The sequence below is a fragment of the Rhea pennata genome, chromosome 3 (assembly GCF_028389875.1).
Source record: "Rhea pennata isolate bPtePen1 chromosome 3, bPtePen1.pri, whole genome shotgun sequence".
NCBI classification, from domain to species: domain Eukaryota; kingdom Metazoa; phylum Chordata; class Aves; order Rheiformes; family Rheidae; genus Rhea; species Rhea pennata.
The window spans coordinates 54,237,449-54,306,156 of NC_084665.1; the positions used below are offsets into that span (position 1 = coordinate 54,237,449).

The 68,708-nt window shown below is 40.2% G+C and overlaps 4 protein-coding genes and 1 non-coding gene across 6 annotated transcripts; 2 read left to right on the forward strand and 3 right to left on the reverse strand.

Moving 5' to 3' along the window:
• Window positions 1-16,339: 16,339 nt before the first annotated feature.
• PNLDC1 (PARN like ribonuclease domain containing exonuclease 1) lies at window positions 16,340-28,949 on the reverse strand. Its single transcript, XM_062573708.1, has 19 exons — window positions 28,874-28,949; window positions 27,984-28,041; window positions 27,772-27,845; window positions 26,799-26,832; window positions 26,520-26,643; window positions 25,640-25,728; window positions 25,248-25,348; window positions 23,899-23,978; window positions 22,858-22,995; window positions 21,858-21,927; window positions 21,488-21,573; window positions 21,254-21,309; window positions 19,961-20,028; window positions 19,056-19,109; window positions 18,798-18,840; window positions 18,126-18,225; window positions 17,446-17,621; window positions 17,205-17,303; window positions 16,340-16,496 (listed from the first exon to the last, which is right to left on the reverse strand). Exons 1-19 carry the CDS (start codon window positions 28,947-28,949, stop codon window positions 16,424-16,426), a joined length of 1,599 nt encoding a protein of 532 aa, XP_062429692.1. The 3' UTR covers window positions 16,340-16,423.
• An 8,169-nt stretch (window positions 28,950-37,118) lies between these two features.
• Window positions 37,119-40,155, reverse strand: MRPL18 (mitochondrial ribosomal protein L18). Of its 2 annotated transcripts, none has more exons than XM_062572326.1 (4): window positions 39,933-40,155; window positions 39,131-39,287; window positions 37,638-37,872; window positions 37,119-37,326 (listed from the first exon to the last, which is right to left on the reverse strand). In XM_062572326.1, the coding sequence occupies exons 1-4, from the start codon at window positions 40,138-40,140 to the stop codon at window positions 37,255-37,257; spliced, it is 672 nt and encodes a 223-aa protein (XP_062428310.1). In that variant the 5' UTR covers window positions 40,141-40,155; the 3' UTR covers window positions 37,119-37,254. The 2 variants fall into 2 exon arrangements, with proteins under 2 accessions (XP_062428310.1, XP_062428309.1); XM_062572325.1 differs by having other exon boundaries at window positions 39,131-39,311.
• A 1,015-nt stretch (window positions 40,156-41,170) lies between these two features.
• TCP1 (t-complex 1) lies at window positions 41,171-50,388 on the forward strand. The gene is made up of 12 exons (XM_062572323.1): window positions 41,171-41,295; window positions 42,715-42,800; window positions 43,649-43,777; window positions 44,355-44,452; window positions 44,771-44,881; window positions 45,601-45,782; window positions 46,628-46,754; window positions 47,081-47,256; window positions 48,027-48,150; window positions 49,209-49,401; window positions 49,712-49,875; window positions 50,094-50,388. Exons 1-12 carry the CDS (start codon window positions 41,223-41,225, stop codon window positions 50,305-50,307), a joined length of 1,677 nt encoding a protein of 558 aa, XP_062428307.1. The 5' UTR covers window positions 41,171-41,222; the 3' UTR covers window positions 50,308-50,388.
• LOC134139360 (small nucleolar RNA SNORA29) lies at window positions 42,063-42,198 on the forward strand. Its single transcript, XR_009958138.1, has one exon. It is a non-coding gene; the product is annotated as a small nucleolar RNA SNORA29 (small nucleolar RNA).
• Window positions 50,389-50,522: 134 nt separating the features above from the next.
• On the reverse strand, window positions 50,523-59,506 carry ACAT2 (acetyl-CoA acetyltransferase 2). Its single transcript, XM_062572324.1, has 9 exons — window positions 59,374-59,506; window positions 58,996-59,130; window positions 57,548-57,729; window positions 56,479-56,596; window positions 55,579-55,722; window positions 54,380-54,502; window positions 53,513-53,667; window positions 51,381-51,491; window positions 50,523-50,757 (listed from the first exon to the last, which is right to left on the reverse strand). Exons 1-9 carry the CDS (start codon window positions 59,420-59,422, stop codon window positions 50,590-50,592), a joined length of 1,185 nt encoding a protein of 394 aa, XP_062428308.1. The 5' UTR covers window positions 59,423-59,506; the 3' UTR covers window positions 50,523-50,589.
• Between the last annotated feature and the right edge of the window lie 9,202 nt (window positions 59,507-68,708).

Consider the following 68,708-nt stretch of genomic DNA (forward strand, 5'->3'; position numbering starts at 1 on the left):
CTGAATGCCTTTATGACAGAGGATGATCATCTTAAATACGGGATTTTATGATGGATTGGACTTCAGAAAGTAGGAGCTCCCTTCTATATTCTCAATTACTTCAGCACATTAGTGGTCTCATTTTAGTTTGGGGGGTGGGGGGGGGAAATACTCCAGTATTTCCAGTATCTTCTCTTTCTCTTCTGTTCTGGAGAGAATATTCTATGCTTTTAGGAATTCCAGATTCTGCTGTGTCTGCAGCACTGATATTAATAAACTCTGCTTGTTTAATCCAGTTAATCCAATCCAGGTATGTCTGGGACTTTCTATTCCTGTAAGACCAGTAGAACATTTCATCGCCCCATTTGTTTGATTTTGCAAATCTTGCAAACAAGAGAACCGTCTGATGAAGAAGACACCATCTCCTGTGATTCCCTGGAGACTATAGCAGCCTTAAACAATTGCAAAAATACAAGTATGCTTTTGTGCCCACAGTTCTTTCTTCAAAGAAGCTGAAACAGCATGTGAAGCTTACAAGAGACTCACATTCTGCCTCAGCAAGAACGACATGGGGATGGTAGGAACTACAAGCATAAAACAAGAGTCTTAGCAAACACTTCCTTGTCTACTTTACCTACAAATAAGATCAGTAATTTGAATTATAGTACTGGGCTGTTTATTATTTTAAACTAATGTCAATGACTCAAAGTTTTCTTTTTTAATTTATTTTCATTTTAATTAATGGAATATACAAAGAAGTATTCAAGAAAACTAAGATACTCTGCTCTATTTCATTCAAAATTTAGAGATCAAATGTGTCAAAATGAAGATTTCATCCACAAGTTAAAATCTCAGAGGGGTTTTTTCAGTTTCTTGGTCTCATTTTTGAAGAGTGATAATAGGGTTTTATTTTTCTTTATATACTTTAAAAATGCCCTTTGGCATTCCCCATGAGCTCTCTGAAAGCAGACTGATAAGGTGATGCTTCACCTTTGTTGACAGCAGATAATGCAGAACACACTGGGAAAGGTCATGATGACAGAGCTGAGTACCTTGCCTTTCCTCAGACTTGCTGAGACACAGCATTCCTGAAGGAGGTAGATACTGTATATAAATAAAATTGACTGGACTTCATCTCCATGCACCACCTCATATCCAGGCAGAAATGGTAGTGCTGCTTGCTTTTCTGCTTTGTGATCACCATCGGTTTTTTAACAACCTGTCTTTAATCATGGATGTAGCTTTTCTATCTGCAGAAGCCCTGAAAGTCTCCTCTGTTTTGGATCAGTGCTGAAGAGAGCTTTCATATCTTTTCTCCAGTTTGGTACCAGAGGTCTTTCAGACACTCAGACTTTGCAAAGCATTCTCTTCAGTCTTTTCCTAGGCGGGGACCAGGGAGGATTGCCCAGTTGGTTTGAGTGAATTCAATTTTTTCTGACTCAGCTAGAGTATATGATGTTGGTGCTGTATTTCAAGGACTTTTTTCTTCCTCATTTTTCCTGTCCCATCTTGTCTTAGTCTTCTCTAGCGTTAGCCTGTTCCCAAGTCTGAAAGACTTACCAATGAAAGTACCCAGAAGAGCTTTGCAGCCCTCATGGCTTTTCCTTCTTCTGGACCCATCTGTCAGTCTTCTGTGCTTCATCACCATTTCTTAGGAGCTGATATAAGGACACTTGCCTTCTGGATAGGCATCAACAGCAGAACAAGCCCATCTGTTTGCCTTGACAAAGGGCAGAGGAGAAGAGGAAAAATGTTTAGCTCTAATTTGCTCTCAAACTTTTGCTCTTTAAAGTTAAAAAGTCTTCAAAGTTTTGCTGTTACTATAGCTATTTCTGACTGAAATGTGTGTGCTGCCTAGGTAAAGCAAGTAAATTCTACAGAAAATAAATGAAGTGTGCAGTGAGGCTCAGGTGGAGCCTGTCCAGCATTAAGTATATAACCCAGGGGCCTGAGCTCATAAGCCCAGCTGACACAGGTGCTTTCTGCTGATGGAAGAAAACTGTGCTTTCGGTGTGCCTGTTTCCATCAGCTACAGAGGAACCTCTTGACTTTGGGCACTCCAAATAGCAAGAGTAGGTGAGATGTGCTGAGGCCTGCCTGACTTAAGAGCACTATTTACCTGAAATGAAAGATATGGAAGGACTACAAAGTGTACACACATTTGCACATACACTTTTCTTCAAAACCTGAAGCTGAGTATTTCTCACAGTTCTGTGAGCTTGACTTATGTCAAGCTATTCTTCCCCTACCCCGTCTTGTGGGCAGTACTCCGCTGTACTCCGCTCCTTTCCACCATGAAAAGAGAGACTGATAGACTGTAGTCAGTGTAGAGTGGATCTCTAAATCTATAATACCCAGAGAAGAGTAACCTGGTCTGGCATAATGGGGTATTTGTAAGCTATAGAGTGACTCCCATTGCCAGGAACTTGCAACTAGACTCCCGGGTTTCTGACTCAGTCTTGACTGTTTCTGTTCTCAGATTGCTGTCTGTGTCCCATCTCTTAAGGCTCTCTGAAGCACTGTCTGAACTGGTTCCCTGAATCTCAGCCTGTTCTGGCCCCCTATGCAGAAGTAGACCAAAGGATTTGCACTGCTGTTCTTGATGTTGAGCAAAACAGAAATATAAACTAGTCTAGCTGATACCAATTCAGGAATCCAGTATTTCACAATGCTCATGAGTGTGACAGGCACGGCAAAGACGAGGAATACCATGATTGTGATGATGATGGTGATGTAAAGCCTTGTTTGGGGCCTCTGTTGCAGAGGCCTCCTTTGGACAGTGATGAACAAGATCAAGCTGGAGAGGATCATGATGGGGGTAAAAATTAGGAAATTTAATACACAAGAGAATATAGCTATTGTATCATGTATCCTAGTGCCTTGGACTGCATGTCCTTCATTTTGGAAAAATACTCTGACCAGACAGGACAGAGTCCACAGAAAAGTGTACATGTATGCTGAGAGATGTTTAGGCCAACTGCACTGGCATCATACTGGAAAAAGGACACTCAAACACTGCTCTGCACTGATGTCTGTCAAAAGAAAGAAACTAGTGTTGTACTCAAAGTAGAAAATGATGTCCACCACAAGACTGAGATAGATCTCTAAAACAGGTGAGTGCAGGTTCATTAGAATTAGCAATAAATTAACAAAGCAGCTGAAGAGAAAGGTAAAATCGGCAATGATCAGATTTAGGACATACATAGTGAATTTGTTCTCTTCATCTTGAAGCAAAGAAAACATAGGATGATACCGTTCCCACCTAAACCCAAAATGGTTGTGAGAAGCATAAAAGAGATAAAGACTATCTCCAGAAAAAATACGCTGTCCTCTGAGCCTTTAGGCTGGATTTCCTTAAGCTTTGATCTGTCTGTAATGAGGGACAACACAGTGCTTGATTCTGTCATGGTCTCGCTTGAAGCATGATCTGTTTTCTCCTGTCGGCAAGAGAGGAATGTTCTTTCATCAATTCACAGTGGTTAAACTGATAGAGAAATATCAGTATCTGCTTGTGAAATATTTTATAAGTTTATAGATACTATAATTTAGAGTAACTGCAAAGAACTTAATTTCTCTTGAGTCCCATATATTGGGAAAAGAATAGTTCAAGTCTCTGAATGTTACCTTAATTAAACAAATTATACCTTGGAGCTAAAAGCTGATACACATTCTATACCACATATTATATTTCAGCTATTTTACTGAATAATTCCTAGTTCCCAGTTACAACAGTGTTTGAAAGATTTCATCCTAGACAAGAAAGGGAGAAGATAAAAGTAGTTTCTTACAGAGAGAAAGCTGTTTATCAGAGAGGTCTGCTGCAAAAGTTAGAACTAAAACTGCAAAATAAGCAAATGTTTAAGCTGATAATATTGGGCTGATGGCACAGCAGAAATTCTCGTTTAAATGGCACTGTGTGCAAAGTAAATAACTAAAAAAAACCATGAAGTAGACCTGCTGACCTTATTTCTGTGGATGAGCAATAGGAGTACAGAGCCCCAAAGCAATGAAAGATGCTTTTTCTCTTGCGATAAGAATCCAGCAAATGTGGAAGTGTTAGCAAATTATCTGTACGACAGTGTTCTTGGTGAAATACTAAGTACTTTTCATGGAAACCAATCTGATTTATTCATAACTATCATCAAAGTACAATTTCTTCACAGTTAGATAAAGTCTTGTTTGTCTAACTGAAATTTTAGTAGTTTCTTGGAGCACACAGTCACAAATCATTTGTGTCTCACTGTCTTAAAATGACAATTAATGAGTTGGGTTTATATATAAACATGGACAAGCATAACTGCGTAACTTGTAGCCTTATTTGGTCTAGCATTCTTTGATTTCCAGTATAGTTTGCTCATATTTATATAGGCTTGGAAAAAAAATGGTTCTACAAAGCACCACACATCATTTATCCCTTTTTTGGTAATAACTGCTGATAATTTTCAATGCTTTGATGGATTGGGGCCTACAATTTCCACAAAAGTAATGAACTTCATTGCAATTTGTCTCCAAAGATTTGACTGGGGGTACAACACTGGTCCTTTCAGTTCTGGAGTACTGATTTCAGTGGTTCCCAATATCCAGCAGAAAACGGCAGAAAGCAGCTAGCTTGTGGATCTGTTCAAGCCTTTTTGTGTCATAGGCCAGCACTCTATGAAATCCTTTGTGGCTTTCATATTTGAAGAGAAAATACTTTTTTCTTTCTCTCCACTCGTTCTTTCTCTCTCAGGCTATTATCTTAGGAGAAAAACAGGCTTTTGCCTGAGCGTATACTGGATGACTATTATTTCGGTGAGCAGTTCTATTCACAGTTTCAAATTAAGGCAGCTGCAGGTATTATGTCTGTAGTCTTCATTTTTGCCATGTTTCAGAACAGAGGAATTGTATTTCAAATTAGCTACTGCCAGCCTCTCTTCCTTTTGGTAAAGGTAAATACAAGAGGAGCAGTATGTTTACATGACTGAGAACAGAGCTTCCTAAGTACAACAACAAATACCTAGATTTGCATGGCTAAAGTGTAGCACAGTGTTTGACTGCATGTTGGGCAAAGATTTCTGTATACTTCCAGGCAACTGAGAACTGAGTCTGTGAGTGGAAAGCAGATTCAGACTGACTTCCTTGGAGAAGCTTAAATATAGTTCCAGATTTTTTCTCAGTTTAGGCTTTTTGTTATCTATAGCCTTTTCTGCTTTTATAGAGATTTAAAGTGTTCTCAACTTCATACAGAAAGCAAGACTTTAAAGGGATTTGAAGGTGGGATTTCCTTATTCCACTTGCATTGTTTATCCCTTGTGTAGTGCAGCTTGAGCCCTCAGCATATAGAAGTGCATCTAATGCATCTTATAAAGAGATGCTTCTCCAGGACAGTGGCCCTGCCTCCTGAGCTAGTTTCCTTAAAATGTGATTCAATTAAGTTTTCTTATAAATCCAGTGAACTGAAAAATAGGTCTAGCAGATCATGTCGGTTATGACATATGAAATCAATATAATGACTCTCTTAATGAGTTTTATTTCAATGTCTATTATTGAAAAAGAACACAATTTCACATTGTCATTAAAAATAGAGGTTCAGGAAGGACAATTAGATCATGTACACTGGCCTGTAGTATAACATAAATAACTAAATCAACCCGAAGGAAAACACTGATTTCTCTTTCCATTGTGCTTAGGACAAAATAACAAGTTCAAATTAAAGCTAGAAAGACTGAAGTCAGAAATGTTTTTCAAACTTCTGAAGACTACAAAGACAGTCACAGTATGAGATTACCAAGGAAGATTTCATAGTCAGATCACAAGCAGATTTAAAGAGTAGGTCAAACAAAATGGTTTATATGTTGTCAGACTTGCTGTGTGACAAGGGCAGATGGTAGGACCTCACAAAGTTCTGTTAAGCCCTGCTTTCTATATTGTGTTTTGATAATTTTTGGATTAACTGTTTTTAAATCCTTCTCTATTTTCAGATGTATTTTATCAATAAACATTTCAAAGTGGTATCTTATTTAAAGTATGTCTTAATACAACATTTTGCCAAAGTAAAGCATTCTTTGAGAGCGTTTTTGTGGCAAAAACTCCATTTGTAGGTTTATTTGAGATGTTTGGAAAAAAACCCACTAAATTCTACTCAATGTTTTAATGAGATGGAACACTTCACATCTCAAAAAATGTAACACAAGAGTCCAAAGCAACAAAACTGCAGCGTTATAAAGGCCTTGAGTCTTTGCAGCAGTTAGGAATCAATGAAGCAAAAAAAAAAGAAAAAAAAAAAAAACGTTCAGACAGGCCTGCCACATGTTTCCCCTGGAAAGAGAAGAAAATTAAAATCACACAGGATCCCTGCCAAAGTGATTTGAGGGAAGTTTCCTCCAAAACCCCAAACTCAACAACCAATGTGAGCAGTATATGGGGAAACGCCAGTGACATGTTGCTGTATCACCTGCAAGCCTTGGCTCAGCCATGCGGGGACCCACTCCTGTCTCTAGCTGCAGTCTCTGACTACTGCTCACTGCCATGATCTGCAGCCAAGGCTTGCAGGTGGTACAGAAACACATCACAGGCATTTCCCATACATCTGCTCAGATTGTGTCTGCCTCTGGGTACCTCTGCAAAGATTCCTGCCCTGCCTGCGTAAAGAGAGCTTGTGGCATGATTGAATAAGACCCACAGAAACTGATCTCATCGGTTTCAGAACATTTCCTAGCATGGTCTGTGGATCATGACCATATCCTCAAATGTGTGTGCACTTGCCAGATGTAATACACTTGGTGCTTTGTCCTTCCTGGAGCCTCCACCACCCTCCAGAGCAAAGTCAGGCAGACACAGCAACGGCCAGAGAGGAACCACTGTCAGAGGATTTTTCATTACCCAACCATTCTACCTCCAGTATCTCAGCTGTCATCTTCAACGGAGACCTAGGCAGTGCTTTCATAAGATAAGGCTGAGAACTAAAAGTTCATAACTCTCCTGGACAGTAAATATCAAGGATTCAGGATTAGTGTGATGGCAGAAATTCTATCCCTAGTTAATTCTTCCACTCTGCTCCAGATAGTAATTTTTGCTTGAATTACAGCATTATCACCTCTATCACAAATGCCAACTGCTGTGTCTCTAAAATCATCTAAATTTATCTCAGAGCAATTGTTCCCAAAATGCTAGCTTGTAGATTTTGCTGCTATTACAGACTGCATTTTGTGTGCGTGTTGAAAGGTGTTCTTTAAAAGAAATTTTAAAAATTCCTAATTTACATACACCAGCTTACTACAACATACTGACTCATTCTTTCTTGTATTCAAATTCTCCAGTTCCAAGGGTTTCATAAAGAAAATATTCATTAAACTGTTTTATTCCATCTTTTGTCCACCTTCAGGAATGAAGACAGGCAAGACAAAATTCAAAGTGATCTTATTAGCATACAAACAAAACATGCAAAAAAGCTCTGGTACGTAGAAACATCTAATGCAATAAATCTAGTTTTATTTATCGAGGTGAAAGGGAAGAAGAGTAGTAATAAATAGTTGTTTTTTTTTTTTGGGGGGGGGGGGTTGGGATCCTTAAACTTATACCCAGGGATACATCAAAGTTTTATCTCAAGCTGTTATCCTCCCCCTCAGAGCTTGTTCCATGTCTTTAAATTAACTAATTCTTCCATAAAGTAGTTCTCACTGAGCAGCCTATTATTATGCCAGATGCAACAACAGTTTAGGACACTAAGTACTGCATCAGGCTCTTGACAAGTGAATAAGGTAAAGAAACCCCCCAGGCTCAGAACTCCCACACGGGAGTATTACACTGCGTTGAAAACTCAATTATAGTCAAGTGTGAAAAGGAAGAGCATAATTCACAATCATAGGCTTTCATGGGTAGCCCTTATTACAAACAGTTGCCAAATCAAGAATACTTTTTTTACAGTTAGTTTCACAAATTAGATTTAAAATATTGCTGAAGAGTTAGTAAAAGGAACACAAAGCGTCAGAAATGCCTGCATCTGTCACTTCTCTTTGGAAACCTTCATTCAGCGACAGTGAAATCTCTTGTGTCCCTGCAAAAACAAACAGTGTACTTTTCCTTTTTAAAGCATTTTTCTACAGCCTTGTCCCATCACTGTTACACAAACGCTGCGGTTGCGTGCCTAACAGATGGGGCACTGTACTGCGTTGTGCCGCAGGACACAGGGCTTCTCTGTGCCGCCTCGGCTTCCCAGCCGCTGTGCGGTCTTGAGCTCAGCATCTCGACTCCCTCCTCCTGCACCCACTGCCTGTGCCCACGGGAAGCACGCAGGGCCAGCCGGCCTTTTCGGCCAAGACACGCGTCCTCCCGCGAGCACAGCTGGACATGCTGCGGCCCCTCGCTGCTGCCGCTGCGCCCCTTGCTGCAGGTTGCCAGCTCCCCACATCGGCCACTCCAGCCCTCTCGCCTGTTTCTGCTCAAGCGGGCTGGGTGGGCTGCGTGCTGGTGTGGCTCTGCTACCCGAGGCAGTGCAGAGGGTGAACGTGCAAGTATCCCGAGAGAAGCATCAACGTTAGGCAAGGAGGAGGTGACATGCAGATGAGGGTGCCAAAATCTTCCGCCTTGGGCTGGATCCCGGGTTCCCCCTGCAGCTCAGCAGTAGCAAACCCTCTCCATGTCATCTCCAGTTCCCTCACACCTGTTCCTGCACCATCCTCTCCAAATCCTCCTCTTGTCCTAGCCTCTCTCCCTGGTTGAGCAGAGGCACAGATAGCCTCTTTCTTACATTTACTGCCCCTGGCATGAGCAGCAGGAAAGGGAAGGACGAGAAAGGCAAGTTCATCCTCCTTGGGAACAGCCTGCAGCAAGGGAACGGAGCAGTGCCTCACACAGCACAGCCCTGCCCCCTGCTCTGTCCCTCAGCACAGTGACCCTGCAAGGACCAGCAGCTACAAATGGGAGCAATTTGTTCCTCCGGGTGCCTCTTGCAGCTGTAACTGGAAGCACTAGAAGCACATAGATAAAAGAGACTAAGCTCAGCAGGGAGTGAGTCTGGAATGAGAGATGCCAGCCAGGCTTTACAAGTATTTGGGAGTATGAAGATGGTGACAGGTGCCTATGGGATTAGGAAAGAGCTCCAATTCCATTTCTGTGCCCTGTCACAGTGCTCTTCTAGTGTGCTAAGTTATGGTTTACGTAGGACATTCAGCAGCACGAGCTGCAAAGTAAGAGCATCTCTCCTCCACAGGGTTGCTTCTAGCTGCACATAGCCCCTAGACACCCCTCACTGCGTAGCCAGCCCCTGCCCATCCCCTGGGGGCTGCTCGGCTGACAGATGCTGCAAGATGGCCTGGGAGGCCCAGGAGCCCGGCATGTCTCCTGTGGCATCAGTTCCCATGACCCAGCGGCCGTATGGAACAATTACATCAAGCTGCTCCAGCCCTGCATCCCAGGGGAGGGTGCAGGTTTCAAGCATTGCAGGCAGCTGCGTGATCTTGTGGGTCTGTAAAACCTCTTATTTATGTAGCAGCAGCAAAGTTTGTTGTATGCATTTCATGCACAGTATACATGAAAAAAATCACTTTCAGTGAACAAGTGATGGACTGCCTCTTCTGGTTCTGCTGCCTGCAGTCATCAGTGAGCAGCTTGTTGAACAGTCAGAAACCAGAGGCAGTGTGCCCGTTGTTAATCCAAAAGCTGGAGACAGTGCAGAAATTTCTAGTGGGATCTTTCAAAGCAAGTTTGGAACATGCAATATTTGTGCCTAATCACTAGTGCCAAGTTTTGTGGAACAAATAAAATAGTTCTTATGCCTTCAAAATACAATATGAGGATTGCTGAATCTTCTTTCACTGTTTTTACTACGTTGAGTTAAAGTAATTTTAAAGTGCAATTATACAGCACTTAACACTGAGTTTGGAGTTTCATCATTAAGATACATATTATATTTTCATAGGCACAAGAAAAATCTTTGAGGCGTTAACTTCTGAGGCAAGGTTATGTCCTGCACTCTGGGACAGCTCCTACAAACACTGATGAATTTCCAGGGGTGTCAGTAGGTGGGAATGGGTCCGGTCTGAGTGGTTTTAAATACCTATTTAAAACATTAAACCAAGTTATTTTTTTTCTTTTTAACTAGATATGTCTCTCTTACATAGTAACCATTACATCTTGCAGAGTTCAGTCACACAGACATGCTAAAAACAAGCCTAATTTGCAGCATGGGAGTTGGCTTCTTTATAAACCGAGTTGTTGTTGCCACTTTTTTAAAAAACCTGGCTAAAAATGGTCTTGAATAGGTCTATGGGGTAGTTTACTCACTCTGGAAATAGGAAAGCCAGTGTCAATCACCTCTTCTGCCTCCGAGGAGCACACACCCATGTCCGCAGAGAGTCCTTGGCCGTCCTACATGGGGAGGAGGGGGAGACGCAGGGGATTTCTCCACCTCTGCTTTGAAACAGTGCCACTGGGAAAACATCAGTTTGTCCATCCCTCACCATTCATTTAGCCAGGAGGAAGTCTGACTCCTTGCCTATTTATTAGGACGCTGATGGGAAAGACACATTTGAACCCCTCACAGAGGGGATCAGGGGTCTCTTGTTCCCTGAAGAGTTGCCCAAGCTGCAGGGCAGATGCCTGAAGGACAGCACAAGCCCCGCTGCACGCAGTGCCCCTGCTTAAAGGAGAGCAGCCCCTGCCTGCATTCAGAAGTTGAACCTTGGAGCTGGGACTGCCCCAGAGCTCTCTCCCTGGAGATGAACCCAAAGGTACCACACAGCACTTCAAGTACTGGTTTTATTAAAACAGAAACGAGAATGAGGTAACATCTGCAGCAAGACAAAACAACGATGAGCTGGGTGAGACATTCAGTATAAACGCCCTTTCTTCCTCCATGTATCTTTGTGGTATGATGCTTCTCCTCCACTTTTCATGGCCTCCTGGCTTGTGACAAACTCAATCCCTCAGTGACCTTAGGAAAAACACATAACAAAACAAACAAAATCTTTCTGTCACCACTGCCTGCATATCTTCTTTCTAGTCTTTGTCCTTGCTGAGGTCCCCCTTTCTGCCTACCTCAGTCATCTTCTGCCCCATGGGCTCCATATGGCTTAGGGAGCAGCAGGTAGGGCTCTGAGGCAGTCTTCTCCCCTCCCTGCTGCTCAGCCACAGCAGTCATTTGAAGAGCACTCACATACTCCCAGAGCTCACTTAGGAAGCTTGGAAAAGTCCCAGAGGTGGCTTTATGAGCAGTTATTTCAGCTGCTGGAGCCTGCTTCCCACCATGGAATGCATTATTTCTACAGCACAGCTCTAATTCATAGCTTTTAGATTCCCTAGAAACAATAATTATTTGGCAAAAGATTCAGACATTGATGCTTTCCCAATGTCTGTATTCTCTTTAAAGCACCTGCCTTCAGAGAGGATGAGGCTGACAGGACACTTCCTTTCTGAAGATCCCTATGTGCAAGTCCTTTCACAGGCACAGGTCAGGTATAAACACACCTTTTCCTTAAGGAGAAGGGGTATTGTAAGAACTACAGCCTCAGCATTTCATGCACTGCCCTCTTGATTAGTCCTCTGGGGGTTTTCCCCAGTGGAGACTAGAGCAGCTGGTGGGCAGGGGTTGTTTGAAAGATCCCCAGGAAATCAAGAAACCTAAAACCATAAACTGCAAGTCAGAGATTTGGCACTGCATGCAGAGAACAATATAAAAATACATTAACTGAGAAGTTGTAGAGAAGGGTATTCCCTTGTCATCTAACAAGCTCTAAGGCATACAGAAATTTCCTTAATACAATGTTCTGATTCAGCTATGATGCTGTGATACAGGCAGAACAATCCTTGCTTGTTAGGTTATGTGCTATCAAGAAGGTGAGCAACACTGGCACTTAGCTTGCTGTTATTACAGCTTATTCTTCCAGCAAGATACTTGTAAACTCACCACTCCAGTATGCATAAAGATTGTCAGCTATGCTGTATTTTGAGTAAATGCATAATGAAGAAGCAGCATTAATTCACACCATTAGAAATACATCGGATTATATAAAATTTTCTTCTGTATAAAAAGAATAACTTGATTTTTAACATAGAAGTGAATTCTGTGCTTCTCCACATTAGTGTAAATCTGGAGTATCTCCACTGAAGCCATGAACAGCAAGAATGTTTTTTTAAAGGAATATTTAGAGAGAGTTTTGCCTTTACCATTTACAGACTTTTTTGCATAATTGATCTTTTTTCTAAATTAATGATAAAAATAAAATTTCTCAAAGATGATCTGGCCCGATGGAATTTCTTTTAATCTGAGATGATGCTTAGCTCCTCCATTGCAAGATTTGTATGCTGGGTGTTCTGCAGAAGGAGGTGGCCTTAGAGGCTTCTCACTGGTGAAGAGACATCTTAACGCACACTTATTTGATCTCTAACACATTAAAAAAGCGTTACAACTCAAAATGTTCTTTGGAAATAGGAATATTATGATCTTTGACACTCCATCTTCAGGATTATGCTTTTAATAAGGACTTTCACAACTTAAATTCTAACACCTTGTTTCATTGAGTGTTGCAATTATCCTTCCTAGCCTTGCAAGATAAAACGCAATTTTCTAACTGTCTCAGAGCTGACAAGCTGGTGTGCTGTAACTGCTTCTAAGAACTTTGCTATGGCTTTATTACTGTCTTAAGGCAACAGGTTTGATTTTCACATGCCAGCCCTCAGAGCCCCACAGCAGCTTTGACATTCACCTCTTCAGAGCCAGAGTTACAAGGGAGGTGTGCACCACCTTGAATTCACTTCAAAAGAATCCTTGTAGAAGACATTTAAGGACACACAGAACCAGAACCACCTGTGATACTTCCAGCTTCAATTAATAACAATTCCCTAATCTGGGGCAAAAGCAGCAGCTGAAGTCAGAATGGCCACACAAGCACATTGGGGGAGATCCTGTCTTCATCTACAGCTGTTCAGGAAACCTTTTCTTCTCTTGTGAATCTGTTCCCACAGCTGAAAGTTTGCTGATTTGTTAGATTAGCCCCCAGCTAACTGATTTTATGGGAATTGACTACTAGTATATCCAACTGATGTCTTTAAAAGGCTCTGAGCAGTGAGTGACCCTAGATTGTTATGAACAGGCAGCTTTTTTTTCCCCCTTAAAAGATGTCCCCTAGGATGGAGATCACAATATATTCAGCCTACTCTTATTTATTCTTTGTGTATTTATTCTGGATGTAAACTTAACTGATTTATAGTAGGCATATCTAGTAGATCAAAAGCTATTTTTATTTACAATCTAAATTCTCCTAGCTCTAATGCAGGAAAGCCAAATCTCTTGGCTTGACTACACTGTTTCACTACATGAGGTATGTTTGTCCCTTAAAGGGAGAAAGGGCTGACTGACCCCAAAAGGAGTGAAATGGTATCTGCTTTATTCCACAGTGAAGCATGTTTCTTTAAAGGGTCAATCAGGAGAGAGAATACTGCTTCAGGGAATGAATACATCATTTGTCCATATGCCACCTGGAAAAGAAAATGGGGGAAAGGAAGCAAAATTTAGAGATAGGGCAATCTATTTTTTTTCCTTAAATCAAAGGCAACACTCCCTTAAAAAACTGCTGTGCTTCTCAAATGTAACAGCATCTATATCGTTATGACCCCTAGATCCCAAAGGTTAGATGCAAGCGTGGTTGCCTCTCCCCACATTTAAGCAGTTAGCTGAATTAGGGCCTCAGAGAACAGGCATATAATGTTTCCAACTCATATCTCCAGAAGAATATTTTTGAAGAAAAATTTTAAAAACAATTTCTCATTAGAGCACCTAAAACAGTCACTGTCGCTCAAAGCAGATTCTTTCTCAAGGAGCAGTAACAATCTGCTCCAAACACTGCAATTGGCAGTGGCCCTTCAGATTTCCCTGTTCTCATCTATCATTCTCTTTGCTACATGGTGCCAGCAATAACTCACATTTAAGTTCTTATTTATCTTAAGTGAAGGGAGCAAGGAAATGTGGGAGTCTTCCTTGTAATTCCTTTGACAGGGAAAAAAAACAATGTAGTGTCAGCAGTAACAAACCTGCTGAGTCACTATGCACAGACCTCACTTGTTGGGGTGCAGACTTCTTCATTGCCTACAAAGGGGACACAACAAAGAGTAACTGATTCACTCCTCACAGGCCATTCAGTCTTTTGTTTCATCACTAGAACACCAGTGGCAACAAATACCATGCTTTAGCATTGGAAAACCATCAGATAAAAACAGTGAGTTTCTCACCATCTTTTTCACTGTAGGACCTCATTAAGAGAAAGAATAACTATTCTTAATTCACAGGTAAGGAATCTGGAGCAAATACCTCTGAACAAGTAGTTTCATCAACTTGTAGTGTAATTCAGGCTCTACTTTTCTTAATTTTAGCGTTGCCTGATTAACGCAACGAGGCCGAACTCATTTTAAATGGTAGATTAAACTCACCATCAAAAGTCTTATACAGAAATGGAGTGACTGAGAAGTGTTCCTGCAGGCAGAACAATAATTATATTCTGCTACTCTAAAAGAAATTAATTTCTGATCTGTGTGCTAACTTATAAAATAGTTACTTGTCACTGATCCTGGTGTCAATAAGGGCCAGCCAAATAATGTTGCCATAAATTTTATTAAAGTTCGCTCTGCCATTTACAGGAAAGCCACCTAATAGCAATACTTATTTTTGTTTTAAAGAGATGGGACACATCCTATGAAGCTAAATATCTCTCCACCGTACCTTTCTTAATTTGAATTATCTGGTATTCTCTCATGAAAGCAGATCTGTCACTCCTTTGCCTTCACATTCAACTGCCCCTTCAGCCTATTTCCTTGCATGCTCTACTCTTTGCTGCACTGTACACCTACCTTTTCTCACTTCATAGCAATAGGTTTCAACTTCAGTCTGAACACCCTGACACCCCCACCTCTTCCGCCAGCCTTTGTTGCTTGGAAATCCACTGCACTGATTAGTCAAGCACTGTTCAGCGCTCAGTGCTTAGAGCACTCTTCTGTCTCTTGTGCTTCACACCAGTCTTATCTTCCTTGCAGAGAGGAGCAGTACACTTGCTGCAGGAAATACACAGTGCTAAGCTGAATGTATTTTGTTTCCTAGATAACAAAGTATCAGGCAATGCTCAGCTTTACAAATATCCTATGCTGGCTGGAATTTATTCCATGTGGGAATGGATTTAGGGATTAGTTATCAAGCCTAACAGCATCTTCAAGGCAGCTCCATGTAACTGCCAGTGAAAACTTTCCACAAATCTGCACAAACACTCAGAGCCCGTGTTCTCCACACAAAGGCATTTGTAGTGATGATAAAAGACAGAAAAACACAATAGAAATAATGAACAGGAAAATATTTACACTGGTATTTTAAGAAACACTGCCACAAAGAATTTTATTACTTAAGGAGTTACAAAGAGGAAAAAAAAAAGGCCAGAAGTCAGTTACTTGTCTAGCTAAGAGCTAGCTTATGAAATGAGTTGTAAACCACAAACTGTGCAAAACTTGAGAACCACATCTGAAGATACATTGCCCTTTTCTCCTTAAGAGCAGCAAAGCAGCTAACAGTTAACAGCAGAGAACATGTGACCTTCATGCCCACTGCAATTCCCATTTCAGAGTCAGTTATACGCAGATTCCACGTATTATATGACTACAAGTCCCATTCAGGTAGGTGTTGACTGATGAAATCTAGAGACCACTATTTGGAAATCACAGATTGGCAGGTTCTTCTGAGACAAGGAAATTTATAGAAGAAGTTTCAGAAGACAGGAGTCCCTGGACTGACAAATTTATATCAGAGAAACTAATCAACAAAGCATGTCGCATGGTATTTTTGGATAGAAGAGTGCTCACATGCTGTGCACTAGAAGCAAACAGAAATACACAAGTCAAGTGAGTTGGCACACAGTCTACAAATCGAAAGCAAATACATGCCATTTCTCTCTGTTTATCATCAGCTCCACTACCACTGAAAAGTACAACACTTGCAGCACTGTGAAGTATTTAGTATTCCTCAGAATCTTTCATGAGCCTCAAGAGTGGTTTCTCAATCAACTCTACCCATTTTAATTTGGTCAACAGTGACATTTCCTCTGCTTTACAACTGAAGCTAAAAATAGCCTCTTCCACTTCGTAACTTCCATAACTTTAAGAAAAAAATGTGTTTTACAAAGCAGCACAAGCATTGGAAACCATCTGGCATTAAGAATTGCTGTAAAGACCTAAGAGAAGATCAAAATAACTGAGTCATCCAAAATACCATCTCCTCCTCTTCAGAGGAGGACTATGCTTCTAGCAGATTAACAGACTAACACTTAACTGGAACCCACAGCATCCTCCTAAAAAAACAGTTTGCAAGAAAACAATTAGAACAGTATTTGTACCTTGTTACTGCTCATACTTTATTGTGCAAAGAGAGGAAAAAAAACATAGACAGAAAATAAGCTCAGTGTTCCTCAGTCCTCATCCATAAAACAATCCTTTACACTGAATAGCAAGGAGCTCCTCCGAGGACGAAGGCCAAGAGAGACCACAGTGCAACAATACTGGAGACTCTAAAGGGCAGAAATGATAAAACACATTAAGGCTACTTAAATTTAGGGATTAATTTTGTACTTATTAAGAACTAGGATTCTTTTCCAAATTGTGTCATATGAGAAATTCATCTTTCTCAGCATCACCATCACTGCCTCATAAGACTTTGAATATGCACTTTGAACCTACAATTCTCTCCTGCTACCAAGCTTTCACCTTGGCTTTTTAAAAAACTCATGCACCCCCCACTTGGAGACTTGCCTCCTTCTCCTCAAGGTTATTAAAGCTAGCACTACAGTTCATTAAGATAACCCTCCTTCTACAATGATAGCACATAGTTTTGTGTTATTCATGAGGAAACATTTCCCATTGGTAATCAAGATTAAAGCCCCATTGACCCAGAGGTGAGAACTCAGGAGTACCTGAGCCCTCCTGGTTATAGAACAGGTATTTCAAGTCCTAGTATCCTCTACAGGAGTCAGAAAGTTACAAGCAAAGGGAAGAAATCTGAACAGTTGTCTGCTAGGAACTTTACTGAAGTCACTGCATCATACAGATCTCAAAAATGGAAGTGAATGGATAATAATTGGTACCTTACCCTGCTCCCTAATCCCTTGTTCCCCAGAAGGACACTGCAGAAGAGCAGCAGGCTGCTTCTGTGCCTGGGGGTCTGGCACTCTGCAGAAAATGCTTTCCCCTTACCATCAACTGTAACTGCTGTAACTTACTGCAACAGGCAGTTCACGTGTGGAGAGTGCCTCCAGTGGCGATAGAGAGAAATCTGCAGATTAGGGTGATCTTTATAATCTTGCAGAGCAAGCCTGGCACTGTAACAAGAGCAGATGTCATTAGCCATGACTTGCAGGCTGCTTTCAGCCTCCCACAAATCAGGGGAGGAATCTCTGTCTGAGAGTTGCCAAAGCAAAGAGAAGATGAGATGGAAACTTGAAGTGAAGATCTGTCACTTACTGCTTAAATTTACTGGACAGCAAAATGAACTGGTTCTCTGAGATACGTTTAACATCAAACCGACAAAGAGCTTTTAACTCTTGGTAAATATGCCTTTCATTCATCCCTCGCCAACCTTGGACGTGGACAACCAGGAGAGGGGGACGTCGGCAAGGAGCATCTACCCCAGAAAAATTCTAGAAAATACAGAATATTGAGATATATCTGAGTTTGGAAATAGAGAAGCACTGCTAATACAATCAAAAAACATGCAAAACATGACATGCATACATAAGCCAGGCTGTAAAAGACAGCTATGGGGCAAGGCTATTTTTCTTTTGTTTCAGGATTTTTCTAAATATGAGTCACAAAAGCAAAACTGTCATGATTACCATGGTGAAACAACCAGAACAACATCAAGCTGTTTTACAGAACAACATCAAGCTGTCTTAAAGAACAGAGAGAATTAGGGCAGCATAAGATAGCTGATGCCATCTTTCAACATGACAATATTAATATAGTTCATAAGGCAAAATTCAATTAATTTGTTTTTTCAAAAAGTCATTTGTGCCGTTTGTATGGTGAAAACTTCTGCCAAGGTAGGCCTAGGCACTAGTGGATTTTTTCTCCTCTAACAAAGCCATCATCTAGGGTAATGACCCCCACACCCCAAACTGGTACAGAGCTGCACTTATACGCACAATGCTTGAAACGCCACCTCGGATGAAATGCACCTTGTTCAGATACTTGACTAATGTACTGAGGTACTCAGAAAAAGATGGATCGGCCTCTGCTGTGACACTAAGCAAGAAAACAAAATGGAACAATGTTTTCTCCAGAGCTGCACTGTCATATGTTACCTCTACAGCACAGAGCTCGTGACTTCAGCAGCCCTCCTAGTTATAGGACACGTATTTCAAGTCCTGGTATCCTCTACAGGAGTCAGAAAGTTACAAGCAAAGGGAAGAAATCTGAACAGTTGTCTGCTAGGAACTTTACTGAAGTCACTGCATCATACAGATCTCAAAAATGGAAATGAATGGAAAAATGATTTGAACCTTACCCAAGTGAGCTGAACTTCAGAGAGCTTGTTTAAGGATAAATAGAATTCACAATGCCATTTCCCAACCTCTGAACCATCTCATGGCCCTTGATTTCATTTTCAAAATGTCAGCTTTGACATAAAGCTGCTATGTTCAGATTTATAAAAATTACAATCTAATTAGAACTGTGACATTTTCAGTAACACTTTCTCCTAAAGTAAAGCCAGACTGCAAAACAAAAAGTTATCCAAAGCAAACTGACAGCTGATTTTCATAAGATCCATCCATGTAATGCAGTTTTTGAAAAATAAACATTTAAAGAACACTCACTCTGTTGATGTGTAAAGTAGCAAGTGAGCTACTTTCAGAAGAACTAGAAGGAAAAACAATGAAGTGACATTAGAACAAATCATAAAGACAACTAAACAAATGAAAACAAAAAGCAAAAACTCAAAGAGCAGATAAGTTGCTAAGAACAGACTGTATATGAACAAGTCTTACTTACCATCAAATGAATAAGTTACAGAGTAGAAAAGGAATGGCTGAGTATCAATACAAATTTTTCAGAAATGTTTAGAAGCATTTTACCTGAGCCACAGAGAAATGCATCATAGCCTGCCTCATGAGGAGACTTCTTCTCAGCTGTAAGCATCCAAGAAAAAAATCACAAAGGAGTAAACACCTCTCACACACTGTGCAGACTGCTCAGTCACAGAATCCTGACAACTTTAAGATCTACTGTTTTGTCTTTTTTCCCCTCCCTCAGCTCTGTTCCCTTCTTCCTTTTTAAATCTTTATACCCCATAGGAGATCTGTGTGTCCACCACAGATTTTAAAAGCAGCAAAATTTTTAAAGCAGCAAAAAGGCAGCAATTACACCAGTGGTTGAAAAGCTTAGTAAGATGTAGATAAAAAATGAAGTTATCTTTTAAGAAAATCTAGAATAGAGTTGTATGTTACTGATGGTATGGGAACCATTTCAAAGCGTACACAGGAGGCTCTGTACTGCATGATACCATGCAGCTTGGAGAAGACAAGAAATCTCTGTCTGGGCAGCAAGTATCATAAAAAGCACTGAACACATCCTCCTGTACAAACATCACTAACTCCACATGAGGCACAGAGCTCCTGCTGCTTTCTGGGACCTTTCTGGGACTGCCACTTCCTAGATTGCTTTGCACCTTCCAAGGGCTGTTGAGAGCACCAAATTGGGCTAAATTCAACTGCGCACAAATGTCATTTGTGCTAGCAGCATAATGCAGACATCTGCGTTCTGCCTTGCAGTACAGTACGCTTGGTGGCTGTCGGGATATGCATAGCACGCAACATTGTTGAAGGGCAGGATCTGGGCCTGGGCAAAGATGTGTATCAGAAGCTCTGTGCAAATTCACCACAAGCCTGACACTCAGTCATGCTTTGCATATGGATATCCACAGAGTAAAATAAAACCCTTTTAGGTACCTCTCTTTGAAGGTGTGCCTAAAGGAACGTACCATATCTTGAGCAGTCACTTGCAAGAACAATCACTGGGCACGATGAATCTGTGTGATTTAGATCACTGCTGAAAACAAACAGAAGTGTGAAATTTTTCTTTTCTTAGTATGTCAGAGAGAAGACAAGTTAAGCACCACTCTTTCCTGCTGTCTGGTAAACTGTGATTTCATTTTAGAAAAAGCTACTTAAAACTTTTAAAAAGAAATTTTGCTTATATCCTACAAAAAAAAAAAAAGTACAACATTTAGCTGAATATTAGCTAATAGTTTCCTTCCTGAAAACTAACCTACTACCTCAGTTTCTTTCCCCAGTCAAATCTATTAAGCAGCAAATCTGTTCTAACTTCCTACAAAAATGTAAATTATCCTAAAAATCAATACAGTGGACAACTCTAGGAAAAGGGGTTGACTAGATGGCTCTATACGAACGCTATTTGAGTGGAAGGCTCTGGAGAATGGAGTAATAAATGGATACCATGGAATGACTGGGGGGGGGAGAACAGAACAAGACCTCCAAGAATCTTCAGTCTGAAATTGCTAAATCAACCACCACCACCAAAAAAACACAGAATCCTAGCACTGTTCTTGTAAGTACAGATTTTACATCCACAGAACAAGTCCAAAAAAAAAAAAAAAAAAAAAAAAAAAAAAAAAAAAGAAAAAGGAAAAAGTCTCCTACTACATCATGTCTAAGCTCCTGAGACAACATATTTACTGATGCGCTCCATTTGACTTGTATTTAGTTACTACATTGGGCTCCACACTAAGAGCAGTTCTTTCCAATGAGCTGCCATATGAAGTTAGGATGTATTTTCACTGAGACCCTGAGGGAGAATACCTACTCATTTTATAACAGGCCATAAGCAACATACTCCGAATTAGAGCTATCTGCAAGCCAAACTTGAGACCAATTAAATAAGGATGGAAATCCATTAATGAAGCTGTCAGGCCCTGCTTGGTACTGTGGAATCCAGATCTCTTGACAATGACATTTGAAAAAAAAAAATCAACCAACCTGACACATTTCTGTTACAGAATATAGACAAGAATATATTTTATTGACTCTAGGCCCCTAATGATATGATAAAAGAAACAGTCTTTAGAAAAGATAATTTACTTCATAATTAATTTATAAAATTAGCAAGTTTGTACTGTTAAATTTAGAAAGACAAGGAGAAAAAAAAAAGAACATTTGGAAGGAGGGAAGGTAGGAATATATGAAATGGCTGACTTGGAAATATCTTTCCCAAGAAATTAAAGGGATTATTCAACCTTTTATAGCTCTCCACTTACCTGCACAAAACCTCATACACCTCTAAAAGATTAGATACTCGAGGAAATGGGTATTTCTGTAAAAGAAGAATGTGTTAGAAAATCAACTAAGACAGCCCTTGTGGAAAGTGAGCTCATTTTCTGTTATTGCTAATTCATTAAATGAGATCTGAAATCAGGACGTCTAATGGCAACACTGAGAACCGGTTACAGCTATGTAACCAACTCCAAACAAAAAAGACCTTCGCATCTCACCTTCCAGATAGATTTTGTTACAGTCTTGGTGTCTATGAGGACAGGAAACAGGCTGTGAATGTTCCTTTTAAACTCTTCATAGCTTTCTAACAGAGAAATAAGAAAGCAAAACACATGTAGAGACAGACATCATGAAACTGAGGAAAAGCCAAAGGTATTTCATATGAATAAGAAGGGGAGGGGCAGTCAAAGGAATAAGGCACTGCTCCAGAAGTAGGATCAGAAGAGGTAGCTGATTAGCACTGCTGCTTGCCAAACCCTGCAGGTGGCTGGGGTGCTGAACGACCACTGTCCTGACTCTTCCATCCCTACTGCAAAGGTAGCAATCTGGCAAACCACTGCTGGGGACAGCAGCTAGGTACAGCATTACCTGGAAGGGGCTTGTAGAACTTGTCATGAAGATGCAAAAGGTCCATGAGCATGTTGTGTCCCACCAGGGGCTACAGGAAGAATATAAACAGAACAGTCCATTGGAGCACACCTTTGCAGAACAACTCAGAGAATGAACTTCAAACCAGCTCAGCAGCTGCAATCCTTTCATTCCCTGGGCAGCATCCACACACACTCACTCAACAGTCATTCACATGGCAAGAGTCACAACAAGGCTACTGCTTTCAGGAAGTCAAACTTATGATCTATACAAAGAAGGTATTTTTTTTCAGTAGCATTCTGTTTTGAGTGGACCTAAGGAGCCATGGGTGTGGTTTGTCTTTCAGTTGAACCCAGGCATATTTTTCCAGTGATCAGATTTAGAGGCTCACTCACAAGGGCAGAGCCTTTGACTGCCCAGCAACCATAAAGACCTCCAGAACTTGGATTTGTTCAATTATCTACATATAGAATGTAAGATTTGCCACACATAATCAGACTACTGGGTGGTCCAATAAGCCTGTCTGACGATTACTGCAAAGTATAATCTGCTCAGCTCTCTAAGATGATGGTAAAGTAACACAAGAATTTTCAACATTGCAAATGCCTACGTTTTCTAAAAAACATTTTTAAGAACACGTTCTGGCTCCCTCTCCCTTGGTCTTGCTTGATCTGCAGGAGTAATGGGAGTGGCAACACAGGGAAATTTACTGTTGAATGAATAATTCTGAACATGCTTTGGGAGTGGGACCCAATCAGCAAGATCTTATGTTTAACAGCCTTTTTTTCTGACCATGATTGCAATCTAAGAATTCAGCTTGGTTGTTCCTGTAAACTGACAAGGAGGTGGTGAAGCTAGTGCATAGCCATTTACACACACGTGGAGTCACATCACTCCATACAGAGCACTTACCTTTTATAAACCCTCTACTTCCAGCATAACAACAAAACAAAGTAAAAGTAAAAGAAAGGGACATGTGAATAGAAATGAGGCATTTTACCTTCTTGGCTTTAACAAGTGCCTGGAAGAGGTTGGTGAAGCCTCGGGCAGACATAAGAATGAGCTCTTTCTGGCAGGAGTCATGAGAAGAATTCTCCAGAAGCCGACGATGATGTGGACTCACTTTTTTTACTATCACCTGAAAAGGACAGTTACTGAGTGTCTCAACCTTCCATACTAGTAGCATGTATCTTGCTTCTTGGGGTTCAGTGATGCTGAGGACAAGTTCAGTTTCTAGCCTGTCAAGGATGGAAAAACAGTGCATCCTCCAGCACCTCAGGATTACCTCACTTTTCTTCCCTGAACAGAGATCAGTATTCCAAAATCTGCTCTAAGAGTATAAGAGTGTTTCTTCTTTAGAGGATGGTTGCTGCCATAGAACAGAACACAAATGGGCATATTCCTGTTTAACTCAATGCTATTATGATAGCAGATTTATGGCACTGAAATAAGACAACAAAGAGGAATCACACAAATTGAATCCCCAAAGACTGTGCCTCAAGTGAGGTAAATCCTTCCACTCTGTTGCCATTGCTTATCAGGCCAAAACAGTACTGATGCAAAAAGTACTTCTAAGCAACAGACTCTGATCTTATTCATGTCATGTTTTGAGAAGTCCACAGCCATAGGTTTAATTCAGGAAAAAAAAATGCATCACACTTAAAACCTGAAGATGAAAGGTGAAAACTACTATGAAAACTACAGTCCTCTGTAGGTAGGTTCTGAAGGAAAGATCCAACAAAGTCTAGAGACTTAGAAAGTCCTTCCAGAAAAATAAATGTTTCCACTTCAAGATGTTTTGTGGCTACAAGAGAAACAGAAACCAAAGTTACTCAACTTTGAGATCCCTAAAGAAAAAAAAAGGGGGGGGGGGAGGGTGATCCAGAATCAACACTTCCTGGAACATTCCTTTATCTTCTTTTCTCCTCCTCCTGGACTCTTATCCTTAAAAGTACAAGCAATTTATTTTGGACTGCAGGAATGTCAGCCATATCTATCTCAACAGAAAGCCTATTCCCAAAGGTCCTAGTTTTCAGCTCACCTCATTACCTCCAAGAGGCTGTGTCCAAACATTTTGGAGAGCTCGCCTCAAAACCAGTTGAACTTCAAACATCTGAATGCCTGAGACAAAAAAGGAGGAACAGAAACTTCAGAAATGCAGAGAAACCTGTTCAGAAAATCATTTTTCTAGATACAAAGACTAAACAGATTATTCTGTTCCAGTGCACAGAAAATATTTCTGAATGTATGATCTTGGTAAATTCTTATACATACGGTAATAAGGAAAAAATGTCACAGTAAGAACTTCAGGCAAGTAAGCTTTGGTAAGGACATAGAAGAAAGAGACAAACAGAAAGAGAAGAGAGGGAAGACGACTATCATGAGTGCTCTGAAAAAACTCTGGTTGTGTCTGTGAAATATCTCAGAGTCATCCAGAAGCCAAGCACAGGTGACAGGTACTAATGCATTTCCCCCCACTGCTGATACAAAACTATTTTCAGTCCTCTTCTGAGCAGACTGCAATATGCAAAAAGACAGCTTAATCAGTCTCACTGCTTACTTAAATAGATACTCTTTCTGTCGCATGTGCCCACTGTTACCAGACCATCTTGAAACATCAGTCTCACTGATAGATAGATTGAAATAAACTGAATATACTTCTCCATCTCCTTCCATTTCACCCACTATAGAAAAGCCTAAATAGAGACAAGGTTAGGAAGAACTTTAACCTCTAGGTCAGGGTATGAAATAGTTCAAGATTTGGTTTCTATGAGCAAACCTACTAAGTATTCTTGTTATAACTCCCTGTACTGCAACACCCTTGAAACAACAACAACAAAAAAATATCTCAGTTCTGCTTTCTTGCTCCCAAGAACTAACACAGCTTGTTTATTCCCACAGGCATTATTTCTTCCTGTGGCCCCATGGGGCTCCTTGCTGCTGCATATAAGGGAGAACAAACTCTGAATGGCAAGCCACTTTCAACTTCTATAAGGGAAAGGAAACAAACAAGAAATAGATCATCCAAGATTCAGAAGTCCTCTAGATCCAGAGAAACTACAGATTCTCCAGTTGCTGCTCTGAAGCAGCACAACATGGAAGCAGGTTAGCACAAAGCAAACTCCCCTCCTCCAGGCACCCAATCATCCACTTTCTTTACAGGAAGATCAATCACCTCAACAAAGCAGAAGAACAAACCCCAGAGATGAATGCCTGACTGGAACAGAGGCATAGACAGCTGTAAAGACAAGATGGGAACAGGTGTTTTCACACTAAATAGACCAGTTTACCAGAACAAGCAAAGGACAGTAGCCACCCTTAGACATTAAGGAAAAGTGATGAAGGCACTCAGAGCCCACAGGTGCCTAAAGGAGGCATCTTGCTTCATACCACTCAGATCCTGCAGAATCATAGTCTCCTCTTCCTCTGCTGCTGCTATCCAGCGCGTCACTTCATCAATAGCCTTCTTCATCCTGTCCCTGTCCAGGGCACTGAAGCACAATCAGGGTAAAGAGAGAAGGGGATAAAAAGCTCTTTCCAGAGGGAGCCTCATGCTTTGCTGTCAATATGGAAATGCAAAAGAATCATTTCCCAAACATTCACCCAGTTCTTCACATTGTATCCTGTGACCTCAGCCCTTCTCTGGAGGGACCACTGCATGTTGGAACAGCTGGCACCAAGGCAAACATATCAACAAATTTTAGTATTTCTACAAAACAGGACCTGAATGAAGGTGAGCTGCCAGAGTCAACATAGGAAGCAACTCTCTGGGGAACACTCACCTGCAGGCTTTCCAGCTACCTGCCAAGAGATGCTGGATAAGGTTCTTCTCCTGTAATTCATTCATGTATGGGATTCCATCTTTCAGGAACTGAAGCGGAAAGAGTCTCAAGTTGGTTATTCTCCCCTGGACTTTCTTGCATCAAATTACAGAAAAGTTGGTTAGGCATGTCTAAAATTGGCATGCATTTGGAGATGCTGATATTCCTCATTCTCAAAATACAGGCTTTGAACACCTCTAGTGGGGAGTAGAGGGGGTACTTCTGAAGAATGTAAGTAATCCGAGATGTATTTTTACATAATGGAAGACGTACTTGTATTTGGAGGAAGGAAGATGATTTTTGTCAACTCTATTCAGACTTATTTTTGCTCTGCTTTTACCATTCCTTTAATGGGATACTTCAAAAATATCAAAATATTGTGATATTTCCTGTCCAAATTACTAAGCAGTGCTGTTATGGGATGGCATAGCCTGACTTTTATGGGAAATGATACAGTACATAAATATACATAAAATGCAGATAAACTGAGACTTCCCCAACTTAGTGGCTAGTAAAACTAACATGGTTGGGTAGCAAGGCAGCCCAGGTGCCCCAGGAAGGTCCGTTAAACAACTGCTCTTCTCAGCCCACTAGAGCTTGGCTTTCTTCTTTAGGGACAGGGTAATCTGCTTAGGCTGACAAAGACACGGTCATTGCCTCTGCAGCGGCCCTGAAGCCAATGCTTGCTCTCCCAATACATGATGAACCACATAGTCACCACATACATACTTTAGCAAGATATTTAAACCAGAAACATAGCATTTGAGGATGTTAATTCTAACTTCTCCTGTAGTTACACAGACTTCCTCTGTTCCGGATTTCTGCTGTAGGGACTACATACCTTATTATAGTCAAAGCCATAATGAGACAGGAATTGAATGCTAGATGCAGAGAGGGTGAATTCAGCATCTGTAACTCCAAACGTTGAAGGAAAGAGAAAAAAGTTGTATGAATGCACCACATACCTACAAGAGAAGGGAAAAATCTCTCTAGAAGACAATCACAGGAAATGGCATAACCTTCCCCCCGCCCCAAGAACCTCTCCATAAAATCTCAACTGCAGTATCTTCATTATTACAGAAAACTGAAAACGTATGTGGAAAGGATGCATATTACTTACTTGTTTGAGTTTTCATTTGAGAATATCGCCAGTCCTAAAACAAGAGAGAAACTTGAGCTGAAATGACAATGTTGAGCTGGATGCCTACTGATACTGTGGAAAAAATAGATAAGAGATGTGGGAATGCCCTAATGGAGTGCATGTTTTCCATTCATTAATGCCACACTGCAATTTTAACAGCAACTGCCAGGTCACTCCCCAGCTCCATGACAGCTGGGCAGTAACAACTTCTTAGGGCTAAGTGGGAAGAGAAGTCAAATTTGATTAAGGAACAAATGAAACTGAGCAACGAGTGATAACAGGTAAGCTAGTGACAAAAGTCTCCAACCATGCATACATAGGTCAGGTGGGTCTAGCTATAATACATAAGCATTTGCAAATAATTAGGTATAACAGAGGACAGAAACATGGGTTTTGCTACTTAGGTCCCTGCTAATAATAAACCCTAAAAAGCACATTAAGGCCTTCCATGGCCTAAGGTCTTGTTTTGGAGCTAGTTCTTGACCTTTAGCTAGTTCTTTATGAAAATGGTCAACAGCCTTCTACCCCACCAAAGGCCCATTCTTGTTGATTTTTTTTAAAGTCTTAAGAATATCAGCCCTTCATCTCCAATAGTCATCTTACTTACATGCTGTATGAGTGACATAGCCTTGAACACAAGCTGCTATGACCTCCTTCTAGCTTGCTATCCTTGGTTTTAAACACTGTTTGTAACTGTAACCTTTAAATATGAACAATTTTAAAACAGACAAAAGTATATGGCCCACCTGACTTTAGACTACTTACAATATTAAATGGTAGTATTAAGCATCAGTTAAAAAAAAAAAAAGACAAAATTTACCATAGCAAACAAATGGCTCTAACAGAGAATTTGAAGCAGAACTACCCCCAGAGCTCACCAGCTGGCAAAATGCTGGTTACAGCTCAGATCTAGGGAGATTGTTTTCTCTTCTCCATCAGGAATAGCACTTACCAAACTGACTAACTGTAAAGCGCTGTACACTCTGCCTGGCCTTCAGATACCACTCAGCTGGGGAATCAAACAGACTGTTTAAAACAAACAAACAAAAAAATGGAAGTGTGGGGTCATGGAAAGAAAACATAAAAACCTTTGCAATACACTGATTTGTTTTTGCCAAGCTAGAACAGCAATTCTTCCTTATGTTTCAAGTGCAACACCTTTACCTTGGCCTGTTATTTTGTGGGAAAGCTGAATGTAAGCCTGTAAATTCCATATCAAGCCCTGTTGAGACAAAACACAAAAAAATCTGAAATATGATACATTCATTTCACTGGCCTCTAGACACGGGTCTCTGAAGCATTTATCCTTGCTGTAGCCTCTTTGTCAAACCCAACAGCAAGCTCAACAGTGATCAGCTAGTGTAAAAGTAAATTCTCCCATCTCTTCCCTAATCCATTCAGCAAGATGGACAGAAAAAAACCCCATCTTTTTGAGGGGAAGCCTGTTGCACAATTTAGAAATTAATTTATTTGCTAACGCCTTAAAGTAGGCTTATACACAAGCAAGCCCACCCTTCTTATAACTTCTGAGCAAACTGACTGGATTTCTCCACTCATACACGAGGGGGCACAAATTCCTAACATGGGATATGCGATGTAAAATAAATAGATAGATAAATAAATAAATCATACTTTGCATTCACATTTGCATTAGGTGCCTTTGTCACCTTCCATCACCAGAGAGCTACTCCACCAGGAAAGGCAGAGGCAGCACCGTCAGAGCAGCTGCACCAAAGGGGAAAAAGGCTATGGCTTTAAATCTGAAAAGCAGCCTTACACCCTTATACGGGATTTACTTGTTTCCCCATTAGCTAAGCGTAAATATATTCCTTAGTATTAGCTCCACTCCCGCATTATCGCCGGAAAGCGGATTTAGTCCTTCCTTTACACATCGCAGTCAGAGACACCGCGCGCCCTCCCCGTCCGAGGCGCACCGCCCGCGGCGGGCCGGGGGCCCCGGCAGGCCGCACGCAGCCCGCAGCCGGCGCCAGGGGAAGCCTCCGGCCCGGCCCGGCCCGGCCCGGCCCGGCCCGGCCCGGCCCGGCCCGGCTCACCGAGGAAGGCGGCGCGGCGGAGGCGGCCCCGCAGGCGCGGCAGGCGCCGCTCGAACCCCGCTGCCCCCACCTCCATGGCCGCCCGCAGCTCGCGCCGCCGCCCACCATTGGCTGCGAGGGAGCCAATCAGGCCGCAACTCCGGCCCTGCGCCACGCCCCCCTCGAGGCGGTGTCTCTGCTCCCCCCGCACCCGCGGGGCGTGAGGCGTTTCGCGCCTAGCGGCCGCGGTCTAACGGCTGCGGCGCTGCTATTGCGCGTGTTCGTGCTTCCCGACGGTTAAAAAATAAACAAAATAAAACCAGCCCAAGCCACTGCTGGAAAGCACAACCCACAGGAATCACGAATTCGCCTTTCTCACCGTAAGGGAGCAACACCTGCACGCAGCCAGGTAAAGAGGCCAAAAATCAGACTAGGAGATTAAAGCTTAAAATGAAAGAAGCTCAAGGCTTCAAATCCCACTTCTTATTCACAGCTTTCGTTCGCACAGAAAACTAAGTCCATTTTTTGTTGAGTATCACTATTTCAAGATGATAAAGACCACAAAAAGATTAATGAAGTCTGTCTTACAGAGTGCTGTGAACACTATGAGTGCCAGCTGGCAGTAATACAAGTAGAAAACAGTGGGACATTTCAAAGAATCAGCTTAACACTAAATCGTAACTAGTTTGCAGAACTTTCATCATACACGGTATGTTTTACTCAGTGCCACACCTCTCTTTCAAATCTATTAAACTTTGAAACTATGTGATAGCAGGCAAGACTGGTACACATTGCTGTAAGATCAGGCTTAAAATAAATGCCTCCAAAACTTAATTTGAATTTTTAGAAAGCAGGCATTTATTACAGCACTGGATGGACATTAGGTGGAACAATCCCCCTGTGCACCCAGCACTGTAGTAAAGAATGCCTGCTTTCTAAAACTTAAGTTTAGGGAGTTTTATTCTGAGCCTGATTTTATGGTAACATTTTGGCAACCCAGATGGGACACTCCCTGAATCTTGCCAGATCGGTGGGCTCACAGGACCTCCAGCCGATACTGCGGGATTCTTGGAAAGAGCCTCCGATCCTCAGACCGAAGTGTTCAGAACAAGGGCCCTGGGAAGGTAAAGGCATTCTTTCTATTAGCTTTTTATTGGTTTGGTTGCCTGTCTGTAAGATGTAGGTGAAAGCCACGCAGGATGAGGCTATAAGGGTACCTGAGGGGTTCGAGTCCCTGTCGAGTCCCTGTAGGACTTGAAAATTGGAAAAGGGGTTAGAGTCTCCCCTGCCCAGGGTTTCGGTAAAGGGGTTTGAGTCCCCAGTGTCAGTATTTTTGTTAATCTGTTTTTTTTTGATTACAGTTTTATTTATTGGAGTTACGGTTCTGTTTTACGTTTTGAATCTGTGATATTGGTTAAATATCAATCCTAGATAAAATGGGTGCCAGATCATGTAAGGGTGTTGAGGGCAATATTTTAAAGAAATCACCTTTAGGATGTATCTTGAAACACTGGAAACAGATTGCCAGACCTCCAGGTGGGGGGGGGGTAACAAAAGGAATCTTAACTAAATATTAAATAATAATAAGTAATAATAACAATAGTAATAATAATATAATAGTTAAGTAATATTAATATTAATATTAGGTATTGAAGTGATTTTGCAAGTGTTATTTGATAGCATCGAAAGAGAAATAGTTTGCAAGGCAGCTAGAACACAGTTAGAAGCGCAGATCGCTTTAGGGGCTTTATTGGGGATGGTAGAGACTCACTTTTCTTCTGTAGGTCTGAATTGAGATCCGAATGTCAATGGGTCAAGACAACTCCTAACCCAGTATCAAAAGTGGATTTTGTTTGGAATTCGAAACGCGATACCTAAGACAATTAACTAGTCTAATTTTTATGAAATAAAGCAGGATCGAAAGGAATCTCCTACTGATTTTATGACAAATTAAAAGAGGCTGCTTGTAAATATACAACTATCGATCCTGATTCAGAGGAAGGCAGAAATCAATTGGCTCCTTTATTTATAGGACAGTCCATGGACAATATAAGGTGAAAGTTACAGAAATTACAAGAAAGTGATGCGAGCGATCCGGGCAAATTGCTTGATGTGGCTTGGGCAGCATATAGAAATAGAGAAAGACAAAAGGAAACAATGAATAGTAGGCTTGGTAGCAATATTAGAAGAAAACACTCGTGCTAGAGATAATCAAAGGAGAGGGCAATATCAAGGAAGGGGTCAGGGATGAAGGGAAGTTCCCCCATCGCGAAATTTTAGATCTCCTTTGGGGGAAAACCAGTGTGCCCTTTGCAAGAGTGTGGGACATTGGAAGCCTGAGTGTCCCTTCTGGAAGCGAAATACCCTCCCGAATTCTTTACTCTCAATTGGGGAAGACTGAAGGAGACCAGAGGAATCTCTCTCAGTGGAACCTCTGGTTAAAGCTAGGCTGGAAAATGGAGAAGTTGAGTTTTTGGTTGATATAGGGGCTGCCTGTTCTGTGTTGAATACTTTGAAGGAAAATTAAGTAATAGAAACATAAATATTATTGCAGCAACAGGGACTTGTGAGACTCAGCCATTTTTCAAACCTCTGAAATTAGGGCTAGGGAAGCGATGGGTCACTCACCAATTTTTATATTTGCCAAATTCTCCAAAACCCCTATTAGGAAGAGACTTCCTTCAAAAACAGGAAGCAGAAATTAAAGAAGGAAAGATTGAAATTCACATTCCAGAATCTAAATATGTTGAGGCAACAGCCTTTTTGTTGCAGGATATAGGTTCCAAGGAAGAAACAATCCCTCAAGAAGTGGAGGATGCTGTAATCCCTGTTTTATGGGCTGGAGAGGTCCCAGGAAGGTCTCAAAGGGCAGAACTGGTAAGAGTCGATCTCAAACCAGGATCATCACCAGTAAGAATTAAGCAGTATCCTTTAAAACCAGAGGCAAAGGTAGGGTTAATTCCTATAATTCAAAGATTTTTGAAGTACAAGTTATTTGTAAAATGTGAGTCAAAATACAATACCCCTATTTTGCCAGTTGAAAAGGGTAATGATTATCGTCTAGGTCAAGATCTTAAAGCAATAAATCAGATAGTACAGGACATCCATCCTGTAGTGGCAAATCCATATGGGGAACAAAGTTGGTTTACAGTTTTGGATTTGAAAGATGCCTTTTTCTGCATTCCCCTTGATGCTAAAAGTAGAGAGCTTTTTGCTTTCGAATGGGAAAATCTGGAAACAGGAAGAAAGGTACAATATGATTGGACTGTCCTACCCCAAGGCTTCACAATAGTCCAACTATTTTTGGTAATCAGTTGGTAAAAGAATTAGAGATTTGGAAGAGAGAAAAGGAGTTATGTTACAATATGTAGATGACATCTTAATTGCAACAGAAACCAGAGAACAACGCATCTCCTTGACCATAAGCCTTTTGAACTTTTTGGGAATTAGTGGATATTGAGTATCCAAAGAAAAGGCACAAATTGCCCAAGAAACTGTCACATATCTGGGGTTCGAAATCATGAAAGGACAGAGACAGCTAGGGACTGAACAGAAGGAGGCTATTTGTCATTTTTCTAAACCCCAAACAGCCAGAGAATTGCAGGCGTTTCTAGGAATGGTGGGATGGTGCCGGCTTGTGAATTGCAAACTACGAACTATTAGTAAAACCTTTATATGAATTACTGAAAGACTCCCAAAGAGGATATATTGATTGGACCAGAGCCACTTTTAAACAATTAAAACAAGCCTTGATGAAGGCACTGGCTCTCAGATTACCGGATCTAACAAAACCCTTTGAACTTTTCACCTGTGAGAGGACAGGTATAGCTCTGGGCATCTTAGCACAACTTTTGGGGAAACAGCGACGGGCTGTGGCATATTTTTCTAAACAGTTGGGCAACGTAAGCCAAGGGTGGCTGAGCTGCCTTAGAGCTGTAGCAGCTACAGTACTATTGATTCAAGAAGCTCAAGTTAACCTTTGCACAGAAGATAGCCGTATACGTGCCCCATATGGTAATTACAGTATTGGAACAAAAAGGGGGACATTGGCCCTCCCCCAGTCACATGTTGAATGCCAAGCAGTACTGTTAGAACAGGAAGACACTTACCTCAAAACGACTTCAATCGTTAACCCCGCTATTTTTCTTTCAACTGACCACATAGAGAATGCTCCAGAGCAACACTGTTTACAAACAGTCAAGGAGATTTACTCTAGTCGCCCAGATCTCAGCAACACCCCACTGGAAAACTCAGATTGGGAATTATATCCAGACAGTAGCAGCTTTGTTTGAGATGGGAAAAGAATGTCAGGGTATGCTGTGATGACCATCAATGAGGTTGTGGAATTGCGAGCATTACCTGTAAAGGTGTCAGCTCAAAAAGCTAAGCTTATAGCCCTCACATGAGCACTGGACCTGAATGAGGGAAAAAGGGTTGACATATGGATGGATTCCAAGTATGTGGTTGGAATTGTACTTGCATGTAGGGCTATTTGGAAAGAAAGAATGCTTCTGTCAGCACAGGGGACCAAGATTAAACATGCCTCCCAAATTCAGGAACTACTTGAAAGCATTCAGAAACCGGCTGTGGTAGCTGTAATACATTGCAAAGCACATCAGAGTGGAAATTCTACTCCAGAAATAGGGAATCAATTAACAACAAAGTGTCAAAGGAGGCTGCAGAAACAGGCATCCTAGCTTTGATACCCAAGAAAGAAATAATCTTACCAGATACCCCACCAAAATATGATAGAAAATATTTTAAGCTAATAGAGTCCTTGAAAGCTAAGAAAGGAGTAAACAGATGGGCTATTACACCTATAGGACAGGTAGTAATTTCACCATCACTAATGAGGGAAATTGCTAAAAGAGAGCATGAAAAAGTACAATGGGGAGCGGAGAATTTATTAAAACATCTACAAAAACAGAATGACAGAAATTATTAGATCAATTACAGAAAAATGTGAGACTTGTCATAAAAATAACCCGAATACTAACAATAAGCTAATTTTTGGAGTAACCAAAGGGGGAAGCTGTCTTGGAGATTATTAGCAAATAGACATTTCTGAGTTACTGAGGCAAGAAGGATATAGATACATTTTGGTCCTAGCTGACATATTTACGGCATGGCTTGAAGCTTGTCATTCCAATAAAGCAAGAGAAGTAGTTAAGATCCTACTAACAGAAATTATTCCACAGTTTGGTATTCCCCTGGGAATGCTGTCAGATAGGGGGGGGGTCTCACTTTATTGCTAAGGTTGTGGAACAATTAAGTAAGGTAATTGTGGAACAGTTAGCTATAACATGGGATCTTCATACCTGTTATAGAGCACAGTTGAGTGGGCAAGTAGAATGAATGAATTATACTCTTAAGCTACAACTTGGAAAGATCTGCCAGGAAACAGCAATGACTTGGGTACAAGCATTACCTTTTGCATTATTAAGAATCAGGATCCAACCTCATAGAAGGGGTAACCTGAGGCCATATGAGTTGTTATATGGAAGGCCTTACCAAGCCCCACATATACCAGATAACACCCATAATATAGGAGGAATGGCTATAAATAACTATTTGATGTCTCTGGGAAATACCTTACAGGAACTTTGAAGATATGTGGCAGTTGATAGACCACTGGAATTAGATGCACCAGAACATCTGTTCCAGCCTGGGGATTGGGTCTATATTAAGTTGTGGGATTCAGAGCCACTTTCCACTGAAAAGTGGAAATGGCCATTTCAAGTTCTCCTGACAGCTTACACCACTGTTAAGTTTTGGGGCAAGGGACCGTGGATCCATTATTCTAGAGTTAAGTAGGCTCTCTCCCCTCGGACAGTAGAACAACAGTCTCCTCTTAAACTTAAGATAAGGAGAAACTATGTTTGACCTCTGGCATTTACTTGCATTAATATTGATAGCCATGAGCCAAGCTTGGCAAACCTTACGTTGAGACCAAAATTTACATTTGATCCTAGCTCAAAACATCACTCAAATTACACAAGAATGATTGTCGGATATGTACCCAAATGCCCCAAAGCAGTAATCCACATGGAATATCCTTAGTTGGAATAGTTTTAAGTGACTCACAAATGCAAAAAAAAAGAAACAGAGTGGAGTCTTGTAAGAGTAATTGGACTCCCACCTCTGATCCACTCACACATATAAGTCTTTCTGTGGTCTTGTGGGATGAAAATGATAAATTATGTATAACTGTAAATGATGAGTCTTATTATTACCCTGATTATGGCTATTGTAATAACGATTCATATGTACGCGAAGAAATCAGTAAGCCTGTTACAAGTAAACTTGGTCATGTTACAGGAATATTAACCCCACATGGCTTAGGATGATATTGGCTGTGTGGTGACAAAGCCTACACAAAGCCTTGCCCTTTCATGAAGATGAGACCTGTGCACTTGGAGTTTTAGTCCCCAGTGTGATTATAATTGATAAATTGCACCAACAAAGTGGATGGGTTAGGACCTTCCTCAAAAGAACTAAAAGGGCTCCTACTGCCGTTGCAGAATGACCCACAGGATTCCATAGTTTTGTTAGATGGCTCCTCCTGTGGCTGGGGGGCGAGCGAGTTGGAGAAAACAATTGTCAACATCTCAGCAACAATAGAACACATTGAAAATAAAATCCTGGATGCAATACAAGCCCTGCAGGCCAAAGTATTTAGTCTATCAATCAATCATAAGTGGTTTTACAAAATCTAATGGCCTTAGATTTATTATTAGTTTCCAGGGAAGGGTCTGTAGAGTTATAAATACGAGTTGTTGCATGTGTGTGGACCAAAGCGGAAGAATTTCTACAGGCTTAGATGAAATTTGGGAATAAACGAAAGTTTTACATGAAGTCACAAGGGATGATATCCCCCAGATTCAGATATATGGAAGAAGCTTACCTCATGGCTACCCAATTGGACTTGGTTAAGAAATCTCTTTGTTACTACAAGAACAATAGTCTGTGCTTGTATTTTAGTCTGTATTATGATTCAGTTTTGTAGTTGTTGGAATCAAATGTGTATAAAGTCAGGTATGAAATAATTTGAAACTTTGGATTTGTAACTCCAAAGTCTCAAGAAAGGGGAGACTTGATACATTAACTCTTGGACAAAGTTCCATTTTTGCCCTTTTATGATCATTTTTTTGTACTTGACAGTGTGTTTTGTGAAACTTAGCAGATAGTACAAAGCTGATGGCTGTGGGGCAGGCGAGGGGTGTTGGGGGGGAGTCATTCTGGTCTGGAGGCGCTAATGGCTGGAAGATTGCGCAGGAGGCATGGAAACAGCGAAGCTGCAGTAACTATGCATGCTCACAGAAAAGTTCAACTAAAGGACACCCTTGAGCAAACCCCTGATGACCCCAGGGACCACCAGAGACCCCCTCAGAAAACCCCAAAGCACATGCATAAACACAATGTGAATATTATAATTAGTTCCAGGAAATCCAATGAATACATATGATATGATGAGATATATATGAATGATAAAAACTTTGTTTAGCGTGATGTGCAGCATGCATGTTGGGAGGAACGATCGCCTGTGCATCCAGTGCTGTAATAAAGAATGCCTGCTTTCTAAAACTTCAGGTGAAGTTTTAGAGGGTTTTATTTTGAGCCTGATTTTACAGCAGCATACAGGAGTTGCACGGACCACTTGGGACTCTTTGAACAGGTGTTAAAATGCCACCAACTACACAATCTTTTTTAAGGAATAAAGTATGTGGGTTCACACTAACTGCAGGGTTACATTCCCTGGAAGCATTGCTGATGAATCAAGCAAACTTACAGCATAGTTCTTTAGCCGCACAGAGCAAAATATTTCTTGAGCATAGACAAGGAAAAAGGGGAGGAGGCATCTTACTCCCTGCAGCTGTGCAACTTCACTCTTAGACCTGGGAATTACAAACATTTAGAAAAGTTTTGCAGGAAACCTACAAAGATGAGTCAGGAGAATTAACTCGTTACACAGTAAGTGGATTAAACACAGAACTTAGTTATATTCTAAGGCATTTACCTAATGAGTGCATTTTGCTAGAGTTAGATTGCTTGCAGAGTTCAGGTTAAAAAGAACACAAAAACAAATATTAAAAATAAATAATTGATCATATTGCAACAATTGAAGACTTTAGCATTAAATCAACTATATGGTATCTTGATGCAGCACTTACTGAAATAAATTCAGTTGTCTGTGTGACAAGTGGTGAGCCTATTACAATTCTATCCTTAATCTGTTCATAATTTTAGAATCAAGAATAAAACACACTTCTGTCCTTTTAAAAATATTTTATTATAAGATACCATGCTCCAACTTGTTCCAGCTCTCAACCTTCACTGTGCCTGCACACACATGTGAACAGATGATTGTTGTTCCTTGGCAAGTTCTCCTGATAGTCTCTGTTTTATTGGTAGATTCTTCGTGGCTCACACAGAACAACACCACCCTCTTTCATAGCTTTTTCAAATTCCTGAATCTTGTTTGAAAGATTAAAAGAAAATAAAAAGGGAGAGAGAGAGAGAGAAATGAATAAATAAAAACTTTTTCCCATCCCACACAAAGGAAAAAAGAAAACAATCAGCACTGAAGTATCTTTTGGGAACTGTTATGCAGAGAGGCAGAGGTTAACAGCCTCACTAAAACATAAAAGGATAACTGACAAGCTGCAATTCCTATTAACTGTTGCAAGCAGAGATTTGTCAAGCCACATAACACTGATGTTCAGGAAGAATAGAATTAACATTTAGAAGGAAAGAGTAAAACAATTTTAAGGAGAAAGATACTTGCCGAGTCACAACGACGCTCCCAGGGGATGACTGCTTTAAAATTCACAAAGTTGATTCCTGCTTCCAAACAGCGTTGCGCCATTACATGGCCAAGGTTTTTGCATGCTGTTACTCCTTTAGGGCTGTACAGGTGTCTTTTTATGGCCCACTCTCGGGTAGAGGCAGATACTACAATGTCCCCATTACAGCGCTCAACAAAGGCGTCTACATAATGCTGTGTGCGCTCAAGCCGTAATCTGGAGAAAGGAAAGAAATATGGGATATGAGGTGTTTTCCAGATCTGAAGAGACAAAAACATAACATACAGTTAAGCACTTGTGACTCACCTTATGAAACAGAACTCAACACATTGAAACAACTGTAGTAATAATGATGAATTTTTGTATTACTTTTATTATCTGGGGCTTTGTTTCCTTTTATTAAGGCATAAACCAAGACTTGAAGCAATTTCAGGTGTGAACTTTTAACTTAGGCTTTGTTTCACACTAAGGACAGGTTGAATATCTATTGAGAATACAGTGGAAGGCAGGCAGGCAAGTAACAGCAGTCTAGACAGATAACCAGAGTTCTGATTAAAACTTCTGAACCATTTAAAACTTCTAAATTATGGCTGAAATTATTAAATTATGGTGAAAAAGATGACACACTTTAATTCAGTGCTGTCACATTAAGAAAAGGTGAAGATTTTTTTTCTGCCTTTATAAAGTCTAAATAGATTGTTATGGGTGATATTTTAAAGCCACAGCTGTCATATTGAGACACTTCAGCAGTTCAACAGAATGAAATTCCAAAAGCAACTTTTTAACAATTACTCAGGTGCTCAGTCCTACGTTGTTGCAAATCAGCAGTCATTCCAAACTTTGCATGGACTGATACACCTGCTTGTGAGCTAAATCAGGGAACTGCTCCAACTGAAAAATACGCTTGTCAGTCTCTCTAAATACTTCAGCTTACACAGCAGGTAATATTGCCAGGAGCAATAAGAGCTTAAGCAGTACTGCTAAGCCATAACATGTAACTACAAATTATTACTAGTAACTATTTCCTATTACTCTTTCAGACAAAATCAGATTTTCAGATATGAACAAACTGGATGGAATTCTCTCTCAGGAATAAATAATAATTTTGATTAGCCAGCTTAAAAGGAACTTATTTTCCAGAAGACAAGTGATCATCATTTTCTAAAAATTGGGCTATTTTTGTGCCTCAAGTAGAACAATAATATATGGTCAGAACAAGCAAAGAACTAGGAAGACTATAAGTTAAATAGTAGTTCTGTAGTAACTGCTACCTTAACAGTAGTTGGAAAGATTGTAAACACACTAACTTTGACATGATGATAAGCAACTGTTCTCTGAACATGAAAGATACCTGTAAATTCAGGACAGAAATAAGAGGACAACTGATTCAAAAAAGTACATTTTGTAGAAATACCAGCTGATATAGTTTAATTCTTTTGAAATCTTCATTTCTGGTGGGGGCTTTCTGACTCACCTATGCCAGAAGTCTCGCTTTGGCCACGTTGTCTTCCAGCCACGCTCCTTCCTAGCCAGGGCCAGCTGCTCCAGGTTCCGAGGATTCCTGTTAGTGAAGTCAGGGGCAACAATCTCATTTTCTGTCGTGTCCACCTCGCTTTTAATTTTGAGGCTGGCTGTAATTGATGCAAAACGAAGACCTTGAGAGAAAGCAAAAAAAAAAAAAAGGCATTTAAAAATACGTGTAGTATAAACAGCAGTATGAATACAGTAGAAAACAAAAGAGCCTGTAAGCTTGCAGGGCAAAGTTAACTTTTTTTTTTCGTGAACATCAAATAGATTCATACCAGAGCTGAACCTTTTTTCCAGTTTGTGGGGTGGACTGTAAGCTAAAAATGAAAAGTACCTAACATTTCAACAGTCATTCAAGACCTGTATGTTTAGCATTAATTCAAACATAGCTAGAAAATCTCTAGGATGAAGGCTTTTTAATATAATCAGAGGGAACCACGCAACTATACTATCAGAGAACAACCAGTATTAAAAACCCTACACCTCGTCCGGCTTAACCGGCACGGATTTGCACGAACGTGAACTTGGTGTCAAACTGCTGCGTCGCGCTGTCGAAGTATCTCTGCCACGCAACGCCTCCACGCGGAGAGGCAGCAGCACGAAGCCCTCACCAGGGCGACAGCCGGGGGCTCCCCCTTGCCAGCCGCCTCGCGCCCTCGGGCCATCCCGCGCCCCGGCCCGGCCCCCAGCAGTCCCAGCCGCCGCGCCCCGGGGCACCGCGCCTCGCCCAGCAGTGGGGCTGGCCTTACCTGCCGCGCGGGTCGGCAGCCGCCCGGCCGCGGCCCCCAGCAAAAGGCAGCTCCGGCTCCTCAGCGCCATGGGGAGCCGGTCCGCGATGGCAGCGGGCGGCACCCACACCCCGCCCCCGTTCAGAGGCACCTGGGCGCCGCCATCTTGGGCGAAGCGGGCGCCTTCCCCCGGAAGCCGACCACAGGAAGACTTCCGCCCGTACTTCATGATGTCACCCGGAAGCACTAGCGCTATGTGACGGTCCTGGCAGCGCGGGAAGGGGTGCGGGGGTGGAACAGTAGCGCCTCCGTAAGGCTGCCAGCGGGCGCCGTGGGAGTTGATAACGTGCTTCAAACGGCTACGTGGAGAAGCAAATCACTCAGAGATAATGCATCGCTTCATGGGCGCTGGAGTCGTGATCCTAGGCGTTCATGAATTTTTCCACGTCTAAAAATGGTACACCCACGGGTCTCCAAAAGCCTCCCAGAACCTTCTGTAGCTATAATCAGGAAGATAGTAGATCAAGTGTGAGGTTCACAATAGTACTGACTAACAGCTACAGACCAGAACTAAGGTTGCTGTTACGGAGCCTAAGAAAAATCAAACTGTAGCACAGGAGCTTGTTTACCTTTGAAATCTAAAATGCAGAATATATGCAGATTTGACAAGAAAGGGGTGTGAATTTCTATCGTTTTCCAGCACTTATCAATGCTACAAAATGGTGACTAAAGGCATTGGGAAAATTGTGCACTGTGCTTGAAAAAATAAGCGTTTATCAGTATTAAAAAAGCAGCGAAATAACAAAAGCTGCTTAGTCTCCTGCCCGAATTGCGGCCAGAGCGAGCAGCGCAGTACGAGGCAAAGGGGCGCTGCCCGCTCCTCCGCTGCTGTAGAGTTTTCACGAGCTTCTTCAGAGCGCGCCCAGCTTCGGGGTCCTGGAGCCCGGGACAACAAGTTGCTCCCCACGCGAAACATCCCGCTCAAGGCGAGGGGGAGCAGAAAAGGACACGAACACGCACGCGCGGGCTCCCACCGCCTTCTAGAACCTCCTGGAACTGCCCATGGCCCCTCGCTCACTGCCCCTCCCCCGCGGTGACGGCTCTGACAGCGGCGTGGGCCAATGGCGGCTGGAGGCGCGTTACAGCGGGGCGGGGCGCGCCGTGGGATTGGGCGAGCAGGGCGAGGTCCCGCCCCCCCAGCGGAAGGCGCCTCGCCTCTCCCCATGCGCGCCCGGGAGGGCGTTCCCATCATTCTTTGCGGCTCTGCAGTGATCTGGGAGTCGCGCGTGCTGCCGCTCCCTCTGCGGGAAGATGGCGGCGATGGAGGGGCCCCTGGCCGTGTTCGGCGAGCGCACCAGCGGCGACGCGATCCGCACGCAAAACGGTAGCGGCCCGTGGCCGCGGGCAGAGGCTTGATGAGTGCGGGGGGGGGGGGCACAAAGGAGGCAATACGGCGCCGCGGTAGGCGCTGCCATGTGCTTACCCGCCTACCGGGCAAGCGATCCCCCCTACCACCGTGGGCCGCTGGGGCCGTGAGAGAGGCCAGCCCGCCATTGGGGAGAGGCGGCTCTGCTCCCTTCCCGGACTTACCGAGTCCAGCGCATTCCTGGCGCCCTTTCCAGGCTCCTCCCGCTCTGTGGCGAGGCGACCCCCTTTTCTCTTGACGTCCAGGGAGCGTGGTGGCCGCTGGTTGCGAATCGACGTCTTGTTCCGGTTCTCGTGGGGCCGGGGACCGGTGGTGGGCCGGCAGGGCCTGTGGGCGGGGACCCCTCCGCAGTACAGAGAAATAATCTGCTTTGGGCAGTAGGGACCTTCTTCGAGATGAGTGTCTTTAGTTCTCAAAAATGCTTCACGTTTCTCAGGATTTTAAACCAAATCTGGGGGCAAGGCTGCAAATTCTGAGAGGGTTCTCAGAGTAGTTCTTGAGAAGGTAAATGGCAGAAGTAGCGGAGGACTTATCCTTGGGTTATTATGAGAATTTGATGCCGTTTTTATAACTTAGCACGCTGAAGATGAAGATTCCTTAGGCTATGGTTAAGTAATAATTTGGTAGTGACTAGCCTGATGGTATCAGGGATATTTGCTTTCAGAAAGTTGCAGATAACTCATTCAAAGCAAAAGAAATAGATCATTTAAAATTCAAAGTAAAGCATTCCCATTATACTACCACTTTTTCAATTTCTAGAATAAGTGGCTATGCTTGTGGGATAGAGAAAAACTTGCCACGGTCTGAAGGAAAAGGTTGATTGTATCTTTTTCCTATATGAAGTTGGCAGGACATCATTTAAACAGACAAAATAAGTGGTTTGTTTTAGTCACAGGACTAAGCAGGATATAAAAACGTGTTGCTACTTCACGCATGGTAATGCTATTGTTTCCTATCTGCCCACGCAAATGTACCACTTTCTTTGTGGAGCTAGGGGCTAATGAGGGTGAATTTTGACAGTAGGGCTTGCTGCTACCAAAAGAAGCAGTGCAACCAGCTTCTATGAAGCTACTCTCCAGTGTTTTTCTGACCTTTGTACTGTAGTCCATTCATATTATAACCCAACAGAAAACAGTTCTTTTTCTGAGAAGTTATGTCAGTTTAGTGAGCAGAACCAATTTTGAGGGAAAAGTGAAGAGTGGCACAGACTGTATTCTTTAGTAGCACTAAGTCATCACACAGCTTTGCTGAAACCTAGTTCTAAGTTAGGCTACTTTGTTTCGTTTTTCTGAAATGTAGGTTCCTGCCACATTGTTTTGTAAGCTGGAGTCCACCTAAAATCGGAAGGCTATAATCTGTTTTATTTCATTTATGCAGTTACTGCTGCATCTGCTATTGCCAACATTGTGAAGAGTTCTCTTGGGCCAGTTGGTCTGGATAAGATGTTGGTGGATGATATTGGGGTAAGTAATCTTTAAGTAAAAAGTGCTAGGAGGACTTGTGTGTCTGAGTAGGAGTGTTTTCTTTTAAAGTGTTTCACAGGTCTAACATGCACGCATGTTTATTCCATAGTGCTGAGTGGGGGGGGGGGGGGGGAATAAGGAAGGAGGGAATGAACAACTGTAATGGAAGTGAACATAGCAGTTACCACATAAGTTGTTAGATTATTGTAATTTCATGTAGTAAATTATTACACTAAAACTGATTTATTTTTATATGTGTTTGTCAGTATTTAGTAACATTGGTCAAATTCATAGGAATGAATACCACTGATAACACTGTTAAAGTTGGGCCTCATAGTGGTGTTGATTTATATAGCCCCATTGCTGCAAGGAGAGAAGTAACATATTTGAATGAATTCAAATAAACCCATAACCATTTAAAAGTCTTTTAATGACAACTTTACAGTCTATAATAGTATTTTTGAAAATCAATGTAGTCTCTTAAAATACTGTATTAAAGGATAGTCATTGTGCAGTATGGAATCAAACTATTATGTGCAAAAAGGTAGATGAGTTTCTGTTAAAGAACCTTTTATTTCTGTAAGACGAAGACTTCTCTGATAGTGTGCAGGAGTGCAAATACTATACTAATAACATCTTTATTGGTGAAATGAGACTCCTGATTTAAAAAAAAGAAAAGAAAGAAATGGAGTAAACATATGATATAATTGGTCATAATATGGGTTTTCACAGTGAATAATTATCTCTTTTCTACAAATATTGTGAAATGCTCATGTTTCATAAGTAGAATAGAAATAAACTTAGTATTGACATAGTAGAAACAAACTTAATATTTGACTTAAAACTAGGATGTGACCATTACTAATGATGGTGCAACCATTCTGAAACTGCTAGAAGTAGAACATCCTGCTGCAAAAGTTCTTTGTGAGCTGGCAGACCTGCAAGACAAAGAAGTTGGAGATGGGACCACTTCAGTGGTATGTACAAAGTTTTACAAGCAGATATGCAAAAAGTCCATTTTTCACAACAGAAACACAGCTTTTGATTTATCCATTTATGAATCGTGATTGTAATGGGGATTAACTTTATAGGACAAAAAAATATTGTTTGAATACAAGCAGATTTTACAAAGCAGATTACAGAATAAAGAAATCCAATATTGGTGTTTTATGGATGCTAGTTTCTCATATGAGTCCCATCACTCAGTGCGGTTCCATTATTCATGTCTCCCATTCTTGAAGATCTAGGGTAAACTCTTTAACTGGTGTTCTGCAACTTTAATCAGCAAAAGAAATCCAAAGGTAGTTGGGCTAATAAATAAAGGTCTTAAGCAGTAAAACCTTGCCTGAGATTTGCAATATATTTTGAAAGAAGAAAAGAATCAAATGGCTTTTTTTTGTGAGGTTAGAAGCTACTTGCTGTATCAAGTTGCGAGCACTTCTTTTCCACTGAGTAGATACTGGACAACCTTTATGATTCTGTTTTCCACTCAGCAATAACAAGTGCATTTTGTTTGTTTGGAATATGTGTATTTAGTGTTTGTGTTTTAAACAGGTAATTATTGCTGCAGAACTTCTAAAAAATGCAGATGAACTAGTCAAACAGAAAATTCATCCTACCTCCATTATTGGTGGATATCGACTTGCTTGCAAGTAAGAACCTAATACAGTTGAAGTGTATTCCAGTTTCTAAAGTACCATGAGTGCATGCTTTTTAGTTCTTTATTTATTACTGCATTAATACAGAGTCCCGGGAGCAAAGTGTTGATGTGTATTTTCTTTGTTGTAGCTTCAGTGTTGAACTGCTATGTACTTACATTAAAAGTCATTTTTACTATTCTAGAAGATGAACTGATTTCATTCCTATGTTATTTGAGGTAATATTTAGAAAATCTTGCATGTTGTCAGGCATTCATCTTTTGTGGGAGTGTTTTTCTTTAACATCTTTTTTTTATTATTATTATTTCACAGGGAAGCAGTTCGCTACATTAATGAAAATCTTATTATTAACACGGATGAACTGGGCAGAGAGTGCCTAATTAATGCTGCTAAAACATCAATGTCCTCCAAAATAATAGGAATGTATCCTTTTACTTGATTAAGTTATTTAAAGAAGAATGATTGTCTAGAGAACTTGAGTAGCTAGGCTAGTTTCCCTTGCAGCAGTTCTTATGGATGGGAATAGTAGGCCCTCTATCCTTTTGTAATGGAATTGTGAAGAACGCTTTGCAGAGATCAAAGTCTGGCATGGGAAGATGTGCTCACATTTTGCAAAAACATTTAAACCTGGATAGACACGGCATGTCATAATAGCTTTAACAGTGGATTGATTGTTTCCTTACTACATTACATGTTAGTGATAGTGGCAAAGGAACTGTGTGAACAGAAGAATGCATTACAGAAATCAAGTACCTGGGGAGTGAAAGTGCGGGAATGAAGGCTGCATTTTACTTGGTAGTTGCAAAAGAACCTTTATTTTAAGCCTCCGTGTTATAAAGTGAATGCAGATTAACCATAGCATAGGTACTTTTGTTATGGACACAAGGTAGGTAAAATACAAGCAGTTGCATCACACTAGTCTGTCTTAATTTTCACATAAGTTTTTCACCTTTAAAAAAAAAATCATTTCTTTAAGGGAATGATAAAGTATCTGATAAAGTGAAGGAAAGCTAAAACTTAAAACACCAAAAGAACTATTAAACTATTAATGGAAGCAATTTTTGACTCTTAGTTTAGGGAGACTTTTTTTTTAATGCATGATACTGGTTTTCTTCCTAAGTTTAGCCTTAACAGCATTTTAGTGATGGTGATTTCTTTGCCAATATGGTGGTGGATGCTGCTCTGGCAGTTAAATACACAGACCAGAAGGGTCAGGCTCGCTATCCAATCAACTCAGTCAATGTTTTGAAGGCACATGGACGCAGCCAAAAAGAAAGCATTCTTGTGAATGGTTATGCTCTGAACTGTGTGGTGGGCTCACAGGGTAAGAACATACTATGTTTCATAAAGCTTTTGTGTGAATCTAGCCCTTTCAGTCTTTTTGCATAGATTTTTTTTTTCTACTGACTCTATTAGTTGTAAAAGTCACATGAGTTATCAATTCCAGAGCAAGTAAACAAAATTTAATTATTTCACTAGTAGCTCCCCAGCTCAGTTCTGCCAGCTCGTTAATGGTCTGTAAAGTTGGCAAGTAACTAACTGATCTTGTGTTGATGTAGAAGTTTTGTTACATTGTGTGATGCACAATGTAATGAAGCTTCATTACACTGGATGTCAAAGCACAGCGAAATTTTACAGGGATTGAACATTTAATATAGTAGTTAAAGGGTTTAGTAATTTAGGGTTTTTATTTAAAAAACAAAGCTTTTGCTGTTTCCGTTGATCTGTGACACCAGGAATATATGTGTGGCTGGCTGCAAGGCAGAACTTCCATTGTAAGCGGTTTTGTGTGCATCAGTAAGGTAACACACCTCCATTGTGGGAGCTGCTATCAACTCTGCTCAATGTACTTTTTCTCTATAAACTTAGGTTGTAATTAGGTAACTTCAGGCATGTGACGCTGGCTGGTCAGCTTTTTATGGTCACTTGCTTTTGAGAGGGGTCCATAAAAAAAATAACTAACGTTTTAGTAGGATTCTGAAGCGTATTTTACTTCTTCCAAAGTTTTTTATTAGTATTCTTCTGTACTCCTGCAGAATTGGAGGAGACACAAAATGGAAATACAAAATATAAAAGTAATGTTAGTTTTGTTTTCAAATGCTAACTTAAATTTCTTCTGTTAACTGAGTTTGACAAAATCCTTTTCCTTTTTTACTTTCTCCCCCCCAGGTATGACCAAGAGAATAGTTAATGCAAAGATTGCATGTCTTGACTTCAGCCTGCAGAAAGCAAAAATGAAGCTTGGTGTTCAGGTTGTTATCTCAGACCCTGAGAAGCTGGATCAGATAAGGCAGAGGTGTGTGAAAGCTTAAATAACTCAGTGGAGTTTCACAGGCTTCTTTTGGTCTACTGTTTGAGTGGCCTGTACTTTTGACTGAGCACAAGAAGTAAAAATATTTTTAAATGTTAGCACTTCTTGGTAATAGATACTAATTGTAGAAGAGTTCAGTTTTGGACACAGGATTAGAACTAAGTCAGTTTCAGAGAAATCTACCATTGAACCATTTGTGCAATGGTTTCTTTTCCTTGCAGAATTTTGCACTAAGGTTTCAGAAAATTGGTTAAAGACTGTGATTGCAGATTTTTAAATCCAGTTTTACAGCTTCAGCGTTGTGCTTGCAGAGAGTCAGATATTACAAAAGAAAGGATCCAGAAGATTCTGGCCACTGGTGCCAATGTTATTCTAACCACTGGAGGCATCGATGATATGTGTCTGAAATACTTTGTTGATGCTGGTGCTATGGCAGTACGCAGAGTTGTAAAAAAGGATCTAAAGCGCATTGCAAAGGCATCAGGAGGTATGTATTTATGAATCTTAATTTTATGCATAAGCTGCGTAAGCATTAGCTGTTAAGAGTATGGGTAGTTGATTTTCTTAATATGGTTTCTTAACGTGAAAGCCACCACAGTATTTACATTTAGGGAACTGCAAGGAGAGGACAAGTGGAGGCAAGCTACTTTTAGCTTTTAATTTCACTATTGATTTTAAGTCAGCATTCTGTCAAAGTGGATGGGTACTGTAGTTGATTGCTGAAGATATACAGTGAGAAGAAAGACTGTCTTGCACTGGAAGGGCTCCCTTCTGGAGGGAATAAGAACCAGAGTCTGTATTAGTTCACAAGTCTTTATTGAGAATACCTTCATAAGCCTGTGTTCATGGAGTTGTAATTCTTACTGTGTTAAGCACCTTGTATAGATAGTTCAAGAGAAACCATGAATTTTTAAAACCTTAAATACATATTGGAAGAAAAAAAGTGGTCCCAGACTGATTTTATCAGTCACTTCCTGTGCTGTTCATGATTTTCTGGTAACAGTTCTCAAATTTGCAAGAAAGCATTTTCATTATAGTAAAGCACAGTTGTAGAAAAATGAAAGAAATAGAAGTAGTTAACTAAGAATAGCAATGCTGATTATAAACTACAGAAAACTGAATTTCTATCTGTGAATTAGTGTTTTTTGATTTAAGGAAATCTGCTTATGATGCTTTTCTGGTTTTGTTTTCCTGTATGCTTTAAGTTGGCAAAGAATGTGCTAGAATGGAATGCTAATTTTTTTCTTTTTTTTTAAGCAACCATATGTTCAACTCTTGCCAACCTTGAAGGTGAGGAGAGTTTTGAGGCACTAATGTTGGGACAGGCAGAAGAGGTGATTCAAGAGAGAATCTGTGATGATGAGCTGATTTTAATCAAGAAGTAAGAACCTCTTTTAGAATACTCGGTTTTGTGTAAAATGTCTTACTAAGTTTAGAGATAAAATCCCATTTATTTGCTTCCATGCTGTCTCAGTGGTATGAGTAGTTATACGCATGGGAAAGACTATACAACTCCACTGCAAATTAGAGGTGAAAGTTCCAGTGTTTCATCTCTTTTGCTGGGGCTGGACAGTTCTGTCACCAACCATAATGTATCTATGGTGAGTTGCTTTAGGGGCTTTATTTAAATTTTTGTGTTTGCAATTTTTTTTAAAAAATCTTCTTTTCTAATGTACAGTAAAATCCTATTAAATTGATAGAGACTCACTATTGTAGTATTCACATGACTTCTAGCAGTATGGTCCTGTTGAATTCCCCTTACAGGCAATAAAGGGAAATAAATACCATCACAGTAATATCATACAACTAGGGATATGTAAGCAGAATCTAATCCAGGAAGAAGGTAGAAAAAGTGGTTTGGGATAGTTTCATTGCATTAATCATCCCCTTGTTAGTGTCAAATGGAAGTCATTATTAATAAATAGTATTTTTAAAGGGTAAGAGTTACCAACTAGTAATTGTTCCTCTTTTTGTCTGCGCACGCTGTATTTTCCTTTAGAGGTTTTAGTATGCCAGTGCTGTCTGGTATCTGAACACTTGGGAGTATCCAAGTTTGTTTGACCTGAATGCACTTGCATATTAACTTTTCCACAGCTTTGATATCACACCATACATACTGAATTAAGTGTCTAGCTTTACTAGTACTGTTTCTTCCCTACTTAGTGATTAGAAAATTTCTTGCCAGTCATATTTTATCAGGTAGATTTCTTTGAAATGCTAAACCCAAACCAGGTTCTTATATTTCAAACTCTTGACTTAAGTTGCAATGTATAGATACTTAAATGTGGCATGGTAATGTTAAGGTTTTGTTCTACATGTTAGAAGAACTTAGCTCCACTGAATTTCATTAAAAAGCAGGGAGGGGGAACATCTGCAAGAAGAGTTTTAGTTGTATTCTTTTCAGTTTAGCTAACTGACTTGTTTTTGGTTTTTTGACAGTACAAAGGCTCGTACCTCAGCATCAATTATCTTACGAGGAGCTAATGACTTCATGTGTGATGAAATGGAACGGTCTATACATGATGCTCTCTGTGTTGTTAAAAGGGTATTGGAATCCAAATCTGTTGTCCCAGGTGGGGGTGCTGTAGAGGCTGCACTCTCAATCTACCTTGAAAATTACGCAACAAGCATGGTAAGTCTTGCTCAGAGAAGTAACAGTGCATATGTGTTGAACTGGGACAGTCTTCATATGTGAATTTTCAAATACTGTACCAGAAGTCAGCGCTGTGGTGCACGAAAACATAATTAGCTTACAGAATGTAAGGTGATCCTCTGAAATGATGGATATGTCTTTCTCTCACATATTCTGACTGTGAGGTTTTCTGGCCTAAAATAAGTTTTGTCTTTAAAACATCTACGTACTAGTGACACTCTTGATCATGGCTGTATTTTTTTCCTCTTGTATTGCAGCAGTTGGTTTTAAATCTCTTTCCTCTTTGTAGGGATCACGTGAACAACTTGCAATAGCAGAATTTGCAAGGTCCCTCTTGATCATTCCAAATACATTGGCAGTAAACGCTGCTCAAGATGCCACAGATCTTGTTGCAAAGCTGAGAGCGTTCCATAATGAGGCTCAAGTTAATCCAGATCGCAAAAATCTGAAATGGCAAGTATTGATAGGCTATTTGAAGTGAAGTGGGTTGGTGTCTTAGGTGGAAAGTTGTTTTATTAGTTTACTGAAACAATGCTTTGCATTTAGAATAATGCAGACTTACCACTGAACTCTTCTGTCACTTACTTTACTATCTGTGTCACTGTGACCGAATTGTAAACACCATACCCTGATTTATTTCTACCTCTCCATCTGATATTTCTTCTTTTCAGGATTGGTCTTGACTTAATCAATGGAAAACCTCGTGATAACAAACAAGCAGGCGTCTTTGAGCCAACCATGGTCAAAACTAAGAGCCTAAAGTTTGCAACAGAAGCTGCAATTACTATTCTTCGAATTGATGATCTTATTAAACTGCACCCTGAAACTAAAGAAGATAGAGGGTGCTATGAGGATGCAGTTCACTCTGGAGCTCTTGAAGAGTAACTTAGATTTATTTATGTTTGTGTAACTTACATTTCCCGTTGTTATAACTAAAATGTTAATAAAACAAGTGGTGAAGATAAAGTTGATCCTGTTTTGTTGAAAAGTTAAGTTTTAGCTGTGGTAACAGCTTGAGAAGCTGTGGTAACCTCTAATTGTAGAGGTTACACCTCTAATTTGACTGGCAAGTTTATCTGATGTTGGGGGAAAAGCACATGAAGCATCTTTAGAGTTTATTAGTAAGCTGAAATTATTTAAGAGCTGATCAGCACATAAAGAACACATTCATCGCTCAATGCACATAGCTATTCCCATCCCTCCTCCTATACACAGAGCAGCAACGCCACGTTTTCCACCTGTTCTTTCCAGTGCATACAGAAGAGTAACAAGGATACGACAACCAGAGGCACCAAGAGGGTGGCCAAGAGCAATAGCCCCACCTTGGATATTAATCTGAAAAAGAAGTCAGTGCATATGGTCAAGTCAGGAAATCACTTAGCTCTCTTGCTCAATTCATCTTAAATGACTTCACTAGGTGTAGTCCTTTGCTTTGAATGAATAAACCTCAAACCACTAGTAATACTTCAAGGAAAAATAACAACTGTTACCTTCCTCTTCTAATGAACATCTCTTTTTGAAAAAGAGTCTAGACTCTAGTCATGTCTTTATCTGAAGATGTTACAGGTGCTAGTTTATGGGAATGCAGGGAGGGGAGCGTAACACCCACACTTCTTACCAGCTCTGGAAGACGACAATAGCATGTAAGTTACCGGCAGTAAGTTCAAACTGAAGCTAATAAAAGCATTCTCACGTAAATTTCAATGCAGCTCTAGGTAGTTGCTTAACAGTGTTGCAGCTTGTTCTGTTAGGAAACAATCTGCCTGCTAGCAAAGCAGAACTACAGGAGAGTACTAGTTTAAAGATGCCTATTGCAGTTCCCATCCTTTTTGCTTAGGGCAAAGTGATTGCAACAGGACTGCTCTCACCTCCTGGCTTTGAATACCATTTAAGGTGCACAGAAGAGAATTGCTTCAAATTATAGATAGGAGACAGTTAGCAGCCAGTATACCCATTACCTTTTCTGGATTTACTTTCAGTTCTTTTGCTATTGCAAGAGACAGTGATGCAAAGGCTTCATTTATTTCAAACAAGTCAACCTGTTCCAGAGTCCAGCCAGCTTTGTCAATCTGTGAACAAAATAAGTGGAGGCTTTATTTTCTTTGATGCTTTTCTCAGCACCTGAGGCAGCTTTTCATGAGATTTAAGTTACAGCTGATCTAAACTCATCACTTTTAGAAAGGTGAAGCAAACAAATCTTTTTCATAGCCACTGTTTATGGCAAGATTCTTAAAGACAGCAGACAAAATTTCAGAGTGTTAGGAAAACTAGGTACAACATGCTGGCTGCTCTTAAAGAAATCAAGACTTAATCACACCCACTGGTACTGTTACAGTTGCAGCAGTCAAGCCATATGCAGTGCCATTAACAGAATAATTTGAGTAATATGTTTAAAAGTAGCTCTTAACCTATTAAAATTATTTTTTTCAAGGCCTAACTCAGTCTAACTCAGTCTCATTCCATTAGAGATTATCAGTGCTTAAGACAGACTTTACATAGAAAATAGTGAAACAACCATTAATTGTAGATATCACAGGTAATTGGTCCAGTCTCTTGCCTTCAGAATGAGATTTGTCACTTGAAACTTTTCATAAGGAGTTATTTTCAAAGATGGTTAAGCTTAAGGTTTTCACATGATGAGCTATTTTGTGGTGCAATAGCCTACTGAGATACAGGCTTAGGCATGTTTCACATATTTAGGTCTATAACCTCCACTCTTTTTGTTTCTAATGACAGTGCTTTGTCAGCAGAATCTTTTGCAGCAACGGTGTTTCACAACCAGCTGGCCAAACTAGTGCATCTCCACCAAGAATAAATCAAGGATGAGAGTCCCATTGCACTAGATACTGTACAGACAAGCAAAAAGCCATTGCTTTTCTGAAGAAATCTCACCTTTAAAACTTACTATATTGTTGCAATACTTACATGCCTCACCTAGTCACTCTCTCCATAGAAACTCCTATGAAATTCTGAAGTGATAAACTGATTTTACACAGAGGGTGTAAAGAGTTTGGCAATTACATTTAAAAGATCACATTGAAGAATAGTGTGTCCTTTTTCAGAATATCTATAAAATGATAGTTGTTAAATTATAAACCAAGCTGTATTTAAACTAAAAATATGTATACTATATACAAGAACTACAGATGCTGAAATTGTAACATTTATGGCATTCTTCATTTAAAAGAACAGTTGGGGGTATATGAGAAAAAGCATCAGCATTACAATTCTAACAGTCGCAGAAATTAGATGAGTTTAGGTTAGGCTTCTACATTGCCAGGACGTCCAAGATGAACAAAATTATGTCTTTACACAGTGTAAATAAAACTAAGAATCAATACACCTAATTAAGAACAAATTTATCAGCTGTAGAAGAGCTCTCTCACGTTCAGTTTTGTAGCAGTGTTAGCAAATAATCAGCTGGGGTTGCCATGAGCTGTATCTATGTTAGCAAACAGTGTGGCACCATAGCAGCAGCTCATGCTATTTGTGTTAGGCAATTTAACTTGGAGTTGTTGTTCTCCTGTGGACTGAAGAGAGAGCATCAACAGATACAATAATGGTTTGTGTGTTAGATGCAGTCCTCAAGCATGTCTTCTCACTTAGTTTTATCTGAAAGGAATCCTGTTTGCATACTCCAACAGTTTTGCAGTGCAAACTAAAACGTAGGATACCATCAGATGTGCTAATGTAGGTGCACTCACTGACCCTTTTCATCATCCTGAAAATTATACGATTAGTGGACTCCCTGATGCTTTCAAATCATCCCTAATGAGATTAGCATAAATGTTCATAAAATTTGATCTTTAGCCTCTTAGGGTATATCCAGAAGGCTTTCTACAAACTTGGCTAGTTTCTCTTCTGAATTCTATTCATATACCTATAAAAATTTTCAGTGAGTAGACACAGGCTCTGGTAGCAGTATTAACCTAAGTCTTGCATACTCTTTTAAGTCTTGTTTTCATTTACTTATTTTTTCTACATAGTTTTCCTTAGTACCTAGAAAAAAAAATCAAGTCATGGCCAGCCAACAAAAAGGGATTACAAGCATTTTTTTTTCTTAATAATAATTAGATAGATAATTACTTACAGCTTGCTTTATTGCTGTAATGGGTCCTACTCCCATTATGGATGGATCTAAACCTGTCTGAGCCCAAGATACAATCCGGGCTAAAGGCATAAGACCTCTCCTAGCAGCTTCTGATTTCTTCATAAGAACTACAGCTGCAGCTCCATCATTTATGCCTGTAGAATGACAAAGAACTGCTGTATATTTTCTGGGGTTTATGGCTTTTATTATAGTACTTTTTTTTCCATTTGTGTAATTTCACAATTTAGACAAAAAAAAAAAAAATACAAAACTTCTACTGGTTTAAGTCAGCTGAATCTGTTCAAATCAGCTGAATCTGACTGATGATATACACACTCAAAGTGGATAATATACATATACTTTGGAAAACATGACATGTTTGTGATTTTCATCTGGAAAGCAGTAGGTGCAAGAACTGAGACATAATCTTAACGAGGAGGTTATCAGCTCTATTCAGTTGACTTTGGAAGAAGCAGCGTTAAGGACCAAAACGGAAGTTTCAAAGCTCCTATTGTAGGAGTTAGTCCACAGTGATAACATTTACAAACATGAATTGCTAAGTTTTCCTTTATCTTGACTTTTAGTATTACACACACCACTACAGGGCTGGTTTTAGAAGGAGATGTCATTTCTAGTTGTTCCAGGCTTAAATTTTGTTGTTATTTTCCAGACACTTGCACCGCTTCACAGACAACAAGAAAATACAAGCCATGTCCACGGGAGATGTTACACTCAGGTTTGGCCTATGATGTCAAACACACTGCCATTCCTTGGAAATATATTCAGCAGTAACCACACTCACAAAGACCTTTGAGCTACATGCAGCTACTATTCTTTTCTGTTTTGTTTTTAGCCAGACTGACCAACCTGAAGCATTAGCTGCTGTTACTGTGCCAGTTCCATCTGTCAGAAAACACGGCTTTAACTTTGACATTGTTTCCAAGTTGCTCCCATGTCGAGGGTGTTCATCCGTTTTAACTTCTATAGGACCTGCAAAATAGAGTATTACTTCTGGATCAGGGTCCAATCACACACATACTTATTTGGCACAGAGAGCTGACATCAAAAGGCTGACCAGAAATATATGCCATATTCCTTTTTACCAATAAGCCTTTCTGGCTGAAATCGCTTCTAAATTGTTACTAAAGCTCCCTTCAGCTACTTCTAGCAGGATAAACAGCTGAGTTTTCTGAAACAAACAGCAACTACTAAAATATTGTTTAGTTGTATAAAAGCAGATCTTGTTCTTGCTGTTCCTAAGCTAGTACCTTCTCTTCCAAGTAAAAGGTTGTTTTTTGAATGATAGCTGTAGGGATCTCATTGCAAAGAACAATCAAGGGGATTAAACATTATCTAAACTGATGTCAGGAAAGCTCTACATTAGTTTATAAGAGGACTAATGCCAGAATTTTTTTCCAAGGTTCATTAAATGTAAATATTGAACACTTAGTTCTTGAGGTGTCTTTGAAATATTCTATTTTTGCATTACCACCTTATGAGAAGTTGGGGAGTTTCCTGTTCTAGAAACACATCTTTGACTCAAGTGCCATAAAAGGCCTACTTATATCCTAAGGAGACATAAAGAAGAGCATATATAATGTATTTATTTGCTTACTGCACATCTGAAAGAGTCTACATGTACCTGACCTGCTTAATTAACCCTAGTTAATGTCACTGTGTATTTTACTAGACAGGTATGTCTTACCAGATCAACATAACTTTTAAGTTTGATGCAGCAGGAATCTAACATACTGATTTTGGTACTGTATCTGAAGGTCAGAGTGTATGCTGAAGTCAGTGGTTTGTCCAGGTAGTTACTACACTTCCAATAAAACAGATAGTAATTGTAGTAGTATTTGCCTAGAGCTACATTTATACCACCTTCTGCATCTACACTGCCTCTCATTTCAAAAATAACCACTGATGGTTGAAAGAGAGAGCAACTCTCCAGCCTACAGAACAGGCTGTGTAACTTGGGAACCATCTGCGGATTTTAACAGACAGATAGTAACAAACAAATTTTTTGTTTAAATTTAGCTGTGCTGTCATTATCCATTAACACATACCTTTTCTAGAAGGTACAAGAACAGGAACAATTTCTTTTGCAAAATGTCCAGCTTTCTGTGCTGCCTCTGCCCTGTTTTGTGACTGTACAGCAAGTTGGTCTTGCTCCACTCTGCTAACTTGCCACTGACTGGCTACATTTTCAGCTGAAATAAGAACAAAATGCAAATTTTAATAATCATTTCAGACCATGAGGAACTGCTATAATTGTAAGTTTAAATTCTAGCACAAAGTAGTCAATATTTGCTGCAGCTAGCAGCTGACCTTGCTAAATAGCTTTCATTCTGAATCTTTCATTTTGTTTGCTTATGATTCACAGGATCATAGAATCAGTCAGGTTGGAAGGGACCTCTGGAGGTCATCTAGTCCAACCTCCCTGCTCAGCAGGGTCACCTAGAGCATGGTAGACAGGGTTGCATCCAGGCAGGATTCCTCTTCTGAGAAATCTTTGTGAATGATCTCATTCTAGAGGGTATATCAAGTTAAACACAGATGAAAACAAGGTTTTCTAGGTTACTGCTTGCTGGATAACTATGTTCAGGTGCCTCTATAGCTACTTCAGATGAGAAAACAGTTCTGAAGTTACTCTATTTTTTAAATCAAAGATTGAAAAAGCATTTGGCTATTTACGTTATCCAGGATGGAATATTCTGATACAAGGTGCCAAAAGGCACAAGCCAGGAATTCTGTAAGTGTACTTTTCCAGAATCAACAGTTTATTAATTCAGATAGAAAAAAAAAGATCTAGTTTTACTCACATAGGAGAAAATGCCTTTTCAATATTGGGGCTTTCTTTCTTCACATCTACAACTTAAACACAACTTGAAACTTAAGATTTGAGAGTTATTAACAGTGAATTCTTCTCTCCTTCCCATTTCATTTTCAGGACTGCCGCCACTTACCTGTTATACCCATATGATACTGATAAAATGCATCTGTAAGGCCATCATGGATTATACTGTCCTGCAAGGAAGCCTCTCCCATTTTCACTCCAGCTCGCATATGAATTACATGAGGAGCCTGCAAGAAAGTGTTTTGAAAGGAGTTAGATTTTTAAACCACAAGAACACAATACAGTCAGCTGGACATGCAACCCACTAGAGAGGCAGACACTTATCTTCTGGCTGCAGATAGCAACCTCAAATCCCAGCTCATTTTTCCTTCCTGCAACCCTCCTCACACATGCCTCTCCTGCCCCTACCTTTATGCTTTATGCCTAGTTCCCTTTATCAAATATTGCAGGCTAGAATAAGCTATGTGGCATTAAAAAAAAAAAAGAAAAAGAAAGAAAAAGTCCTTGGCCAGTCAAATGTGAGATTCTCTAGCTGTCTAATATGTCTTCCTCTGAAGCCTGATAACTGGCATGCTGTGTTTGGCCTGTGCACTTCCTAGCCAATAGATCAAACAGCATGTTTTCATTCCACAGATCAAATTAAATAGTCCTGTGAGACAAAATGGTCTGTCAGTCTCTTATTGTACTAGCCTGCTCTAAATCATTCCTTGTTAGGCATCAGTTCATACACCCAGAGCCATTCCTTTGATAAGGCCCAAGACTGAAAACCTTGAAACGAAAGTGCTTCATTTTCTTTTCGAGCTCAAAGTACTTAGTGAGCATTCAGTCTGCATGAGAGTAATGTTTTCAGTTATTCCTTGTTTGGATCTTCTGTAGCATTAAAAACTTGCTGCTTGTCATTCATCACTATAGGGCTAGAGGAAAATTAAAATCAGATTTTAAATGTGATGTATACTTGCATGGTACCTTTCCAGTAGCTAGTTTGCTTTTTTAAAAAGTTTTTTAAAAAAGCTACTAAAGCCAATTGTTGCATATGTAAGTTCATTCTCAAGTACAGAAATTGAAGCTACTCTTTTAGTCTGACCTGAGGGTATTAGCCTACAAATACAATCTTAACACAACTTAATACCATTTGTTCCCAGAAAGAGAGAAAATGAGAGCATGATCATTTTCTTTACCTTGCTCATACTTTCCATGCCTCCTGCAACCACAATGCTGGAATCTCCCATCAATATGGACTGAGCAGCCAGACATACTGCCTTCAAACCAGATCCACATATCATCTGACAGCTCCAAGCAGGCACAGAGTAAGGAACTCCTGCAGCAACACTTGCCTGCCGAACAGGGTTCTGACCAGCACCTGCAAGAAAAGGCAGTAGTTTTCCTTTGTCTGTTCTTAAAGACCAAACGTAGATCTCACTACTCTTCACAAAAGGTATTCCAATTCTACCAAAATTTAGATCTTATTCCTAGCTTTAACTGAAAGAATTTCAGTTAAATAAAAGAATTTCCCAACAGTGTGTTATCAACAGGAGCTGAATCACCTCTCTCATTTATATTGTAGACTAATGCAATATTTGCAAGACCAGGGACTCTGGACACTTGCTACAGGTACTTTATATTTGCAACAGTATTTTGACTCCAGAAGTCTGATGAAACACACTAGCCAGCTGTACATGTATAAGACAGTGCTCCCTTTAAACTGCAAATAGCTGAAGGGTTTATTCTTTAAATTTTCTTGGAGTCATGAATAGTCAGCTTTCCACAAATACACAGTCATAAAAGTTTCCATTCTTTTTTGTAATCTTAATGGAGTGAATAGAAGCACTATATTCAAAGAAAACATTCTTCATCTTGATCTCCCTAGGCCAAAGCAGTGCCAGCTCTTTTGTATGCAAGGACACAGATAAAGGAAGTTCATGATTCAGCAGTCTGAAAATACACAGAAATCTGAATCAGTTTTAAATAAGATATAGAAGTATTTATTTCATTTTTCCCCTTTCTTTAAAGCACAATCTTCCCTATGACCCTGCTGACACTTTGTTTTTACATTTAAATGCATTTTCATGAAACCAAACTACATGTTACTTCTCTCAAAGCAAGCAGCATCACAGATCTTGCAAGTCAGTCTTGTGAACAAGCACCAATGCAGGCCTCTTCTGTCTCAGAGTTCATTTTTCTTGAGTATGTTATATTTAAGAAAAGATGATAGTAAATGACACGATATGCTGTAACAATAAGAAGCTGCAACTTTCACACATACTCTGTTAACGCCTTTCTGGATTTCAAAAAAAATAGCCTATCCCCCTCCATTTCCTTCCTCCAAAAAATCACAGTAAATCTGGTACAGATTTTTTTTTAAAAATGGCTGGGATATGGGTTAAGTTCTTTTCCTTTAGCTTTTGACAGTATTAATGAATAACATCTTTAAAGAGGAAACCTGAGATATTTCAATGGGATAACTAAAGAGACGCTTAACTGCACAGAGAAAAGCCTATCAAACACCCTCAGGCTACTTGATCAATTCAAAACAAAGGGGAGCACTGATTTTCGTGTCCCCCTCCCCCCCCGGCCCCCCCCGGGAAGCCGGCCTTTTCAGCGCTCGCAAGCCCACCGACAACGGTACCTGCCGCCAAGACGTGTCCGAGGATCACCTCCGACACCTCCGCGGGGCTGATGCTCGCCCTCTCCAGCACCGCCCTGATGACCACGGCGCCCAGCTCGTGGGCGTGCATCGTCGACAAGGCACCATTGAAGGAACCTGCAAACAAAGCCGGAAAGCGAGCGCCGGCTTAGAGCGGCGGCCGTGGTTTTCGGGGCGCATCCATCCCCCAAAACGGCTGCAAAGCCGAGGCGGGGGCGACACCGGCTGGCGGGGACGATCGCGGCCGGCGCCAGGCCTCGGCGAGGCGGCGGGCCGGGGCTCGGCCGGCGCCCGGCCGCCCCCGCCCGCGCGAGGGCCCCCGCCGCGGCGCTCGCGGCAGCGCCCGCGGCCGCCCCTTACCGACAGCGGTCCTGGCGGCGGCGGCGAACACCACGGGGTCAGCGTTCATGGCGGCTCCAGCTCCGGCTCCGACGGCGGCAGCGCGACCGTTGGGAGTGGCAGGCGGTGCCGGCGCGCCCCGCCGGGCCGCCCCTCGCCAGCGCGGCCCCGCCCCGCCGGGAGGCCGCGCGCTGGCGACGTTCCCGCACAAAATGGCGGCCGTTGGGCGGGGCGCTTCAACGGGCGGGTTGAGGCCGCTGAGGGGACGGTATCTGCTTTCATCCTTCTCCTGGAGAAGGTGAGAAAGTTCGGTTTAAAATTCCCCCCTCTGTGAGCCCGGGTGCTGTTGTGCGTCTTTTTATGGGGTTCCCAGCACTTCCAGCTCTCTGATGCTGGTTGAACATTACTGTAGTGTTCCTTTAGCTGCCCCTTGTCAGTCCTTGCCCATTACAGATTACTTTTTTACAGAATAAAATACACATTAACAATATATTGTGGTTTTAAGGACAGCTTGTTTACTCCATAGCAGCATTTCATAGGATTCACGTGACCAGAAAAAAAATACATAAAATGAACAAAATATTTAAATTAGGCAAAATTACCTTTCGCTATTAAGTCTGCTTAACAACTGTTACTGAAATCTAGTGATTAATTACCAACCCCCGAAGCACATCTTGGGCTTTTTTTTTTTTTTTTTTTTTTAATTAACAGAAGTCTCTCAGTTTTTAGCATACGAAGTGCTATGCTGCTAGGCCAAAAGGCATCCCTGACTGATGTATGCAGACAGGCAGCCAGTGGGCTCCTGAAAGACCTTCTCCAGGGGAGGAGAACGCTGCAGGTGGAAAGCTGCAGGTAGCTCGCCAAGAAGGATGCAGCCCTAAAAGCAGAAACTGCCAGGGCAGGCATGGAGGGAGAGGCTGAAAGGAGAAGAAGGAGCAGCAGGAACCTGCAGAAGAGCCGACGGACAGAAATGTGCTGTCTGGGGGGAAATGGTGCTAGGATGGCCCATGAGATGGGTGGGTGTGTGGGCAAGGGGTCAAGGGTAAGACATATAGAGAAAGAAGGGACAGAGTAAAGGGAGGAACAAACGGAATAAGGCAAAGAAAGTAAAGGCAGTTAAGAAAACAAACAAAAAAAAAGAACAAAAATATGAACAGACTGAAATCACTTATCCACCTCACAGCCTAGCTCTGAGTCCATGTTCTTTATTGTGCTAAATCAAAGCTGACTAGACCACACAACAGATACTCAATCTAATGGACATGACAGCTAAAGCAGTGCATTCAAGTTGATGATTGTCAGCTGAAGGCCAAGAAAATAGAAAATGTGCTGCCTCTTTTACCTTATTTAGACTATCAGCCAAATTGGGGGAATAGATTTTATCAGCATATTAAAATTTGATAGCATTTTGAGGGGAAATGTGGGCAAATGAAGTCCTAGAAAAGTATATAATATATGATGACAGACACTGGCAAACAGTTATGCAACTGTGAGGGGGACAGAGCACTGGCACAGGCTGCCCAGAGAGGTTGTGGAGTCTCCTTTTCTGGAGATATTCAAAACTTGCCTTGCACATGCAATCCTGTGCAACGTACTCTAGGTGACCATGCTTGAGCAGGGAGCTTGGACTAGATGATCTCCAGAAGTCCCTTCCAACCTTACCCATTCTGTGATTCTGTGACAGTGTCTGCAACAGTAATATACCTGTGGTCACATTCTGCATGTTGGGTAAAATGAATTTGGTAGTATTCAAAACTGCACATATAAAAGGTTTTGAACCCTCTAAGAAAGCAGTGAACAACAGGAGCGATAAAGCACCTCTGCTGGATTCCTGCTCTTGCTTTATAATGTACAATTTTATATCATTACAATACAGAAAAATAAAACACTTACAGGAAGAAAGATTGTAAACCTGGATTTTATCAGTGACTGCATTAAACTAAACTGGCAGGAAGTCAGTAGCTCAAAACAGAGCTCTTGAGATTTCAGTTTGATTGAAGGATTGGTCATAAGAGTTCTTTAGTAACTTTGGCACTTCCAGCTTTTGAAAAGAGAAGAATTCCCTGAGATGTCTTCATGTTCAGTTTACTAGTGGCATTTGGAGGGAAAAAAAAAAAAAAAAAAAAAAAAAAAAAGAAGAAATCTCTGGTAAATCCTGTGGGCAGCCAAATCCTTAGGTGAACTAATTTACCAGACTCTTAAGGGTGCATTAAATTAGTAACAGGCATGTGTTAAGGCACCACAGTTTTTATTATTATTATTATTATGCTTCTGTTGGGGCCATGCAGCCAGAATAGGTGATATGCTAACACAGCATCATTCTCAAATGAAGTTTGGATGGGAAAAAATAATGCTTGGTCTTTTTTTAAAGACTCATCAGTAAATCGTTAGCAGGTCTATCATACAGCAAGCAAAACTTAGGAACATATGCGTGTAAGCAATACAGAGTGATTATTTTAGAAAAATAACATACAGTTCATGAGCAGCCCACTATGTACAACTGAAAGTAATCCCTGCATCTTTTCAAAGTTCAGTAGAGAATGATTAATAGAGATCTCTAAGGGCAGCACAGAGTAATCTACTTTATCAACAGTACTATACGCCAGTACGTCATTCTTAATGTAGTATCTGACTGATTATAATTTGAGGTCATCATTGCAAATACAAAATCAATAATGTAAGATGGACTCAGATTAAATGTTAGCAGGCATGCAAAGTCCAAAAAAGGCAATACATCTGAAGTCTGGCAGACCGGGTTCCTTTCTATTTAAAGCTTTATAAATATCCTCATAAACACTTAATTGAAGATAAGGTGAGAATTCAGCCCCTTTTCTCCCCACATTTAACCTTTAATCCACTAATAGATGCAAAGAGTTTGAATTTGAAGCAGGATTAGCAGCTCTGTGACAGCTCACCCCAATGAGCTGACCAGCTGCAACTTTTTTCTCAACCACAAATAGCAGAATTATTTGTCAGCTCACAATAGTGATAAACCAGACTGTAATTTTGCGCAAGCCTGAAACAATGGAAATGGATGAGTTTTATACTGGTATTTTTGTCAGATTTGCAGGATCCTATTTAACTGTTTGGACAGTGTCCAAAATTGAGATCTGTATGCGTAAAAAGAACTTGTAAAGGAATAAAATAACATAGCAGTTGCACAAAGACAAATATTTATGAAACATGTATGGTACAGATCAAAGTTATATAATATAAAGTTATTTATACAAAGACTATTAAACATTACTATTAGGCAGTTTTGCTTTGAATTCAGAGTAGTTAATGAACAGCACAATATTCAATAGCAAACTACTGTCCAACATTTCTTGGAAATCTAAGCTCTGGGAAATTCAGTAAAAATTAGGACACCAATTTAGAAGAGAGAGCTTACTTGCTATCAGTAAAAAAGTAAGGTTATGTTGTGCAAAGTTTATTTATTATTGTCCTAAGAGCACAATGAAATGGACTTCTATATTAAGTAAAATACTCAAAAGTGCAAAGGTTTTGACATTTTCGTTTACAAATGGCTCAGTTTTATTAGGAATAGGCTAAAATGCAAGCCAGTTCATTGTTCACTAATTTACTTGTTCTATTTAAAATTATTTTTCTAAATTTAGCCTGTACAACTATCAGTGTTATTACCCAAAATGGGAAATCCTTGTGTTTTTTTTTACCATAAATCTGACTGCTGAACACTTACAAAAATACTTAAGTTGAGAACATAAGTCTGAAACAAATTAAGCTGCATCTTTTATAAGCAAAAGAAATAGCAAAGAACAATCACTTAAATTCCCAAATCTTTATATAAAATCATTCCATAATTTTCAAAAAAATCCGAATTTTTCTACTTTCCTATAATAGGAAGGTTTCTCATCTTCAGTCGCATACACAGATAATATTACTAATCTTTGTATTGTTGGGATCCTCACTGATAAAATGTACGTTTACCTAAATGTGATTCCTTATGTGAGGAGATGCAGCTTCTCCCCCACTGATACCACCTTGTATCATTCCATATTGCACAGTGAAAAGAAATTTGTGTTCTCCTCTTGTCACTAAGTGAAAGTATAATGTTACTTGCTTCCTCATCAGTGTTGCCAATAGGTCTGCACCTGAATGGGAACACTCATGGTACTAAAATATGCAAATACTGAAGTGTTTCCAGAATTAAGACCCAAGTTTGAAGCAGAAATGACCCTTCTTCGTATTTTATGGAATTGGCCCTTTTCTGTAGAATATTATATTTATGATACTTAAATTTATGTCAAATAATTTGCCAACATTTGAGGCTGAGTCTGTTACTAATAGTGATAAGAATATCCTGCTTTTCTGTATTTCTCTTTTGTTTTTTTATTGTCAGCTGCATAGGACACACTTGACACTTGCGGCAGTGTACATTGAAACCAATGTCTTCAAAGACAAGAGTCAGCCTTTGTCATAGTAAGTTTTGTTAAATAAGACACCTCATCATACTTGATACTTCTGGGATCCACACTTTTCATCTGAATGCCTTATTCATACACTTATGACTTGAAGACATACTCACCCTTTAGATAACGTGTTCTGTGCTTGGCCTGTGTTTGAAATTACTTTTATCCCTGACAGGGAATGGGAATTGTTCTTTAGTTGGTTTAAGCAAAAAGCAGTTTTGTGGTTTTTGAGAAAGAGAATGCAAATCCACCCTTCTGATCCTTAAAAAAATTAAAACAGCTACAGAAATAAATAAGCTTGACAACCAGCATAATTTCATGAAATTTGAGAAAGATCTGAAGAAGCTTTTTACCTTTTCCACATATTCACCTAATTTGGCATCATGGCATAATGTAAATGGCATTCTGGCTTGCTGACACCTTTAGTAGCTTAGAGTCTTTTCTCAGGTCTAGAAAGAGCGAGCATTCATTCTTTTTCCAGGCTTTTTCACTAGTGGGTTGACATTCAGTTGTCTACAGATAGGTTCGGTACCTAAGATATACCCAAAGAACAAACTGTTTTCCTAGGAGGATGAGATTTCCTTTTTCTAAATTTCCCGAACCTCAAATTCTAATTGATTGGATGACTCCTTGAAAGTAAAGTTCGTGATAGAGAAGGATGTCCTTGGCCATGTTAGGAGCAGTCTGTGTCTTCCTTAAATCCATGTCATCGGGAAAACTCATAATTTCATCAGTGTTTACTAAAAATTGCTGGCTTCTCCTCAGATACAAAATGTTTGCATACTAAAACTGTTATGTTTTTTCTATGATTTTAAAAATAGGCATAGTAAACCCCTGTTTCTGTTTGTTTAGGGAACTATATGCACACACGTACTTCAAATGCAAGCTTGCAGAGTTTATCATGTATTCCCAAAATTGAGTTTAACTCAAATCACCATTTGACTTGTATTTGACTGAATCTTAATTGATTGTGTATAATTCAGGGTATGTCTCCATGAGAGCATCTGAAATGTACTCACCACTGTGGTCAGCCCACTAACAGGAAAAAAAATCCTGGGCATTATATTTTACATAACAATTCACAGGTGTACAGTGTCATCATAGGTGCTGCAATCTTGGAGACAGTCTGTTTGGCTGTGTAGATAGTAGAGTTGCCCGTTACTACTGTTTTTATATGCTCTCATGAGCTCCTCTGTATAGTCATAAACAATTATCAGTAATTAAAAAAAGAGTCTTCCTGGGAGCTGTCCAAAAAACATCTAGCTACCTCTTACTTTAGAAATGGAACAAAAATGTGCAATAATTCCAGAAAGATGCTTAGAAATATCTTACCAAGTGATATAAAGAAAGTATTAAGTGCAAGAGAGACAGTGTACATGCATTGAACTTAAAATTGGGCTGTTGCTGTCCAGATTTTCTCCTGGTAGGTATGTGAAGGATATGTCTTTTTTTTTTTTTCAGTATAGCTATCCATATATTTTATTTGCCCATTGCATCTGTAGCCTACAGCAGCCTTTTCAAGTACCTTTGAAGCTCAGTCTCCATTCCAGTTGCTGATAAACCACTATTTTTCCTTCCTCAATCTTATATCCATACAAGTCACTGACTATCTTTCAGAAGCTGATTAGCCTTTAGTTCCTTTTACTTTAAGGTCTTTTAAAATGCTAAAAAGTGTTCATAACAGTACTCCAAACATATTTGCTTCTGAACAATCATGTTTTTATCTGACTTTTTTTTTCCATAACAATGCCCTAGCTTTCCTGATCTGCAGACTGTATTTGCAATCTCTTGCAATTTATTTGATGTGACTTCTATGCTATTAAATGTTTGTCCTTAAAGCCCATAACATAGTATATCATCCACATCTCAGCTTTGAATCATGAAAACACAAGGGAGAAAAATAGCTCTTATGATCCTGTAGAAAAGCTTGGAAACCTGAAACAAATTTGTCTCAAAGGCTCATAAGCCCAAGACAATAGAGGGTATTAAAATACAGTGCATTAATATTTTGGACAGTTGCGTGATTTCTAATCTGGCTTGGGGGTTTAGAGTTGTAATGCATGAATTCTGAATACTTCGGGTTAACAGTACTGTTTAAATCTCACTTGGGCTAAGATCATCTTGTAAATCAGAGCAAGATAAGAAATGGCAAGAGAACTGTGCTGTGCTCAAAGCTCAGCAGCTCCTCCTCTGATTGCTTACAAAGCTTCATAGCCACAACACATACCAAGTGCTTCAGTTAAAACAGGGCTTCAGTTCTGCCCACTCTATGTCAACTGCTGGCTACCCAAAGATTTTGAAACATGCAGTAAGTACAGGAGAGGGCAGTATTAGTCCAACAGAAGGCATGAACAGAACAAATTATTACCCCCCCCCCCCAAAAAAAACCCCCACCTAAAATGTAATAAAGAGCATTTTTTCCAAGTTTAAAACAATTATGTTGCTGACATCTTTTTTTTTCTTTTTTTTTTCGGGTGTTTCTTAATGTTTGTTTTGTTCCAATTGGCTGTAACATGAAACAAGAAATCTAGAACAAAGCAGGTAAGAACCATTACAGGCCACAAGCCTTCCAGCAGGAAGATAATTAGGTTAATGAATTACATGTTACCTTTTGAGGAACTTAAAACCAGACGAAACGATATTAATAGATTTATATATATATACACATATATATATATCTGCTAAGCAGGCCCTAGACTTGAAAATGGAGCTAGAAAAAGTGTGGAAAGCTATGTAGGAATAAAGGGGTGTTATTCTAATGCCAAATGGCATTTTTGTCAAAATAGTTTTCTTTTCTTTAATCCAGTTTTACATCAAAGCCAAATGTAGAAGAGAGTATCCAACAAGTAAACAGAATTCATATGACCTCTTAAACAGATGGAGATACAATTGCATGAAGGTATAGTGCTTAATTTAATCTTAAACACATTTATTTATTGTGTTTAATTTATGGAAAGCTGTATTGTCCAAGTGTTCATAATTTGGTTCATGTTTTACCTTAACAATACATATATTGTTGTGCTACTTTCTGAATTCTGCTTTTTTATTAATTTTTGGACAGATTCTTGTATGTCCTCCCATTTGTGGACAAGCAATACTATTAAGAGTTGTGTTAGTTCGTATTATTTGAAAAGGAAATTTACTCCAGTTATTATATTGTAACACACCCCATGTAGGTGCTTATTAATGCGTTTATTTCAGTAGCACTAAAAAATACCAACTCAGACAGTTCTCATTGCGTTAGAGGCTGTGCAAGCAGAATAAAAGACTATTTTAGTAAAATGTGTTCTTCCCAAAAGTACTAACAAAAGCTAGTATATTAGCTAGTACTAGTACTAAGAATTTACTGGTTTTGTTTTCTCACGTAGAAGTGTTAAGGATAGCTGATAACACACATGGTAATTTTAAGGGATAGAAGGAAGGCCAGAATCTATCCACTTACCTCTTGGTGTTTCTGTCTCTTTGCCATTTGCTTAACTAGCACATTTCCCATAAATGTAATCTACACTTGTAAAACTAGATTTAAAATAACTAAGTGCTGTCAAGGGAAAAGAAGAATACAGGATTATTTTCTACATGCTCATTATCTGGAAGAACAATAGATACCAATGGAAGGTTTAAGGTCCAGTATCTCTTGACTCATTAGAGCTAGAACTTTACATGTGCTAATAAAGATAGACTGAAGAGAGACCCATTTTCCCAGCCTAACAAAAAGTAGCTAAACTCTAGCTTTGGCAAATACTGGCAAATTTTGCTTAAATTGTGATACATAGAAAATGTTAGGTAATTTATAGATAGAATAAAAATAAGCTTAAATACATCTCTGCGTCTCTTTTATATACTTGGTTATATTCATTTTAAGTAATGTTTATATCTGCGCATGAGCAAATAAAATCAATTTGCTACATTAATGTTCACAGTAAGAACTATTCTGCTGCTATATTCTTTGCGGTCTTTATCTGTTGATTAATATCTTCAGTGCTTAAAACAAGTGCTGTGAGGTATTTCTGTAAGAAAACCAGTGAAAGAAGCAGTGAACCCCAAACAGTAGCCACAGTGCATCTTTTTCATGTGAAAAAATAAGACTTGAGAGGAATCCTTTTGATTTCACTGTCCTTTTGGTAACTAGTAACCTTGTTCTCTTTTTAATTTCAAGGGACAGCTGTCAAGTCACTTAAGGTGTGATCAGAGTATTAAAAAAATTTCTTAGTGGAAAAAAAGTTGTATGTGGATCTGCACATACGTGCACTGGAATCTCTTCTGCAGTGAACATGTTATTTTTGCTAGTGGTAAGACAGTAAAGAAAACAGATTTCTAGAGCATCTTCCACAGAAATTCAGAGTTGTAATCAATTGCATTCGCACAACCCAGCTGACAAGACTAATTTAGCCTATAAAATACAGACGCTTTATTACTTTGTTGGCAAGAAGGGAACACACTTAATTGTCCAAATAGCATTGCTTGAGACATCATAGTTAACAAAAAAGAAGTTCAGTTTTAAAGTAGTTATTCAGTGCAAGACTACAATTAAGGGCAAACAGTATTTTTCCCCCCTCAAGTGTTAATACTGAAGTTTAACATCCTTGGAAGCAGCATCTTTCTTTGGAAGCAACTAGGAATTTTTTCTTCCATTTGCTGACTGATGATGTTAATATGCATTTATGCCAACGAGATGAATTTAACTGAGTGAAAATTTTCATTACACAACGTGAGAGGCAGGCAGAACACTCCGGAATTAATGCTGATCTTGCATACTAGCTACAACCTTCGCTTTCAAAACCTTCCCTCTTTTTAGCCTGTCTTCCAAGAACGCGCCAACGAGCATTTCCACAGGCCTCCCAGAAGCAGCTGCTCCGCGTCGCCCCTGGCGGATGCCTGCTCTCGCGCGTCAGGGCCGGAGGCAGGCGGTCGCTGCCGCGCCGGCGC

Coding starts and splice junctions, on each gene's coding strand:
- PNLDC1 (XM_062573708.1), bottom strand. CDS start 28,949: ATGGAGGTGGGGGCAGCGGGGTTCGAGCGGCGCCTGCCGCGCCTGCGG. Junction 26,644..26,798: donor TCAAATGAAAACTCAAACAA/GTAAGTAATATG, acceptor CTTCTCTTGTAG/GTATGTGGTGCATTCATACA. Junction 21,574..21,857: donor GTTCTACAAGCCCCTTCCAG/GTAATGCTGTAC, acceptor TTTCTCTGTTAG/AAAGCTATGAAGAGTTTAAA.
- MRPL18 (XM_062572325.1), bottom strand. CDS start 40,140: ATGAAGTACGGGCGGAAGTCTTCCTGTGGTCGGCTTCCGGGGGAAGGC. Junction 37,873..39,130: donor AAGCGAGACTTCTGGCATAG/GTGAGTCAGAAA, acceptor TCCTTTCTCCAG/ATTACGGCTTGAGCGCACAC. Junction 37,327..37,637: donor GGGAGCGTCGTTGTGACTCG/GCAAGTATCTTT, acceptor CTTTCAAACAAG/ATTCAGGAATTTGAAAAAGC.
- TCP1 (XM_062572323.1), top strand. CDS start 41,223: ATGGCGGCGATGGAGGGGCCCCTGGCCGTGTTCGGCGAGCGCACCAGC. Junction 48,151..49,208: donor GAGCTGATTTTAATCAAGAA/GTAAGAACCTCT, acceptor GTTTTTTGACAG/TACAAAGGCTCGTACCTCAG. Junction 49,402..49,711: donor AAAATTACGCAACAAGCATG/GTAAGTCTTGCT, acceptor TCCTCTTTGTAG/GGATCACGTGAACAACTTGC.
- ACAT2 (XM_062572324.1), bottom strand. CDS start 59,422: ATGAACGCTGACCCCGTGGTGTTCGCCGCCGCCGCCAGGACCGCTGTC. Junction 57,730..58,995: donor CGGACACGTCTTGGCGGCAG/GTACCGTTGTCG, acceptor CTTTTCTTGCAG/GTGCTGGTCAGAACCCTGTT. Junction 51,492..53,512: donor TTACAGCAATAAAGCAAGCT/GTAAGTAATTAT, acceptor TTTTGTTCACAG/ATTGACAAAGCTGGCTGGAC.